Below are 72,089 nucleotides of genomic sequence, written 5' to 3' on the forward strand. Positions count from 1 at the left end.
TTTCATGGTAAAGCCTGCTAACCTAAATGGCTCAGTGAGCTGGGTAATCAATCAAGTTGACTTTTCTTTTCCAAATATACAGTATACGTACATAAAGTGATATGACATTTTAAAAAATGTTCTTAAAAAACTGGCATTGAAAGTGTTTCCCAAGGTACAGCTCAGAGGAGTTTGCATGACTGTTGGCATTGTTAGGCGAAGGGTGTGCCCTTTGAGGAAGTCCATTAATTTGGATGTATTTGTTCTGATGTGTTTTTTTCAAAAGCATCTCACCACCCCCACCCTACCCCCCACAACCAAGAGAAAAAGAGAAGGTTCGGTGAAGTATTAGTCATGGCAATTAACACATCACAAGAAAAGTACATACGGACTCCCACTCATTTTTAGGAAATAGAGAAAATTGCTTGGGATCCTAGGCACTTCCCATCATTCTGTAATTCACCTACAATAGAGCATAGATGTGCTTTTTGTGTATTCTGAGAGTATAGGGCTTCGTACCTATATTTTTATAGGTATGAAGTGGTATACCACTATTTTATAATAATGGTATTATGTAGTTATTTCTCGTTGGAAAACCTGAAACCATTTTGCCCCTGGTGAATGACGATTTTTGAAAATCTGCTCATGATCTAGTCTTTTAACTGCAGCCCAGCATGTCTCTTTCACTGAATGTTTTATGTTTAATACAACTGCTACAGCACCATGACATCATAGAATGTTATTACTTGAAAAGGCCTTAGAGGTTATCCAGGCTGTTGGACTACAGGTAGGTATAGAACTATGTGGCACAAGGGTTAAATGCTTTGAATTGAATTCATATGCCAGTGTGGAAGTTGCTTTAACAACTACAAAACAAGCTAAAAATAATTAATACTGAGAAAGATTACTTAAGATAAGAGGATTCCAACTTCATCATAGGCAAGTTTAGGGGGCCAGTGGAAGAAGAGATACAGATTGCCAGGACCCAAGACAATGGCAAAAGTAACAAGATAATCTGTGCAATGTGGCTTGTGTCCCCACCCAAATCTCATCTCGAATTGTAATCCCCATATATCCAGGGAGGAACTTGGTGAGAGGTGATTGACTCATGGGGGCGGTCTCCCCCATGTTGTTCTCATAATAGTGAGTGAGTTCTCATGAGTTCTGATGGTTTAAAAGTGTTTGGCAGTTCACCACCTGAATGTCTCTCTCTCTCCTGTCACCATGTAAGTTGTGACTTGCTTCCCCTTTGCCTTCCATCATGATTGTAAGTTTCTGGAGGCCTCCTCAGTCATGTGGAACTGTGAGTCAATTAAACCTCTTTTGTTTATATGTTACCCAGTTTTAGTAAGTGCTTTATAGCAGCATGAAAACAGACTAATATGTGGCCCAAGATGATTTCTATGTCTAGGTTGAAGGATAAGAAGATAGATAATTAAACAGTGAAATTCAGATATGATCATGCAGCAGTTCTTGTGAAGAATATGGTCAAACATTAAAGCAGGGAATAATGATTCTTTTCTATGCAGATAGATTTCTGAGTTGCATGTAGAGTTTCTCCTGACCAGGTTAATTTGGAGTTGCCAAAAGAAGTGCTCAGCACTTATTTAAATTAGATTAAGTAGGATTAAGAGTTGTCCTGTGGCACCAACCAACATCACAGCCTCTTGACACTGGACCGTAGGATATATCAGAAAGAAAGAAGTGGTCTAGTTGGCAGGATCATCTAACTCACTAATTTTACAGTTGAGAAAACCAAGAATAAAGAGATGACTAATAAAAATGAATCAAATTGTTGGGGCAAAGCTAAAACCATTAGCTGGGTCTTCTTCTACTCCTATTTCTTCTTTTTTTTTAATTTTTTTTTCTTAAATTTTATTTTATTATTATTATACTTTAAGTTTTAGGGTACATGTGCACAATGTGCAGGTTAGTTACGTATGTGCACATGTGCCATGCTGGTGTGCTGCACCCATTAACTCGTCATTTAGCATTAGGTATATCTCCTAAAGCTATCCCTTCCCCCTCCCCCAACCCCACAACATTCCCCTGAGTGTGATGTTCCCCTTCCTGTATCCATGTGTTCTCATTGTTCAATTCCCACCTATGAGTGAGAATATGCGGTGTTTGGTTTTTTGTCCTTGCGATAGTTTACTGAGAATGATGATTTCCAATATCACCCATGTCCCTACAAAGGACATGAACTCATCATTTTTTATGGCTGCATAGTATTCCATGGTGTATATGTGCCACATTTTCTTAATCCAGTCTATCATTGTTGGACATTTGGGTTGGTTCTAAGTCTTTGCTATTGTGAATAGTGCCGCAATAAACATACGTGTGCATGTGTCTTTATAGCAGCATGATTTATAGTCCTTTGGGTATATACCCAGTAATGGGATGGCTGGGTCAAATCGTATTTCTAGTTCTAGACCCCTGAGGAATCGCCACACTGACTTCCACAATGGTTGAACTAGTTTACAGTCCCACCAACAGTGTAAAAGTGTTCCTATTACTCCACATCCTCTCCAGCACCTGTTGTTTCCTGACTTTTTAATGATTGCCATCCTAACTGGTGTGAGATGGTATCTCATTGTGGTTTTGATTTGCATTTCTCTGATGGCCAGTGATGGTGAGCATTTTTTCATGTGTTTTTTGGCTGCATAAATGTCTTCTTTTGAGAAGTGTCTGTTCATGTCCTTCACCCACTTTTTGATGGGGTTGTTTGTTTTTTCTTGTAAATTTGTTTGAGTTCATTGTAGATTCTGGATATTAGCCCTTTGTCAGATGGGCAGGTTGCGAAAATTTTCTCCCATTTTGTAGGTTGCCTGTTCACTCTGATGGTAGTTTCTTTTGCTGTGCAGAAGCTCTTTAGTTTAATTAGATCCCATTTGTCAATTTTGGCTTTCGTTGCCATAGCTGTTGGTGTTTTAGACATGAAGTCCTTGCCCATGCCTATGTCCTGAATGGTAATGCCTAGGTTTTCTTCTAGGGCTTTTATGGTTTGGGGTCTAACATGTAAGTCTTTAATCCATCTTGAATTAATTTTTGTATAAGGTGTAAGGAAGGGATCCAGTTTCAGCTTTCTACATATGGCTATCCAGTTTTCCCAGCACCATTTATTAAATAGGGAATCCTTTCCCCATTGCTTGTTTTTCTCAGGTTTGTCAAAGATCAGATAGTTGTAGATATGTGGCGTTATTTCTGAGGGCTCTGTTCTGTTCCATTGATCTATATCTGTGTTTTGGTACCAGTACCATGCTGTTTTGGTTACTGTAGCCTTGTAGTATAGTTTGAAGTCAGGTAGCGTGATGCCTCCAGCTTTGTTCTTTTGGCTTAGGATTGACTTGGCGATATGGGCTCTTTTTTGGTTCCATATGAACTTTAAAGTAGTTTTTTCCAATTGTGTGAAGAAAGTCATTGGTAGCTTGATGGGATGGCATGGAATCTGTAAATTACCTTGGGCAGTATGGCCATTTTCATGATGTTGATTCTTCCTACCCATGAGCATGGAATGTTCTTCCATTTGTTCATATCTTCTTTTATTTCCTTGAGCAGTGGTTTGTAGTTCTCCTTGAAGAGGTCCTTCATGTCCCTTGTAAGTTGGATTCCTAGGTATTTTATTCTCTTTGAAGCAATTGTGAATGGGAGATCACTCATGATTTGGCTCTCTGTTTGTCTGTTATTGGTGTATAAGAATGCTTGTGATTTTTGTACATTGATTTTGTATCCTGAGACTTTGCTGAAGTTGCTTATCAGCTTAAGGAGATTTTGGGCTGAGACAATGGGGTTTTCTAGATATACAATCATGTTGTCTGCAAACAGGGACAATGTGACTTCCTCTTTTCCTAATTGAATACCCTTTATTTCCTTCTCCTGCCTAATTGCCCTGGTCAGAACTTCCAACACTATGTTGAATAGGAGTGGTGAGAGAGGGCATCCCTGTCTTGTGCCAGTTTTCAAAGGTAATGCTTCCAGTTTTTGCCTGTTCAGTATGATATTGGCTGTGGGTTTGTCATAGATAGCTCTTATTATTTTGAGATACGTCTCATCAATAACTAATTTATTGAGAGTTTTTAGCATGAAGGGTTGTTGAATTTTGTCAAAGGCCTTTTCTGCATCTATTGAGGTAATCATGTGGTTTTTGTCTTTGGTTCTGTTTATATGCTGGATTACATTTATTGATTTGCATATATTGAACCAGCCTTGTATCCCAGGAATGAAGCCCACTTGATCATGGTGGATAAGCTTTGCAATGTACTGCTGGATTCGGTTTGCCAGTATTTTATTGAGGATTTTTGCATGAATGTTCATCAAGGATATTGGTCTAAAATTCTCTTTTTTGGTTGTGTCTCTTTGTGGCTTTGGTATCAGGATGATGCTGGCCCCATAAAATGAGTTAGGGAGGATTCCCTCTTTTTCTATTGATTGGAGTAGTTTCAGAAGGAATGGTACCAGTTCCTCCTTGTACCTCTGGTAGAATTCGGCTGTGAATCCATCTGGTCCTGTACTCTTTTTGGTTGGTAAGCTATTGATTATTGCCACAATTTCAAATCCTGTTATTGGTCTATTCAGAGATTCAACTTCTTCCTGGTTTAGTCTTGGGAGGGCGTATGTGTCGAGGAATTTATCCATTTCTTCTAGATTTTCTAGTTTATTTGCATAGAGGTGTTTGTAGTATTCTCTGATGGTAGTTTGTATTTCTGTGGGATCGGTGGTGATATCCCCTTTATCATTTTTTATTGCATCTATTTGATTCTTCTCTCTTTTCTTCTTTATTAGTATTGCTAGCAGTCTATCAATTTTGTTGATCCTTTCAAAAAACCAGCTCCTGGATTCATTAATTTTTTGAAGGGTTTTTTGTGTCTCTATTTCCTTCAGTTCTGCTCTGATTTTAGTTATTTCTTGCCTTCTGCTAGCTTTTGAATGTGTTTGCTCTTGCTTTTCTAGTTTTTTTAATTGTGATGTTAGGGTGTCAATTTTGGATCTTTCCTGCTTTCTCTTGTGGGCATTTAGTGCTATAAATTTCCCTCTACACACTGCTTAGAATGTGTCTGAGAGATTCTGGTATGTTGTGTCTTTGTTCTCGTTGGTTTCAAAGAACATCTTTATTTCTGCCCTCATTTTGTTATGTACCCAGTAGTCATTCAGGAGCAAGTTGTTCAGTTTCCATGTAGTTGAGTGGTTTTGAGTGAGTTTCTTAATCCTGAGTTCTAGTTTGATTACACTGTGGTCTGAGAGACAGTTTGTTATAATGTCTGATATTTTACATTTGCTGAGGAGAGCTTTACTTCCAAGTATGTGGTCAATTTTGGAATAGGTGTGGTGTGGTGCTGAAAAAAATGTATATTCTGTTGATTTGGGGTGGAGAGTTCTGTAGATGTCCATTAGGTCTGCTTGTGCAGAGCTGAGTTCAATTCTTGGGTATCCTTGTTAACTATCTGTCTCGTTGATCTGTCTAATGTTGACAGTGGGGTGTTAAAGTCTACCATTATTATTGTGTGGGAGTCTAAGTCTCTTTGTAGGTCACTCAGGACTTGCTTTATGAATCTGGGTGCTCCTGTATTGGGTGCATATGTATTTAGGATAGTTAGCTCTTCTTGTTGAATTGATCCCTTTACCATTATGTAATGGCCTTCTTTGTCTCTTTTGATCTTTGTTGGTTTAAAGTCTGTTTTATCAGAGACTAGGATTGCAACCCCTGCCTTTTTTTGTTTTCCATTTGCTTGGTAGATCTTCCTCCATCCTTTTATTTTGAGCCTATATGTGTCTCTGTACGTGAGGTGGGTTTCCTGAATACAGCACACTGATGGGTCTTGACTCTTTATCCAATTTGCCAGTCTGTGTCTTTTAATTGGAGCATTTAGTCCATTTACATTTAAAGTTAATATTGTTATGTGTGAATTTGATCCTGTCATTATGATGTTAGCTGGTTATTTTGCTCGTTAGTTGATGCAGTTTATTCCTAGCCTCGATGGTCTTTACAATTTGGCATGATTTTGCAGTGGCTGGTACCGGTTGTTCTTTCCATGTTTAGTGCTTCCTTCAGGAGCTCTTTTAGGGCAGGCCTTGTGGTGACAAAATCTCTCAGCATTTGCTTGTCTGTAAAGTATTTTGTTTCTTCTTCACTTATGAAGCTTAGTTTGGCTGGATATGAAATTCTGGGTTGAAAATTCTTTTTTTTAAGAATGTTGAATATTGGCCCCCACTCTCTTCTGGCTTGTAGAGTTTCTGCCGAGAGATCCACTGTTAGTCTGATGGGCTTCCCTTTGTGGGTAGCCCGACCTTTCTCTCTGTCTGCCCTTAACATATTTTCCTTCATTTCAACTTTGGTGAATCTGACAATTATGTGTCTTGGAGTTGCTCTTCTGGAGGAGTATCTTTGTGGTGTTCTCTGTATTTCCTGAATCTGAATGTTGGCCTGCCCTGCTAGATTATGGAAGTTCTCCTGGATAATATCCTGCAAAGTGTTTTCCAACTTGGTTCCATTCTCCCCATCACTTTCAGGTACACGAATCAGACGTAGATTTGGTCTTTTCACATAGTCCCATATTTCTTGGAGGCTTTGTTCGTTTCTTTTTATTCTTGTTTCTCTAAACTTCCCTTCTCGCTTCATTTCATTCATTTCATCTTCCATCACTGATACCCTTTCTTCCAGTTGATTGCATTGGCTCCTGAGGCTTCTGCATTCTTCACGTAGTTCTCGAGCCTTGGCTTTCAGCTCCATCAGCTCCTTTAAGCACCTCTCTGTATTTGTTATTCTAGTTATACATTCCTCTAAATTGTTTTCAAAGTTTTCAACTTCTTTGACTTTGGTTTGAATTTCCTCCTGTAGCTCGGAGTAGTTTGATCGTCTGAAGCCTTCTTCTCTCAACTCATCAAAATCATTCTCCATCCATCTTTGTTCCATTGCTGGTGAGGAGCTTCATTCCTTTGGAGGAGGAGAGGCGCTCTGCTTTTTAGAGTTTCCAGTTTTTCTGCTCTGTTTTTTCCCCATCTTTGTGGTTTTATCTACTTTTGGTCTTTGATGATGGTGATGTACAGATGGGTTTTTGGTGTGGATGTCCTTTCTGTTTGTTAGTTTTCCCTCTAACAGACAGGACCCTCAGCTGCAGGTCTGTTGGAGTTTGCTAGAGATCCACTCCAGACCCTGTTTGCCTGGGTATCAGCAGCGGAGGTTGCAGAACAGCGGATTTTTGTGAACCGCGAGTACTGCTGTCTGATCGTTCTGTTTTGTCTCAGAGGAGTACCTGGCCGTATGAGGTGTCAGTCTGCCCCTACTGGGGGATGCCTCCCAGTTAGGCTGTTCGGGGGTCAAGGGGTCAGGGACCCACTTGAGGAGGCAGTCTGCCTGTTCTCCGATCTCCAGCTGCATGCTGGGAAAACCACTGCTCTCTTCAAAGTTGTCAGACAGGGACATTTAAGTCTGCAGAGGTTACTGCTGTCTTTTTGTTTGTCTGTGCCCTGCCCCCAGAGGTGGAGCCTACAGAGGCAGGCAGGCCTCCTTGAGCTGTGGTGGGCTCCACCCAGTTCGAGCTTCCCAGCTGCTTTGTTTACCTAAGTGAGCCTGGGCAATGGCGGGCGCCCCTCCCCCAGCCTCGCTGCAGCCTTGCAGTTTAATCTCAGACTGCTGTGTACTAGCAATCATTGAGACTCCGTGGGCGTAGGACCCTCCGAGCCATGTGCGGGATATAATCTCCTGGTGCGCCATTTTTTAAGCCCGTCGGAAAAGCGCAGTATTAGGGTGGGAGTGACCCGATTTTCCAGGTGCCATCTGTCACCCCTTTCATTGACTAGGAAAGGGAACTCCCGGACCCCTTGTGCTTCCTGAGTGAGTCAATGCCTCACCCTGCTTCGGCTCTCGCACGGTGTGCTGCACCCACTGTCCTGCACCCACTGTCTGGCACTCCCTAGTGAGATGAACCCGGTACCTCAGGTGGAAATGCAGAAATCACCCGTCTTCTGCGTCACTCATGCTGGGAGCTGTAGACCGGAGCTGTTCCTATTTGGCCATCTTTGCTCCACCCCTATGTAATCCTCCTATTTCTTCTTAAGGATTTCTATTCAGAGCAAGAAAATCCTCTTTGGTAACTATCCTGAGGTTCAAAACTTCCTGGACTTATTAATGTTGTTGAGTTCTCCTAGCCTCTACTTTTTGTGATTTCTTTATAACTCTCTGCAACATTTAAGATCTGCAACTACTTTTGCTAATTCTCTGGAAAAGAATTTTGCCTGCTATGATGCTGCTCCCCTGAGGGGTATATTTCTCAGCAATTATCCTGCCTATCCTTTGCCCTCCTGCTTCATAAACGTCAGTTAAAATAGGCCGTAATTTAATAGAAATGAAAGCTGATTAACCCTTACCTATCCTTTTCAGTGTTTGGTTTTTGAGTTGTCTCTACTTATTAGTAATTTACTTTAAAAAATGTCTCAGTGATGTTTTCTTTATTCCTAGAAGGACATGTGTGTGTAAGCGTGAGGAGTGGCATATAGCTGGGAGGAGATAACTGGAGAAAACGGAAAAGAAGAACCATATTGACTTCTTTTGTCTCTTTCCTGGCTCTTCAGTTTTGGGTCCCAAAAAGCTATGTATAGCATTTATTTGTATATAAGAGCATTTATTTTAATATTAAACAGACATGATTTGAAATCCCAGCTAGATGACCATGGGTAAGTCACTTAACCTCTGTAAGATATTTTTCTTCTTTTATAAGATAGAGGTAACAATAGTGCGTATTTGATAGGACCATTGTGAGTATTGAATAAGATAAATGAAAAATGCATAAATTAGTGCCTGGCACTTAATAGGTACTCAATAAGTGTTAGCTATTATTATAATCTTCTACCTTGAACAAGTAAATTTGCTGCATGTTTAAAAAATGTGCTTGGAATATTGAGTTTGGCAAAAAAAGAATGTATTATATCTTCCACTGGAGCAATTTGAATATAGAATATCATAGTGAATGCAATAGACGACGTGGGCATTTGGCCATGAATGATTCATAAGACTTCATTTGGGTCAGGTGAAGATGCTCATTTGATTTGCTTTCCTGCTATAATCTGCATGGAATTGACACAAATTGGAGTACAGCCCAGTCTCAGTGACTTTCTTAGGGACCACGTCAATGCTGTACTTTTCTCCTCTTAATGAATTTTATTTCCGCTTCCCACAACCCCATTCTAGCATGTGGCCTGAACTGGAGTTGCCATCTTTTTAAATGACTCCCATTTTCTGGGCATGAGAATTGTTTAAGAGTGGGTACTTACACTGAACCAGACTAGTCATAGTTCTCTCTAAAGCAGTGATTCTCAATACAAGAATATTTTGCTACCCCACAGTGAAAGACATTTGGCATTATAAACAATTTGTAATTGTTATGATGGGGATGATTGGGGGGGCTATTAGCAACTACTGGGTAAGGGTAAACAATGCTACTAAACATATACAATGTCCAGGACAGACCTCACAACAAAGAATTATCCAGTCTGAAATGTCAATAATGGTGCTGCTGAGAGACTTTGCCCTAAATATTTTTTTATTAGCAGCTGGTAGATGGGGGTTTTATATCCCAAGACTGTAATATTAGAGAGTGATGTTTCTGGGACCATGTCCTTTACCATGTCCAGAAATCAATGTAGAGAGAAGAAAGAGAGAGGCTTAACTTTGTTTAAGTCCATGATTCTAGTCATTCTTAAAGCCAGTTCCAATTTCTTCTTTGTTTAAGGAGGTTAATAAAATGTCTTATTTTGTTTAAACTAGTTTAAGTTGAGTGTTTGTTACTTGGAACCTAATAGCTCTAATGCACTGGATATGTGTACTGAGTGCAACTCTGCATCTAATTTAATTAAGTGAGGATAATGTAGTAAAATTTGAGCTACTTCTTCTGTAGGGGTTGTTTCAGCCTTGCCATCTATTAGCTCTCACCCTTGGGCTATTCAGTCTCTCAAGCTTTAATTTCCTCATTGAAAGTGAGTATATTAATACCATGTGTACAGATATCAAGATATTTTATCTAAAGTGCTGAGCACGATGTATGGAATATGGTAGGTATCTATCAAATGTAAACTCTCTTCCTTCGCATTGTTTAAATATTTAAAGAATAATTTGTTTTAAGAGAAATACTTTGGAGCCTTCCTTGGTTGCTTGTTTTTGGATCTATTGGAATTTGGGATTTTTGATACAAATCTTGAGATTTATGGGGAAGACCGACTTGAATTATTGGCAACTGATATAAAAGGGATTAAAAATGTTGAAAAGGTAAAACATTTAAAATTATAAAAATATAAAAATCTACAAAGCTCGTATCCAGTTGCAGCCAAATGAATATGCATCTTTTCCTCTGAAGATTATAGTAAGAGAGAATTGACCAACTACCCAGGACAGTGCCTCCTAACGTTGAATATGTTGATAGTAATTTCCACTTTGCATGTCATTCATAGTTTTTCAAACTATGAATTTTCGAACTATGAAGTATTTCAAAAGAAACTTGATTTCTTTTCTGTTTGTTTGTTTTTGAATGTGTTTAGCTAACAGAATTCCTATGCAGTTCATATTTAACTAAATTACTACATCTTTCTTTTTAATGGCACAGCATCTCTGCCCTAGTGCTTTGTGGTCAGTTATGAGTAGTCCTCTGAGAAAGCAAGATCAGATAAGGCCAAATGGCTTCACAGAAGCGACTTTTGAAGCTTTGCAGCTAGAAAGATAAAAGCCTGGCAAGAGAGTAAGCAGGAGTAATATGCTTTGGTGTGGATCTAATGACCTAACTGAGTTTCCTGGAATATCTGAGGTCATAAATATGTGGAATTCCCGTAATTATTCTTTTATGATAAATTTAAATGTTTGATACAACCGGGTTAGCTGAGTATGTTTATCTTAAGCCATGAAGCAATATGCTTCAAAGTTTGGTGTTTCCAGTGGGAAAAAAATTTTTTATTCATTTGGAATGTGAAGTTAAATTCTTTCCAAACAGCTCCTGTTTTGTAGGTATTTTTTTTTCCTGAAAATCTGTTCCCTTTGAAAATTTAAAAATTATAGCTCAGGGGCCGAAAATGTAAATTTGTAACAAGAAGTAGCTTGATATAGTACAGTAATTTTAGGATTATTTTCTTTTTAATGTCACCAAGGACTTGTGTTTTGAAATTTCTTTCTAAACTGCATGCATTAAAGAATAAATAATTAGTTCCATCTGAGTTATTACTGGCTTTCCATTTAAGCATGAATTCAAATTTAAATGAATGATCCAAGTTTACAATCGTATTATGATTATGCATAAATCATTACTTCAGTTATGATGCTACTACATAGTGAAGTTAGATAAGTATACAGGCAATAAGCACCATTCATTCCTATGGGTAACGTTAGTTTAGCTGTCTCTGCATTTTGGTCTAAGTGAGCAGATTCTAGTTAGAAAGGGGGGTGTCTTCTTTACATAATGACTCTTGTGTCAGAGTCAGATCCACCAATCATATTCCAGAAAATTCTACTCTGAGGTTGCTTGAATCTTTTTCAGAAACTTTGTGGAGCTTCTGGGCAGCATGAGAGCATCAGTGTGACCATACTGAATTTACATAACTCCAGGTAAAAGGAAAGAAAATTGATTTTTAAATTTGTCTTCCATACCTGTGTTATTAGATTTCCCTTTAGATCTCTAGAATTACTGAAAATGACTTGTAAGCTCATACTTTTCCTCATTCACTAACCTGGGACTCTAGGCTGAGTATCACTGGTTTATCAGAAAGAACAAAAAAGAAACCTTTGAAGACTGTCCTTCTCATGCCAGCCCAGATATTAACAAGCCGGATGGTCTATGAAACCATTTCCTACCTGTGAGCAACTTTAGTGTCACCAGATGTAAACATAAGGAGTTTGAACTGGATGACACCACTGGGTCACACCCAGTACTAAAAAAGTTTGTTTTCCCATGAGGTTGCTTTCTAGGGCTATAAATCCATCCTGAAAGCTTTTATGTGTTATCATATTCTAAGAAGAACTTTTTTGTAGGTATTTTGCTAGCTCCAGATATCCTCATTTATTTCATTACATTGTGGAACATCACACAGAAAAATGACAAGTCCCAAATTCTTAAGAATTGAGTGTAGGAGGAGAAATTTCCTCTCTTACAAATAGTATATCCTGAGCTAATCCACTTTCATTTATAGTGTTGTTCTTAATCTCTTTGGAAATGGCAATCCATGTAGCCTGGTGAGGATCTGTTGAAGTATTTCTAAACATTCTTCTGCTTTTTATATGTAGGAGACCATGGTTTATGCTATTTTTATTTTTTCTCAAAATATAGACCATCTGCCTCAGAATAAATCAGAGAAGTTAAAAAATGCAGATTCCTCATAGTGTGACTGAATCAGATGTTTGGGAATCTTTATTTTTAATGACTTATACTAAGACACACCAAATAAAGTGTGCAATAATCTTTGTTTGTTGCAACTGTTTTTGGTGCGTTCTAATAAAACCATAATTTTCCATTCAAATGGATGATACATATTGGTGAAGCTCCTTGGAAAACCATGAAAAATGAGAGAGTAAAGGTAGATTACCAATTTTCCAACAGACATCTATCTTCCCCTAATGTTGTTAAAAAAATGAACTTACAATAAAATAGCTTGAAAAATGACTTTAGCTACTATTTATGCACCTTTGCCACTTGCTAAGCATCATGCTAGTTATTTGACATATGTTATCTCCATTTAGTTTTCTCCACAACACAGAGACAGGGATTATTAATTTCTTCATTTTGCAGGTGAGGGAGTCTAAGGCTCATGTAGCTTAATCAAAGTGATTTGCAAAAATTGTCACAGCTAGTGAAGTAGTGAGGCTAGGACTCATTTTTATGGTAGTAGACTTGAATCCAGATTCTATTTTACTGTGTAATTTGTGCTTTATTCTACATGTTTATGGTGGAACAAGTAATAAATGATCATTGTTTTCTTCTACATAGACTCTGGTATAGTTTCCATTGATCATGTGATGACAGGTACCAACTTCACAGGATCCTGCTGTGGTGGCGATCAGCCTCAGGGCAGCCACCTGCAGCTGCTGCTGCTCCGTCTGTTGCTCCTGCAGCTTCCATATTGTGTGATGTGGCTCCAATATTTCATATGGCCTTAACATAAATCCCTGCCTCCCTGATTTCTTTAACCCTTTTCAGTTTCCCCTGCTAGAGTTGTTTGGGATCTGGTCATTCGTTCTTTAAATTGTCTGCATAACAAACCCCTTGCCTTCTGAGAAAAGGAGGAGAGGATGGCATTTTGACAGTGTGGGCAAAACAAGAACAATTTTATTTCTGGCCCAAAGTAAATTCAGTGGTCCTAACAAAAATCTGAAAATTTATTCTCAATATGACTTTCAAGGTTGGAGAAAGATATTTTGCTTATCTGTCCTTGATAAAATCTTCTATTTATATACAACCAGTTTGTGCTCAAATCTACACCTTCAAATTAGAATCCGGATGGAGTTTCATTGGCATCAGTAATATCTAGGCTAATTTGCCTGGGTGAGAGAGCTGTGATTTAATATTTAATGAGAAGTTTATGGTATTAATTCTTATCTCAAGCTAGATAAATGAACTGGATTCAGATGAGACAATCACTTTGCACTCATTATGCAGGGCATTGCAAAACTGCAATGCCTTGATGCTTTTTCCCTTCATAACCTCATTTGTGTTTTGTTGACTTGACTTGAGGAACTATATTTTCTCCTCAATGTTCTTCAGTCTGTTTACATTTGCAGTAAATTAAATTATTGGCAATTTTTTTCCCTTTGCCAGTAACTTTGCTATTTCTTCCACTTGACTTTGGACTTGACCACGTGACTTGGCTTGGCCAATGGGAAGTCAGCATATGTAATACAAGAAATAATGCTTGTGTATGTGTGATCATTTTTGTACCCCTGCCATCTCCATGGGAAGAACTTCATCTGATGAGCCCATGATCTAAGGAAGATTAGAGAGAAGTAGAGCAGCCCAGCAGATCTGCATCCTGAAGTAGAGCCATTGTAGCAAACCCACAGAGTTTAAAGAATATAATAATTTTAAGACACTACATTTTAGGGTGGTTTACTACATAGCAATAGCTGACTGAGGCAACATTTTTCGAATCTATTTTTATGGTGCAGTCAGGAAATCATTAGATAAAGAACCCAGAGTTTTGAATTTTCATCACTATTCTACCACTACCACTATGCAAGTTACTCACCTTGAATTTCAGTGTATCCTTATTGCTAAAACAGTTGCACTGAGCCAGAGGAAGAAAGCATAGCCTCATTCAGTTCAGAATATCTCTGATGTGGAAATATCACAAAGTTGGTATTGGAATAAAACTTCTAAAACAAAGAACTGGCACACCTAACTCAATGATTGTGCAAGCCTTCTGATATGAAATTTGTATTTTCTTTCAGTAGGAAATACACAGGTGTTTGGAACATTTATTGATATAAAAGCAGGGGCTTAGTGTGTATCTGCCATTTTATTTCTCATCATATGTCTCTGGAACTCACCAGAGCCATGGATGATTTTTCCATTCATGCCTTATTCCTTTGATTGTTTATGGCTTATTGGCTATTAGAAAAACCTAAATACAAGTGATTATTGATTACACAGTTATTATAGATAGAAAAGCCCCCATCACTGTCCTTTTTACCTCAATTCAACCAGTTTCACATTTCTGTTATCAAAATATGAATGCTAAATTGCTTTCAGCTCAAACCAATTAGCTAAATAGATTTGTGGTTCGTTAATGGAAAATTTCAGTGGTGGAGCAGTCTTTGGGCATAAACTGAGGTCCTGAATCTGTTTCTCTGCAATTGTCTTTGCTTTACCTTCCCTGTGTATTGTGTCAATCCCCAGGGTAGCTTCCTCATGGCCACATGATGGCCACCAGCAAAAACTCCGGGCATGTGCCTCTATGTCTATAGCATTTTGAAGAACAGAGCTTCTCAAGATTATTTGAATAAAAGTCATTATCCTCCCTCTCTGGATGAACCCTTTTAACTCAATCACTCTAGCAAGAGATATAAATTTTCTTAATTGGCTTAAATCAATTGGGATATATTCTGGAGTTTGGGTCCTGTCAACCCTACTCAAAATCACATTGCTGCTATACAATGGGGAAAGTGTGGGATGAACACTGGGGAGGTAATGACAGTGTCCTCTGCAAAGCAAAGTACGTACATTTAATTTATTTCAATGTGTGAAATAGCTAAGCATATGTGTTGTAAACATTCATGGAAATGGTGAACTGAACTAACCCTTCAGATAAGAACATTTGGAATCCAAGTGCTGCAAGAATTCAATTTTGCTGAATTTCCTAGAACTTCCTAAGGTTAAGCCTTGTCACTGATATGACACACTGGACTTGAAAATCCATTAGGTTATGCAAAATATTGCTAACTTGTTCAACAAAATGCAGGAAAAAGACTGTTCTCATCTTCCTTTTTCAGATTCTCAAAATAAATATACTATAGTATTCTGAGGACTTGAGTAGCAATTTGTTGGAAAAACAGTCATAATTTCCAAAGAGATTCATTTACGTAACAATACTTATTTTTCATTTACTCTTTACCAGACTGACTCCTAAGCACTTTGAAAATAGAAACTCACCAATTTTGTTTTCTGTAGCTGCTTTAGGGTGGGTATAAATTAATAAGCTGCTAAATTTAAGAAGACTTGATCTTAAAGCATCCCTTGCCCACAGAATAAATATGGGGTCCTGAAATTTTAGAAATGAAAAATTTGAATCTTGGAATTTTTATAATTGCTTTTACTATGGGGGCCAAGTGTTTTGTATATTTGAGCCCACTTGACTCTATAGAAGTATATTCCCTATTATAATTACACTGAGAAGGATATCATCCGTGTATGACCAATGAATTGGAACAGAGGTGTGCCTGGGGAATTATTTTAAGTTTTATAAGAATTGTTTAGTCTACTAAATTTTAAATACTGTATATCCCCCATAAATATATACTCTTCCTTGTGTGCTTTATATATAATATATTCTTTAAAATTTATCAGATTATTTTGAATTGATCTTATGCTTTTTAGTTCTAACTTTAATATTTTCAATCTAAAATATTAAATGAATTAAACTCCCTAATTTGTTATCCATTATCTTTACACAGCCCTATTTTATTTCCGTATTTATTTAGTAAGTATCTACAAAACTGACACAGAACCCCAAAACTGATTCATTAACTTAAATCTACTATGTGCTCCTTCTTCACAATATCTCCCTGTTTTACCCCCAGAGGCAATCACTATCTTGTTTTGTGTTGCTCATTTCCATTATTTTATATACATATATATAAAAGCTATATATATATATCTGTGTTAAGATGACTTGTGTTTTTCTTTGATTCTTTCATCTTATCAGGAAAGAACAATACTTTCTTCTTTGAGATGTGGTATCTCTCTCTCTATTTTTTGTATAAGATATACAACATGATGTTATGGTGTACATAGACATAGTGTAATGGTTACAACAGTCAAGCAAATTAACATAACCATCACCCTGGCATAGTTACTTTTTTTTTTTTTTTTTGTAGAAAGAGCACCTAAAAGTCTACTCTTGGCAAGTTTTCAGTATATATAATAATGTAATAATAATGAAATATAGCAATAGAATAATAACCATATAATATTGTTATATACTGCACTCCAGCCTAGGCAATAGAGTGAGACCCTGTCTCAATAAATAAATAAGACTTCGTGTGATATTCTAGGACTAAACATTTGGCCTTGGATTTTAAAATGTTAAAATCTACTAACTTGGGTAAAATTGAACTATGCAAAAGCTTAAGATAAATTTCTTTCTGTAAAAGCTAATTCAAAAGGCAGATGTATATTGCCAAAATAAAAATGTGCCTAACTCACAGACTGTCTTGGGATGCTAGCCTGGCCAGGTTTTATAACAACAATCAGCATCGCCATTTTTATTATCATAGCAGCTAACTTCTATGAGCATTAACTAAACTGCAAGAACTATGTTAAGATGACTTACTTGCATTTTTCTTTGATTCTTCCATCTTATCAGAAAAGGATAATACTTTCTTTTATGAGGTGATTATCTGTGTATGTATTTATGTATTTTTGTACATATTTAAGATAGGCAACATGGTGTTACACACAGACATAATGAAATGGTTATATAAGTCAAGCAAATTAACATGTCCATCATCTGGTGTAGTTACCTTTTTGTTTGTGTAGTAAGAGCACCTAAAATCTGCTCTCTTCACAAATTTTCAGTATATTTACAATATTATTAACTATAGTCCTCATGCTGTGCATCAGGTCTCTAGAGTCATTCCTCCTATATAACTGTGAGTTTGTACCTTCTGACCTACATCTCCCCATTTCCTCCCCCTGCCCACTCCTGCTACCCACTGTTCTACTCCCTGTTTCTACATATTCAACTTTTCAAGATTCCACATATAAATGACACCATGCAGTAGTTATCATTTTTTTCTGTGCCTGGCTTATTTCACACAGTGTAATGCCCTTCAGGTTTATCTGTGTTTTTGCAAATGACAGGACCTCTTTTTATAATTGCTGAATAATATTCTGTTGTGTATATATAATATGTATGTACCACGATTTCTTTATTCATTCATTGCTGATCGACTCTTAGGTTGTTGGACTATCTTGGCTATTGTGAACAATACTGCAATGAACATAGAGTGTAGGTATCTCTGTGAGGTGCTGAATTCATTTCCTTTAGGTATACACCAAGCGGAGGGATTTCTAGATTATGTGCTAGTTCTGCTTTTAATTTATTGAGGAACCTCCATACTATTTTTGTTGTACTACTTTGCATTGCCCCCAACAGTGTACAAGTATTTCCTTTTCTCCACATCCTTGCTGATACTTTTATTTTTTGACTTGAATAATAGCTATCCTAACAGGTGTGAGGTGATGTCTCATAGTTTTGATTTGCATTTCCCAGATTTACATGGTTTACAAATGTTTTCTACCACTCTGTAGGCTGCCTTTTCATTTTGTTGATTGTTTCCTTTATTGTGAAGCAGATTTTCAGTTTAATGTAGTCTCACTCGTTTATTGTTGCTTTTATTGCCTGATCTTTTGGTGTGATAGCCAAAGAATCATTGCCAAAGCCAACATCAAGGGCTTTCTCCCTTTGTTTTCTTCCAGAAGTCTTGTGTTTTCAGATCTTACATCTTTAATCCATTTTGAGTGGGTATTTTTGTGTATGGTATAAGATAAGGTCCAGCTTCCTTCTATTGTATGTGGATATCTAGTTTTCCAGCACTATTTATTGAAGAGCTATCCTTTCTTTCCACATTGTGTCTTTTTTGTAGCCTTGCCAAGAATTAGTTGCATATATAAGCTTGGGTTTATTTCTGGCTCTGTATTCCGTTTCTTTGGTTTATGTGTCTTTTTTATGCCAGTAACATATTGTTTTTATTACTATAGCTTCATAATATCATTTGAAATCTGGAATTGTGATGCCTCCAACTTTTTCTTTCTTGAGACTGCTTTGTCTATTCAAGGTCTTTTGTGAGTCCATATGAATTCTAGTATTGCTGTTTCTATTTCTGTGAAAACATAATTAAAATTTTATAGAGACTGTTTTGCATATGTATGTTGTTTTGGAGGGTATAAACATTTAAAAATATTAATTATTCAATCCATTAATTGTAGATATATTTTCTTCATTTGTGTCTCCTTCAATTCCTTTTATCAATGTTTTATAGTTTTCAGATCTTTCACTTTCTTGGTTGAGTTTATTTCTGAGTATTTAATTTTTTGATGCTACTGTAAATGCTACTGTAAATAATATTTTTTCTTGATTTCTTTTTGTATAGATCATTATTGGTGTAAAGAACTTACTTTTGTATTCTACTACTTTACTGAATTCATTTATTAGTTCTAACAGGCTTCTTTGTTAGAGTCTTTAGGGTTTTCTATATATAGAATTATGTCATCTGCAAATAAGGATAATTTTACTTCTTCCAGGGCAGGATTATATCTATTCCTGCTTTATAGATAGAAAATGTATGACATACAAGTTGAATAACTTTACCAAAGCCGTACAATTAGTAAATGGATGATCCAGGACTGAAATGTAGGCAGGCTGACCCAAGATCTGGTTCTCAGAGGACAGATGAACATGCAACAGACCGCAGAACCCACTTCGAGGCGCCTCTTGGTTTCCAACCACAAGTAAGGACACCTTGCTAGGGAAACTGTCCAAGTAAAGGCTCATCCATCATTTGTCTTGGGAGAGGCAGCTAAGCAGAAAATGCACTAGAATGGGAGTCAGAAGTACTGGATTCTGGCCCCAGGTTGCTAAGCAACCTTAGGACTTTGGGTAAGTAACTTAGCACTTATCCTTTAAATAGGGATGAAAATACTTGTCCTGCCTCTTTTTAGTGGATAGTTATTAGAATCAATTGATATCATGTATGTGAAAGTATATTATGAAATATAAAACTCTCTACAAATAGTAAGTAGAGCTTGGGGCATAAATTATGTATGTTGAAAGAATTGAGTATTTTAGGATAAGAGAAGATGTTTTGTGACCTTTCCCATATACCTTTTTCCATCCATTCTAGCTTTCATTCCCTCACCTTGTGATTTTTTTGTCTTTATTCCTACTGACCCATAAATTAAGAGATTTTTAAATTTTTTGTGTGGGTGAGGAGAGTTCTGAGAATATTAACAAGACAGGGAGAAACTCAGGCCCTTGCTGAGATAAGTCATTCAGATCAGAATTAGGCTGAAAGTGTATGCAAAGTGGTTCTCAAATCAGTATCTTCAGTGATTTTTAGCAAAAAGTAAAGACACCTGAAACTGAGTGCTTTTTAAGACCCTCAAATACTTATTGAGGTTTCCAGCTGTCTTTAGATCATGTTGTGTGGTGGTTAGAATTTCAAGTACTTTTCCGGAGCCTCCTACCTTGAAAGCTACGGACAGCCTCCTCCTGGCATCATATCAGTGTAATTTGTATATTCTGATCCGCTGGTGCCTGGGGAGTGAATGATGAAATATTCATGCTGGTGACCATTCATTTTCCCTCCACTAAAAGCCTCTGCTATCATCCTCTTGAAAGAGAGTTATGGAATTTACCTGCTGCTAAGTGCCTGTGCTCTTATGAAAACACCCAAATCAAGTTCACAAAATTAGGTTTCCAATTTGAATCAGCTTGGAGTGGATCCTAGATAAAACTATTAGAGTCTTTCCTGTGATGTCCCTTCATTGTTTTCAAACCCCCACCTGAAAACTCATTTGGCTTTCTGTTCCCAGAGCTTCACTGTAGTTGGAGAAGTGTCCTTGTCTCATAGATTAATATGTTTGTCAACTCAAGTGTGATGTAGATATTTTTATATCTTACTTTCTAACATCATAAGTCTCATTTTGGACATATAACACTTTAGGACCTCTGGATCTTCCTGGAGGTAGCTCTCATTTAGACTTACAAGACCAAGGTCACAAAAGTCAAGAGTTACTGGGCATGGTGACTCATGCCTATAATATCAGCAATTTGGGAGGCTGAAGCAGGAGGATCACTTGAGCCTTGGGAGTTTGAGAGTATCCTGGGCAACACAGTGAGATTCCCTGTCTCTATAAAAAAATTAGTCAGGCATGGTAATGTGCATCTGTGGTCCCAGCTACTTGGGAGGCCTTGGTGGGAGGATGGCTTGAGCCTGGGTGTTCAAGGCTGCAATGAGCCATGATTGTGCCACAGCACTCCAGCCTGGGTGACAGAATGAGACCCTGTCTCAAAAGAAAAAAAAGTCGAGTCCATTTTAAGTAAATAAATTTGTCACTCAAATTGGAAACAACCTGTAAACACTTTATACTGTAAATCTTTAATGCTATAAACACTTTTGCAGTGTCAAAGGAAACTGGCTAACCCATGTTCTGCTATTTGCAGGTCCACTCCAGCCAAAGGCCATTGCTCTTGAAATTTCACCTATAGCCTCAGACAAGCAAGCAAGGAATGAATAGCTAGGACTGTGTTGTGTGTTTCCTGTGAGGCCACATCTCAGTTTAGGTTCTTGAGATTAGGATCTAGATGCAGGTAATTTATTTGGGAGATGATCCCAGGAAACAGGGTTGAGGCAGGGGTACAATGAGAGGTGAGGAGGATAAGCCAACAACAGCAACAACAATAAATAAAGGATGTGTTACTGACATGGCTACCACTGTGGGAACTGGGTTTAATTCCACAGTAGACCCTCTAAGAAACTCTGCTTTCAAAAGACAAGATGCTGGGTCAAGTATCTACTGTAACCTCTCCCCCATTGTTTAATGGCTGCCCCCCAGAGTATAAAGTGCCCTACCCTTCTGGCTGCTCCTGCATATGGGCTAACACAGTTTTTGAGCTATGGAGGAAGCCCTGAGACAAAAAAGCAGAAAGAAGCTGTGCAACATAGTTGATGTGGCTCTCAATCATGTGCATAGAATCCTCTGTTACAGCTGCTTAGAAATAAGAGGTGGGTTGAATGGATATGATAGTGGCCCCAAAAGCATCTGCCACAGTTTGTTCCAAAGGTTCTTCAGATAAGGGATGTTAAGGTTGCTCAAAGAGGAAAGTACACGGTGGTAGGAGAGAAAATAAGCAGTAAAAGAAGAAGCAGATGCTTTCCAAGAAGGTAGAAAAAGGAGGACCAGTAGCAGAATGGCTTTTGTGGGAGAGGCAAGGCTCAGGAATGGCCCTGTGTAATATCTTACATACCTACCTGGTTATTCACTACTTCCCACCATACACATCTCCTCTCTCATCTCTGTTCCTTTGCCATGCTGTTCTCTTATCTTAGCAATTCCTCATGCCAGCCATTTTGTTACACAAATTCAACTTGACCTTTGAAGCACAATGCAGCTAGCTCCTCCCTTGATGGCTCTTCAAACAGCACACTATGTAATCAGAATAAACCGCTCCCCCACAACCCGCTTCCACATTCTCACACACTATATCCATTCTGTGTTTTCATTCATTTGTTTATTCATCCATTCAACAACTCTTTATTAAGTACTTCCTACTGGCAAACAAATATTCATGTGTTTGGATGAACTATATCTTATACCAAACCTTGTAAACCAAGGACCATGTTTCAGCTGTCTGTGGCAGTGGTCATACGGTTCCTAGACCAGCAACATCATTCCCTGGAAACTTATTAAAAATGTCATTTCTGGGTCCCATCCCAGATCTGCTGAATTAGAAACTCTGGGAATGGAGCCCAGCAGTCTGCATTTTAACACGCTTTCCAGGTGATTCTAAGGCGTACAGTATTTTGAGAATCAGAGTGTCCCTAGTATCTGGCCATATTGAGTAACCAATACATTTTTGTTGAAGTTGTTTGTGTAACACACTGTCAGGGATGCCCTAATCTAAACTCTTTGGCTCTTAAGAGTGATAAACTCTATTAAAGTGCAAAGGCTCAAATAAATAGGACCCTTCTATGTACCAAAAGAATGATACATTCATTCATGAGGCAGTTGGTAGCTTGGGGTCTTCTCAGCTCATAGTCTACAGAAGCATAGAAACAAGGACAGCACTGCTGACCATAACGTGCTTAAGCTGCCCCCACCTCCCTTCCTAAATGTTCCTCAGACCATGCATCTGTCATGCCTGTGAGTGACAAGGTCTACATGGGTCAGTACTTCTGTTGAGTTCTTTGCGACCTGCCAATCAATAGGAGGGAAAGTCCAGTTCTTACAGGAAAATGAGTGTGTCCTCTGGAAGAAGAGAACTCTTAGGGTGATTCTTAAATCTCAAACCTAAGTTATTCCCTAGTTGGGTGTCAAGCCCTTTAGGCAACTGCATCAAAACTGGTGGTTGATGATGCAAAAACTTGCCAAAGTGTTCTAGTGAAGCCCAGTCTGTATATAGGTTCCTTAAAAATAAGGTCTAGGCCTGCCGGGTTGCTTTAGTCTGTATCTCCTTCTGCAGCTTCTGGCTTCACTTCTCAGGGACTGAGAAACCACATATCCTTTCACACCCTCACACTATGTCTAAACCACTTTTAAAAGAATAGCATAGATGCTTTAAAAATAAAAAAGTACTGGAGAACTTCCAAGGAACCTTTGTAGCTTTATGGAACAAAGGTCAGGGAAGAAAACAAGCTTTTTCCAGTGTCACAGCCAGGGGAGGTACTTTACAATAGCAATGTCTGCCTTGGGGCTCAGCATCTGTGGTTACACTGCAGATATAATAATGTATTTTGAAAAATATACATAAGCACTGGCAGGAGGAATCCCCTGTAGATAAGAAGATTGCTTTCAGTCACAATTCTTGGCATCTGCCCTCAGAATGGAATCATAACAATCTGTAATCATTTGCAGAGGCCATTTCCATCCTCTGCCTTCCAAAAGGGTTTTTCATCAAGTGGTAGAAACAGTTTCCCAGTAGATGCAGAAGGTTAAATCTTGCCTTCTCAAAGAAATGGCTGGTAAGGGCAGGGGAGGAAATAGATAATATCATTAAATGGCAAAGCTTGTTTTACCCTGCCATCCCACATATAGAAACACTTAAGCATCCTCTTCAAGTACTAATCTCTGGACTGCCCATTTATTCACTTTGTATCCTATGTCTCGTATTTGTGGTTTTCATAACTAGATATGTTAATCTTTATCAGTACATGTACTCAAATTAAGTACTCTTTTAAGTCAGTTCAATAAGAATAAGCTGAGTCCTGCTAAGTCCATGGTTTTCAAATTATACTGTGCAAAAGAAAGCTTAACTTCTGTGTGCAGAAAAAAACAAGTGAGACTTCATTAAAACTGCAAATGACCTGGCTTCACTTCAACCCACTGAAACTGAATTTTGACTGTGGCTGGTGGTGGGGTTGGGAAAGAGAGAAGCCTGAAGGCCTGATAACCTCAAGTTTAATCCAGGTGATTTCAATGCAATTTTTGTACCACACTGTGAGAAATGTGGGACTAAATAATCATTTTAATAGCGATCTTCTGTGTCCAAGAGGAAGATCCTACTTAGCATGAAATATTTGAACACTGTAGCAGGAAAGTTGGAGCATGTAGTGAAGTTGTCCATTTGTGATTTTATGTAGACAGGACGGCATACTCCTCAGGAGATTGGCTTTTGTACTAGTCTTAGTCTGACATTTACTAATGTGTATCCTTGGACAAGTTGCTTAATCTTTTTGAGACTCAATTTCTATATCTACAAAAATGATGAGATAATGCAGGTAAAGTGGCCGGCATACTCCCTACGTGGGAGCTATTGTTACTGAGTAAGCGTATACAGAGATGAGGGAGGGAGAGATTGTTTAGAGCGATACAGGAGAAAAGTCACCTCTTACGGCCCATGATACGAAGGCTCAGGGTTAAGGAAAAAAAAAAATCAAAGTGAGCTGCAAAGCAATAGGGAATTGTGCTTATTTCTTATAGTCTAACCCTAATGGAGATAAAGTTAAGACCTCATTCATTCATGTATTCAACCCATCAAAACCTGACAGGAGTAACTGGGGGCTTTCTTTAGATTATGCTTTGAATTTTAAATCCAGCCATACATGGAGGTTTAAACAAATAGAACCAGCTTGGTCACCATGGTCAATCATTTAAACAATTTTCTTGCTACCACTTTAAAGTTTCTTTTCCTCTGTTGAGTTTCTTCAAAGCTGAGTTTTAGGTCTTGTCCTCTTCCTATCCTATATACTTCTCCTAGGTAATGCTATTATCAATGCTTATTTTATTAATTACCAAGAGTCTAACTTCTAAATAACTATCTCCAGGATAGACTTCTCCTCTGAAGTCCAGACTCACATATCCTATTGGTCTGCTCATTTAAAAAAAATCTGAGTAACTCTAAGCCCCAAACTAAACTCACGGTCACCACTCTACAAACTTGATCACCTTTCCAGAATTCCTTGGCTAAGTTGGGATTTAACTGGACATGTCAGAAAATTAGTAGTTCTCCTTGATATCTGCCTCTCCCTCCCTAACCTTCTTTACCCAGCACAACCAGTCTTCCCTCATGGATTGCAGATTTTTTTATATTTATTTATTTATTTTTCTCTGAGATGGAGTTTCACTTTTGTTGCCCAAGCTGGAGTGCAATGGTGCAATCTTGGCTCACTGCAACCTCCGCCTCTCAGTTCAAGCGATTCTCCGGCCTCAGCCTCTCGAGTAGCTGGGATTACAGGCGTGTGCCACCACGCCCGGCTAATTTTCTGTATTTTTAGTAGAAATGGGGTTTCACGGTGTCAGCCAGGCTGGTCTCAAACTCCTGACCTCAGGTGATCCACCCGCCTCGGCCTCCCAAAGTGCTGGGATTACCGTGCCTGGCCAGATTGCATACTTTTTACCTCCAGAGAATAGCCATATATTCATTGCTACTTTCCTAGAAAACAGCTACCATCATCTCTTGCCTAGATTTTAGCAATAGTCTATATAGCCTAATTCCCTCCTTCAACTTTGGGCCTTCTCTTCAAAGCTTTCCCACTATTGTGAAAATAAGGACCCAAATCTTTAACATGGCCTACAAAACTGCTTGCTTTCTAGCACGTAACTTGTATGGTCAATCACTTCTCTCTACTTTTTAACCGCTTGCTTGATTAACTACTATGCATCCTATGGATGTCAGCACAAGTTGCTTTTTCAGGACAGTGCTTTCTAATTCCCTTCTGGTATTTTCAGGTTCCTTTATTATATACGCTAATGGAATAGTATTCCATTTTTTTTGTTTTGTCTAATTTATGTGTTCATTAATGTGATTACTTGATTAACATCAGTAGAACCCATTAAACAGTAATCTTTGTGAGAGTGAAAACCATGTTTTTTGTTATTGTTCACCATTATTTCTTTAGTGCCAAGCACATAATAGGTCCACAATAAACATTTATTGAATGAACGTGTGAAAGTTTGCCTGTAAGCCCATCTGTGTGTTAGGGCAGAGACCCTATTTAAGTTTCCTTCTGGTCTCCTTGTTGCTGATAATTCTATGGTTATTCTGTGGCTAAGAATACAGTGAGCAGACATGATCTCCTGGGTTCACTGTCCTTTCTTTGTTGCATGGGCATTTAGGGCCTTTTATTAAGAAAATTGCTTGACAAAGTGAATAGCCACTATTTGGAGAGGGAGAAAGAAAGAAGGATAAAAATAGTCACTCTTTGAGAAAAATATCCAGTGTCCAGTCCTTAACACTTTGGAAGAGCTTTCAGAGAAGAGCATGCTTTAATACAATCATCAGTGACCCAAATTGAATGTGAGTTTTCTTATTCTATAAGATGAAATAGACAAGTGCTTGCACTTTTCATATCTCTTTGCTTTTGTTTTAAAAGAAACCAGCATTCTAGCTAAGGTAGATTTTTACATCTTTTTAATCCATGGCAGGGGAAATAAAAATTGATTCATATTTACTGAATACCTACTATTTTTTAAGACAGTGTGCTATGTTCTTTTGATTAAAAATGGACACTGGTTATACATTAGAGTGATTTTTTTGCAAGTCCAAAGATATTTTTGCATCTTCTGGTCCTCAACGCGGTAAATGGACTAGAGGGAAATAACCACTGGAGGAAAGCATGACATGACATTTAAAAAATTTAGCAATTTGGCCTGGAAGTGAATTAATTATACTGCCTAGTTGGTACTCTGCTTCAATAGTGACTTAGCTTCCAGGGTTCAAGAGTTTGTTTTAATTTGGATATATCTACTGCCAGATCAGCTTTGATTTTGACATCGCAGTTTGGTGAATTTGAAGGTGGTTTCTAACAGAAAAGGTATGAGCAACCAAGAGCTGGTCAGAGGCCAGATCCAGTGATATAGTTTGGGTTTCCACCATTGCAAGTACAGTTGGTGTTTAGTGACCTTTATTAGTTGCTGCCCAAATTCATCTCTGTCAGCTATCCTCTATCACCTGCTGTTATGACGTGTGGGGTCTCAGAAACAGCACTAAGAAAGAAGTTTCTATCAGAGCTTCCCAAAGCATAGGTTCCTGTTAATCAGTTCCATTTTCAGGGGAGCTTTCAATGAAACCATTACTGTGGCATGAAAATTCAAAGGTGTCTGGGAGAATCTCGTATTGTTTGGGAGGTAGTAGATGGATGAAATAAAATACATAAGCTGCACTGTAACCCTTAGGTCTAATTTGTTTTTAATCTGACCTTGAAGTTTCTTTATATCAAGTCATAAATAACTCCCAGCGCATTTTGCACCAATGTTCACAGCTTATGCTTTTAGCCAATGTTATTAGTATGAATTGTACTTTCTTCCACAGACTCAGAAAATACCCCCAAGGCTCCAAGATACCCCAAATTTCATTAAATTCATTTTTCTGCTTTTTGAAGGAAAATACTGCCATCTTAAAAGAATAGGGATTCCGGTATTTAAAAATGTATGTGCTGAGCAATGTGCTAGGTCTTTTACATATGTTATCTGATTTACAGGTATTTATATAGAATGTGGTTGTGCAAATAAAACACATTCTGTAAAATTGTACTCTACAAATAGCAGTATAATAGAACAATAGACTCTGGGAAGACCGCTCAAAACCTATTCAACTTTGTAATGCAAACACTTATCTTAATTAAAAAAATACTAGCTTAGTTAAAATAGCATAGAATTCATCTATAAAAAAAGGTAAAGGTGGCTTGATGGACTGAGGCATAAAGAGGGGCGCAACTGCTGAGTTAAGGGAAAATTGCTCGATAACAATTTCAGAGCAGAGCACACGGCAAAACTGAGCCAAGAAGCAGAATGTGGGGGGAAATTAGCATAACATACACTAACTCTGTTCCTCTGAGGCTTACTGTACTTAGCTATGTTGGTGTACTTTGCATTCAGTTGTAGTTTCTTAGTGGTGCAAAACATCATAGGCTGGAAAAAAAGTCTATAAACCAACATGACCTCTGCATTATACTGGCATAATTCCCTGTATAACAATCACACATAAACGAATTCACACTATAAAAATAAGCATTGTAGAAGAGCAGAGGATAATTTTTATAATCTTTTTGGAGGTTGGTATACACACACACACACACACACACACACACACACACACACACATACATACATTTTGTATAACTGAGGGAACCAAGGCCCAGAGGGCTTGAAGAACATCCCCAAGATCATCCAGTTATATAGTAAAGCTAGGTCTGGGTTTAGAGCCAGGTTTATGCTTTTCTTCCTCTAAGGGATTTCAGGCATTTTAAATGTTAAAATTCTATGATGCCTTTGGGGAAGAGGATAGAAAATCAACATATAATAAAGGTCCACTATGTACATTCACACACCAATCTCTTCAGGTTTTTTGAGGTGGATTATTATTCTCTATAAACAAAAAGCCTGTGTTTCTACCCAAATCACACTCATACTGAATAGTTGATTTGAAGTATTTCGGTTTGTAGAGCCTATCCTCTGCCCACTGTACCATTTGGTCCTTCATGGCAGTACAAGGAAAGAGAGAGAAGGGGTGCTTGTTCAATTGTAATTCAGGACCATGTCACTAAACGTTAAGATCTTTCCTCCTGTGTCACCATCATGCTATCAGAAGGGACAGAATTAGTTATTAAGATGTAAAAAAAGGAAAGCTCACTATAATGTCAAAGGTTAACATTAACAGCCAATTCTACACCCTATTCCTTCAAAATGACTACAAAGATAGCAAATCATCATGAACAACATCCTGTGTCTAGAATCAAAAGATTTGTTCTAGACCTATGATTTGCAAGCTGTATAGTCTTGTGAAACTAAAAAATGACACTGAAATGATAAGAATGAAAGCTTTTTGTAAACTGTATGGCCTGACTCAAATCTAAAATACGTATTTTCATGATTCCTCACAGTCTTGTCTTGGTCTCATTAGATATAATACTGATCGGTCTCTTACAGCATCAGTATTAAAGTGTAAATTATTTGAGCTGCGGGGATTTTTAAATATTATCATAGAAATTTAAAATTAGAAGGGACAATAGCAATTACAGAATTCGGAGGCTTAATTTTGTAGATGCTAAAACTGAAACCCAGCAAAGTGAAGGGTCTTTCCAAAGGTCACCCAGATGCTTAACAATTCCTTGATGAAAGTTTATTTGCTGATATAAATTATCTTTAATTTCTTGCTGAGAGAGGATTCCATTCTTAGGCTTGTCAAAGTTATTCTCTATCAAACAAACTAATGAAAATCAAACTGAACATAACAGACATGTCTCTATTCTTGGACCTCACCTTGTGAAATTGGAAATCTATCCATAAAATAGGTCTAGATCCAGCTTAATTGCCTCTGTTTTTAGCTTCACATTGTCTCTAGAGACTTGAGTCTTGTTACAGCATCTCATGAAGCTGAAATCAGACAGGTTGAATAATTTGCTTTCTACAAAATGATTGGTTTCTAGTTTCCAGTAGAAATAGGTTCATTGTTTTGTTTGAGAACATTTGGAAGTCAAATATTTGAAACCCTGTGTTATGCAATATTATACCTTTGTATAAAAATAAGTTATGGAAAATTACCTAAATACCAAAAAGGATGAAAAGTAGGTCCTTGATTTCAAGGAAGTTTATTTCAGAAACCATGTATCTGTACTTCTTGTTGAAGCTAAGATAAAGATGGGGAACCTTGTTTTGAACCCCAGTTACTAACTTAACCTCAGCTCATTTTTCCTATCACTTATAAAAATCAAGGTGACATCAGCTTTTCCTTAAACACTGAACTGTGTCACTGGAAGTGCCTCTTTCTCTAGATTAATTAGGAAAACTCTTTAGGGAAACAAAAAATAATCCTGCACAAATTAGTTCAAAATACTAAAACTGAAAATGAAATGACTAGTATAATACTCTAGGACCCTTGAGTACCAATGAACATTTTCCTCAGGTTTTGGTTATACTAAGTGATTTTTTTTAAATCAATCACACACAAAATGAAACAATTCAGATTAAGGAATAAAAAAGAAGCTTCTTGGAGGTTTATAACTTAAATGTGACTATCCCTAGAAAACTTATCAGAGACAAACTCTGAGAGGCAAAATAATAGCCCTTTGAAAAGGATTGCAACTAATTTTTTTTTAAGAAAAAATGCTGAAAAAAAATCACTAGATATATTTTGCCCTCCTCAATGGGCAAGCGTTTTAAAATTTTTCAAAAACTACTCTTTCTTATGCTCCTAGAAGGATAGATTGTTTCCTCCAAAATCTAACAGAAGAGTGATGCGATTATCTGGAAATTTCAGGAAAAACACCAATTCCCTTACCCCCGCCAAAAGTCTACCAAGATAAACAGAAACAAACAAAAATTAAAATTTGGCAAAAATGGAATCCATGGATTTGTAGATTTTTATTGGTATTTTGTCTATTGTTATAGAAGACAAATACTTTTCTTACTTAAAGAATCTTGGGAAATTTAAGTGACTTCCTAATGCTTGAACAGTACCACATGAATGAGTGGTACAATGCCTCAAGCTCCTAAAAAGCGGACTTTTGCTAAAGTTTAATAGCTCCCATATCATGATATAGTCCCCTGTCTCTTCCTGATTCCACAGCTCCATACCCCATAGCCCATACACCACAATCCTTGATAATGAAAGCTGTAGGAGAGGATTTGATTTCATTTTGTTTTATTTTGGGATATTTTTCTGATTGTAGTTTTTAATTTAATTTATTTTTTGGAGTGCCATGGTATGATCTTGGCTCACTGCAACCTCTGCCTCCTGGGTACAAGCGATTCTCCTGCCTCAGCCTCCCGAGTGGCTAGGAGTACAGGCACGCACCACAATGCCCTCGGCTAATTTTTGTATTTTTAGTAGAGACAGGGTTTTACCATGTTGGCCAGGCTGGTCTCAAACTCCTGACCTCAAGTGACCTGCCCACCTTGGCCTCCCAAAATGTTGGGATTACAGGCGTGAGCCACCGCACCCAGTCTTATAGTTTTTAACTTTAATATTCTGAGGTCATAATTTCTTAGCAATCCAGACTCCCAAGTGTTCCTAAATGTAATGCTTTAAAGATGCCAAATTAACTCAATTTTATATAACATAATGAAACTGCACATTCCAGGGAGAGGACTATAAGAAAGTATGGAGATGAAAAATGGGACTGATATATTCTAAAACAGTTAGTCAAGGCAATGAAAATTCATTAAATAAATCCCAGGTCATTTAGCTAGGCAGGTTTCTGATTGGGATCTAGAGAATGAATTAGAAGAGTAGAATAAAAACCTTTGCTTCTTAAACAGCTATCAACTGCATTACTATATAGATATTTCTTCTAGACTAACATGTTCTAGATCTCTCTCCCTTTCTCTCTGTCTCTCTCTCTGTCTCTCATAAGGGATCAGAGGGATGGGGTTGACATGATATTTTCTCAAAGAACACTTTTTGTCTAGCACCCACGTTACCTGATTTCTACTGCTTTGTCTCAGAAGCCTGTCCACAGGAGGCTGCGACTGTTGGGTAGAGTATGCAATCAAAAAGAAAGTCAAGGGTTCAGTTATACTATTTCCATAATGATTCTCAGCCTAATCCATACTCAGCACTGACCCTAAATATAAAAGAATGCAGATTGAAGTGATTAAGAAACACTTAGAAGCTGATTTGCTGGTCACTAACATGCACTAAAATGGATCAAGTAACATTTAGCCAAGAACACTAATTCCAAAGCACAGGAAAGATGAGAAAAGTCAGAGAAGCCACATCTATTCAATGAATGGAGTAATTATTCCAGCATCTTCCATGATCGTTTTTTCTTAAAATCATCAAATAAGGTCTCAACTAGAGAATGGAAAATTAAACTTGTAGCACATGTTAGCATGGCTTTTAGCAAATATAAACACATATACAGCCAGATTCTCATTCTGATCTGAAGGTCATGCAATCTGTGATTTACCTACTTGAGTTTTTAATGCACAGACTAATCTGGAGCCCTGCATTCCTTTCTCCATGTAGTCAATATTTACTGGAGCCTATTGTTAACCCAACATGAGGCTAAGCATGTAGGGAAAAAAATCGAATGAGTTAAGACTTTGCCTTCAAAGAGTTTATTGGTAATAATAGCACTAGAAAAATAGCTACAACTTCAATATATCACTTGCCTCTTTTGTTCCCAGCACTGTGCCTGAAGCTTTGCACACAAAGCCTTATTTAATTTTACTGCAACTCTGTGATGTACCTATTATTATCCCTATTTATATATAAAAAACTGAGTCTCAGCAGAATTAAGTGACTTGTTCAAGACCAGGTTTTGTGCCCCAGATTTCCAGGGCCCCAAATCCTGTGCTTTTTTTCTACTATTCCAAACTTCTTAACTTTTACTCTAACAGGAAAGATGAGGTGAGACATATGATTGCATGTAAGCAGGTTTTGCAAGCCAGTGATTACAGATGTCGTTCCATTGACAATATTATCTAAATCTCCATAGTTCTGAGTTTCGTGTGTCACCAGCGACACTACTTTTATTTGCTGACAAGTCAGCCCTTCTTGTTGCTGACTAGTTGAGGTGAGTGTGTGTTGCCCCATGCCCCTATGGTTCCACAGCTGGGAAGATGAAATCCTTTCCAAGTCATATCAGCCATTGATCTTCTGTAGGTGCTGGAGATATCAGAATCTGTCTTGCCTGACATTGATGAAATTGTAATACTGGACCTCTGGTTAATGAAATGCATGCTCAGGTACGTAGGGAGGAGTTTACTGATGTCTACAACTTCCTCTGAAATACATAAAAAAATCAGATATATTAATGGATGGATAGATGAATAAATATGTGATAAAGCAAATAAAGTACAATGTTATTTGCAGACTCTAGGCCATGGGTATATAGATGTTCAATATAAAATTCCTTCAACTTTTCTTGATATTTATACCTTTTAAAAATAAAATATGGAGGAAAATTACAGTAGTTTCACTGCGCTTCAAAACTAGAGAAACTCAATAGTCAGGTTTGCATAATTTAAAAAAAATTTCAATTTGTGGCATATTTGGTTTGGGATAGAAGGGAATCTCACAGTAAGATGTTTTTCCCCCAAAGTATTATAGGAGTGAAAGAATTTTTTCCATCTCTCTTCCAAAGTTTTCATAATTTGAGTCTATAAAACAAACTGAAAATGAACAGATTAACAGGAAAAAAAGGTATACAAATATATTTACGTGCACATGAAGATGAAAGTCATACAGAAAGGGTGAGATCAAAGAAGAGCCAGATGACTGAAGTTTTATACTATCAAGTTCCAGAAAGAATAAGGGTTTGGGACTTCTAGGGGTGGAGGGAGGAGGTGGCATAACAGGTTATGAGAGAGTAAAGGGAGAAAATCATGGCAGGCAAAATCTATCTCGTGAATGCTGATAGAAATCTCGCAGGTAATCTCAGAGCTTCCCTCAAAAAGAAAAGGTGGTGGCCTGTGGTAAAGTGTTTCCGTCAGACATTTAAAGTGTTGGGCTTTTAGTTTCTTTCCCTGTGAGTTAATCATTCCTAGACACGAATAAGAAGGACTGAGAAAAACTTTGTTTGCATCTCCTGTCTCTTCTCTAATGTAGGTTTACATCTTCTACAGATGCAAATCTCCCCACATAAAACAGATTTCCATGGTTGTTCTTGTATTTGCAGCCCCTCTGAATAGACATTTCAAAATAAGCAAAGTAAGTATATTTTGGGGTGAAATATTCTGATTTCCTTCAGTATATTAATAGTGTTCCACAGTAAGCAGGTCTATGCAAATCTACCCCAAAAAGCAAAGGAGCTGAGAGACTGAAGGAAGAGATGGACAAATCCAGTTTCTTAGAAAGAGAAGCGATGTCTCAGATACACACGAGAAACTGAATTCCTGTACCTGCACTCCAGAAAGTGTCCTTTATATAGCAAGCTTTTAGATTGAAGACATGTGAAGCTGGTCAGGTCTTTCTTGAAAAACTCATGACCACTGAGGAGGTTAGATAAGCATCTTTATGATGGGGTATCTATGCTGAGGGAATTATTTGAAGACCTTGCTGTGAACACTAAATTATGCAGGGGTTAAACATTGGTCCTCCTGGCAGTTTTGCTTCCAGATGGCATCACTCTTACCATGCAACACGCTGTTTTCCCAGATATGGTGAATCAGCTTCTTTAATTTCCAGATGCAGCCTTTCTCACCTAGGGCACATACTGCCTCAGTGGTTGAGTTGAGGTCAGGTATCTACACGTGCCACTCTACCATAGTCCACAGTGTTCTTGAACTCTGTTCCTGGTCCTTTCTTACTCTGTCAGCTATTTTAGGGAAAATGTTATAAAGCCTCACTGTTTTTTGGTTTCTATAATATACCTTCTATTATGGCCACCCTAGTCTATAAGATATTTGAATATATCTGAATTCCATGAATTGGGAGGGGTTGAGGTCCAAGTGTTCTTGGTAGCAGGGTCCTCAGACACCTTGTAAATCAGTGGTGGTGAATGATTAATCAGAAAGGAGATATTACTATTGGGCATTTGTTAGGAGAATCTGAGTGGCAGTCTTCCCCAGATAAAATAACCTGTTAAGACCAACAGAAAAATGCACAAATAACTTAAAGGGCAATTCACAATAAATAATATTCAAATGGCGAATACATATAGAATAGGTGCCCAATTTCATCAGTCATTGGAGACATAAAAATTAAAACCACAATGTGAAGCTACAATGTACCCACAATAATATTTAAAATTGAAAAACTAATATGAAATGTTGGCAAGAATGTGGAACAAGTGAAACTCTCAGAAACTGCTGGTAGGAGTGTAAATTGGTACAAATAATTTGGAAAACTATTTGGCAATGTCCACTAAAGCAGAACAAATTTGGGGGCTTAGAAAACAATACCCCCCAAATGAAGACCTCAGAAGTGGCCTCAGAAGCAAGTTTCTCTCTGCCCTTCTGCCTTTCTGTCTCTGGTCCCTCAGTCTCCCCCATGGCTAGTCATAGAAACTAGAATCCCTCTCCCCCAAGGTGAGTCATAGTAACCAAAACCCCTTTTGCCCAAAGGCAGCCATAAAACCTAAAAATATTACTCTTAACTTTTTTCTCCACCTTCCAGTGTAAAAACTGACCAAAATTTATCTGACTTACCCTGTTTAATTTTAGGTCATAAGATTCCCATTCCAGAGAGGGTCCTGCCCTATAACTAGAAGGAAGTAATGCTGCAAAGAGAGGCCAAGAAGAATCCAGACAGACAAGCCTTGCTAAGATTCTGCACTCCATCTATTAGCCTAAGCTCTTACCCTTTTGGTCCAATCGTATTGCTACACAGCTGTCTATGCTTTGTTGAACCTAAGCATAAAAATGGACTGCTTTCCTGTATCTTTGTGTGTTCATCCTGAAGGCTCCCATGTCATATAAAACTATGATCTAATATGTTTGTGTGCCTTTTCTCCTATTAATCTGCCTTTGTCAGTTGATTTTCAGCAAACCTTCAGAGGGCAGAGGGGAAGTTTTCCAGCACCCCTACAAAATACAAACTCTATTAATAATAATTACATTTTTAGCTGTATATCAATAGAAATGCCCCCATATATTCACCAATCAGAATAAATCATTACACTTTTAGGTACATTTCAACAGAAATGTACCCATATGTTCACAAAAGACATAATAGGAATGTTCATGGCAGCATTATTCATAATAGCCCCAAACAGAATGAATCTCAAATGTCCATCAATAGTAGGATGGATAAATTAATAGTGCTATATTCATATAATTGAATGACATACAATAATGAAAATGAGAGAACTATTGCTACATGCAAAAAGATGGGTGGATCTCACAAAATGTAACATTGAGCAAAAGAAGTGAGACACAAAAGAGCACGCATGGTTTGCTTCCTTTAAGTGCAAAACAACGAAAACTCATCTATGGTGTTACAAGTAAGGGAAGTAGTATCATTCCAATGAAGAGGTGGAAGTAGGAGGTGAATAGTAACTATGAGAGAGTTTACAGTGTTTGTTTCTTGAACTAGTATTAATTGCATGGATGTGCTCACTTGGTAAAAAATTAACCTGTCCACTTCAGTTCTATACATTTCTAAATATGTGTTATATTTCAATAAGCTTTTGAACATTTTATAAGACTTAGGCCAGTAGTTTTAGGAAAAAAAAAAGTGATAAGAATCCAAATGAGGGTACATGCAATCATCAGAAGAGGTTGCAGGATTTAGCTGGCAGGGAAGAGGACATGGAAGAACTCTAAAAGGGCTTTCCCTGCCCCTGGATTTCCTTCAGGGTTGCAATGTGATGCAAACATTTACTTCTTAACCCTTTCCAGCCAGGACTGGCAATGTTCCCAATGTTAACAATGTAAACTTTTGAACACTAACATTTTCATTCATTCATCAAGTATTTATTGGGTGCCAACCATGTACCAGACTCTGTTTTGGGTACTGAAGATATAGCATTGAATAAAGTCCTCTGTTCTGTTATAGCATGTATTCTAATAGAGGAATCAGGCAATAAAAAATATAAATAAGTTTTTATATATAAGGATTTGCAGTGATAAGTGCTGTCAACTGAAAGGTTAAATAACAGATGCTATAACTTAAACAAACTTAAAGTGGGTTTTATTCTTAGCCAAGCTTTAGGACTAATAGTCTGAAAACACAGACTTGGCACAAACCAAGAATGTGTCCCTGAGTGGGCTACACAAGACACACTATTTGTGTATTTCTCCTACTTAGAAATGGGATAAGGGGGTAGTGAAGCAGAGGTGATAGTCTTGAAATTCTGATTGGTGCTCATAACACTACAGAAAATAAAGTGCTATCTCCCTTTTGGTTGAAATCTTCCAAAGGAAGACTTGGAGACCAAATAATATAATTTGAGGGATTCAAAGAGGACAGGTCACTTTTGTTTAGCATTATATGGTATAAGGGATTAAATTAGAATTCTGAAATGCTCTTGTTTGATTCTTCAGCCCTATACAAAGTGCCATCATCTGATTTGTCAGTGAGAATGCAAAAGCTCCTGTATTTCCTCTGGGGAAGTGAAAGGCTCTTGTCTTATGCTAATATCTCTTAATTTCACAGAGAAACAAGATGGTCATTGCAATTAAGATTTTTTCCTTAGGAGCTGTTGAGATGTGATGGCATGTTGTTGTATAGTCAGCAGTATTCATGAGTGGACTTGAGGAGTTGGGCAGAAGAATATTAAATTTGATGTCTGATACAGTTTGAATGTGTGTCCCTGCCTAAATCTCATATTGAAATATAATCCTCAATGTTGGAAGTGTGGCCTGGTGGAGATGATTGGATTATGGGGGTGGACTTGCCATTAATGGTTTAGCACCATCCTCCGTGGTACTGTCCTAATGACATTGAGTGAGTCCTTGTGAGATCTGGTTGTATAGAAGTGTGTAGCACCTCCCCCCTTGTTCTCTTGCTCTTGTTTTCACCATGTGATTTGCAAGCCTCTGCTTTGTCTTCCCCCATGATTGTAAGCTTCCAGAGCACTCTCCAGAAGCAGATGCCAGTATCATGTTTCCTGTACAGCCTGCAGAACCATGAAGCAATTAAACCTCTTTTCTTTATAAGTTACCCAGTTTCAGGTATTTCTTTATAGCAATGCAAGAAAAGCCTAACAGAAAATTGGTACTGACGAGTGGGGCATTGCTATAAAGATACCTGAAAATATGGACGCGGCTTTGGAACTAAGTAACAGGCAGAGGTTGGAAGAGTTTGGAGGGCACAGAAGACAGGAAGACAAAGGAAAATTTGGAATATCTTAGAGACTTAAATGATTGTGACCAAAATGCTAATAGAAATATAGACAGTGAAGGCCAGCTGATGAGATCTCAGATGGAAATGAAGAGCTTATCAGGAATTGGAGCAAAGGTCACACATGTTAGGCCTTAGCAAAGAGCTTGGCTGCACTGTGTTCATGCCCTACGGATCTGTGGAAATTTGAACTTGAGAGTGATGATTCTTGTATCTGGTGAAGAAATTTCCAAGCAGCATAGTGTTGTACAGTTTAGCTGCACAATAACTGGTCAGCAGCACCTGGTAAGATCCTTGCTATGAGGTTCAAGAGAGTCCATTAGATGATGTCTTTTCCAATAGACGTCATCCCTTGGCTGGAGATCGTGATACTTAAGATCCTCATCTGCTGGAAGAGCCCTGTAAAAAGTCTTTTATCAATTTAGGTTTTTGGAAGAGAAGTTCAGTTAATCCTTGACAGTAACAAGGTTTGGTTCATATAATCCTCCATAATCAACAAGTTTGGTTCATATAATCTTCCATCCAATCTCATAGGTCAACTGGTAATTATCTTATGTGGGGACAATTGATGTTTTCCAAAAGAAGTTGCTCTTAGTTTAAGCAAAATTAATGGAAAAGCCTAGGGCCAAGCAATATGAAAATCTTCTCTTAATTTTTTCAACTGAGATTTTATTATTCTGTTTGTTCATTCCACTAATCCAGAGGACTGGGGATGGTATGCCCAATGAAAATGTTGGAAAATGGACCAGATTTTACAAATTGAATGGACTATCACTCTTGTGAGTTTGTGTATTTCTACATAATTCAGAAGGAATTCTCCAGGAGAGAATTATCCGTTCCAATATTTTTCTATTGCTTGTGCTGTGGCTTTTCTGCAAGCAAATGCTTCAACCCAATTAGAAGGCAAGCAAATCGTAACCTGTACATATTTATAGCCTTGGGTTGGAGATAATTGGATAAAATCCATTTGCCAAATAATAAAAGGTCCAGTGGGCAAAGAAAATTACCCTTGAGATCATAAAGAGGCTTCCCTGGGTTATATTTAGGACAAACTGGATATTTTTCATAAAACTTATGAGCTACTGTGGGTTAAGGGTTTCCAGTATTATTGTTTTTCCCAAGCAATCATTTTATCAAGTCCCCAGTGAGTGAGCTCATGTTTGTACTATAACATAGATAATTGAAATCCCATAGGTTAAAATAGATCTGTCATTGAGTCCATACCGTAAGTTACAAGCAGGTGAGGGGCACCTCCCACACGCTTGGTTAGCCATATCTGTTTTTCCTCTTTGAGGCCTTTTATTTGTTTGTTGTTGCTGTTGTTGTTGAGACAGAGTCTCACTCTGTCACCCAGGCTGGAGTATAAGGCCTTTTCTTAAGCCTCTTGGTGCTCCTTCTTGATAGAGCTTATTTTAAACATAGCTACCTCTGTAGTTTATCCAATAATTGGTGTGAAAGCGGCCCTTTTTGGCTGCTGCATCAGCAAAGTATTTTCCTTTATTCTCTGGAGAGTCAAATTAGGAATGTTCAGGAATCTTAACAATAGCCCTTTTTACTTTTTTGGTAATTGGATGGCTTCCAGCACGTCAGAAACCAGAGAGCCATGTTTGATGGGTTGTCTAGAGGAGGTTAAATATCCTTGTTGTTTCCATAACTTCCAAAGTCATAAACTACACCAAAAGAATAATGGCTGTGAGTATAAATATTAGCTGTTTGATTTTTACCAATTGACATACTCTGGTGAGAGCTATTAACTAAGTTAACTGTGATGATTTTACTTAGGGTAAGGGATTGCCCTCTATGATATTCACCAGGGACACAATGGCATCACCTGCCTGGTATTCCCCAGATTCACCCCTTAGATATGGTCCAGTGAATCAGATAACGTCAGTATTTTCCAGTGGTGTCTCGTATCCTGCCTTGGCATCAAAAGCTCATCTGTTAGTTAAATATAGTCATGAGGTATTTAATCAGATGCTTCAGGAAGTTATGTTGCAGGATTATGAGTATTATAGCAAGAGATGGTAATATATGAAGCAGAGAACAAAAGCACTTCATAAGAAGCCAATCTGTTAGCAGAAAAGTGTTGTGTATGATGTGAATTCAAAAAATGTCTACAGAATGAGGTACATATATACTCAGGGGAGCCTTCATTAGAATTTCCTGCGTGGCTATAACAAACAAGACAATGGCTGATACAGCTTTCATGGAAGTGGTCAGCCCTCATGCTACAGAGTAATTGATGACTATAATAACAGTTAGGTCTGTATTGTTCTCTGTGTTTTGGGGTTAGAACACCCAGAATGCTGCCAGGGCTCTCAGGAACAAAAAGAGAAAATGGCAGTTAATAATTTGGATGGCCTACAGCAGGGTGTCTCATAAGATTTTCTTTTATTTTGTAAATAATTTGTCCTTTCATTGTCCAGTATAATAGATCAAGTCAATCTTCCTTTAACAATGCATATAAAGGCTGTGTCATGAGAGAAAAATTGGAGATTCAGCTACAGCAGTAGTCAGCAAAACCTAAAAACTGCCTTAGCTGTCTTAGTTTTTGGAGTGAGGTATGCAGGAGTTCCAGTTTTAGTCACTTAGTCTGGATTTATATGTAGTCCATCCTTAGAAATTAAAAGTCTCAAATACTTTACTTCTGTTAAGCAAAATTTGAGTTTCTCTTTGGATACCTTATGACCTCCTTTTTTGCTAATTGTCCCAGCAATTATAGGAAATCATTTTAACAATCTTGCAGGTTGGTAGAGCACAACAAGGAATCATCTACATACTGAAACAAAGTGAAATTTCTTTCAAAATTTAGTTTAGTCAGTTCAGCCCTTAATATTTGCAAAAAATGAGTTGGATTTTTGGTGTAACCTTGAGGCATAATGATTTAGGTATATTGATGCCGTCCCAGGTAAAGGCAAACAAATATTGACTGTCAGAGTCTACTGGTATACTGAAAAAGGCACTACATAAATTAATTACCATGACATATTCACTGCTTACAGGTATATTGGATAAAAGATTTTAATGGATTGGAATTACTTGGTAATTGAGGATTCATGATATTGTTAATGGCTCTCAAATCTGTACACATCTCTGTCTTTTTCCATTAGGTTTTCATACCAGGAAGGTGGAAGTATTGTAAGAACTAGTGCAAGAGATAGTCCTTTATCAATGAAATCTTTGATCATTCATTTTATTCCTAATGATACAAGGGATAGTCCACCCTTTATTTATTTTTTATTTTTTTGAGATGGAGTTTTGCTCTTGTTGCCCAGGCTGGAGTGCAATGGCGTGATCTCGGCTCACAGCAACCTCCGCCTCCCGGGTTCAAGCCATTCTCCTGCCTCAGCCTCCGGAGTAGCTGGGATTACGGGCATGCACCACCATGCCTGGCTAATATTGTATTTTTAGTAGAGACAGGGTTTCTCCATGTTGGTCAGGCTGGTCTCGAACTCCAAACCTCAGGTGATCCACCTGCCTCGGCCTCCCAAAGTGCTGGGATTACAGGCGTGAGCCACTGCGCCCGGCCAGTCCACTCTTTATTAATGAAATTGTTGATCATTAATTTTATTCCTATTGTAGCTTCCTGTTTTAATTAATATTGTTTTATATTAAGAAGTGGTTTATTTGTATCCACCTGTATCCATGTTGGGGTGGTTGTTAAATTTTTCCTTATATCAGTAGAAAATTAGGACCATAAATAGTCAGGGATTTGGCTTAAAGAGGCATCAAGTACTTGTTCTGCCTTAATACTTGATGGTTAAATTTTAATGATCATATGATACACATTTTCTGGTCTATCATTTTTTAGTCAATCCTGTTTCAGTCCTTTCCAAAAAATTTCACCTCTTTTAGAGAAGGAACTATAAACACTATAAAAACTTCTGGAAAGTCTCTTTCTATAAAATGTATTGACGTGGAAGGCACCAAAATGAAAGAATAATGTCCATATAAATTTCCTTACTGGAAAGGCAAAAGTTCTGATTTGTATATAGTCATTGGTTAATTAGATTAGATACTCCTACCATTTGAATTGTTTGATTACTCCAAGGAAGAGCATTCTTTAAAAAGCAAGCTTCACAATATTCAGTATGTACCACATCCCAATTTGTTTGGTGTAATTTAACTATTTCAGCCAATTGTTCATCCAATCCATTGAGGAAATTTGAATTTAGTAAGGAATTGTTCTGATGATCCCTAGACTTTCCTCATTCATTCCTGAATATTGTTTAAATACCTTTCCAAATCTTTTGAAATAGTCCGACACCATTTCATTTGGCTTTTTCTTACACTGTTGGACCTTATGCCAGTCAGTGGTCTTAGGAAATATCTGAGGAATTACTTGTGCTAAACGATTTCCTAATTCTCAAGTGTTCTCTATGTCTTTGGCTGTTTGCCTATGAAAGTCTGTTAGTGGATCTTTCCAGTCAACCTTTGATATCCATTCCTTTGCTTTTCTTTCAGGTACCAACATGTGAACCAACTGACACATATCTGAATAGCCAGGTTCATAAATTCTTACAGTTAGACTAAACCTGAGTAGGATCTGGAATTGTTTTAGTCAGAGGTCTAAGTTCTCTGATAGTCTAGGGAGTATACACTACTGCAGCTTATTTCATTGGATTAGACTTTTCTCCAAAGGGTTCTGTTAAAACTTCTGTAGCTGATGGGGAAGGGAATAAAGGAGCACCAGAGCAAGGCAGTTCTGGGAGCAAAGGATAAGAGGGTTTTGGAGGAGCAGTAGCAGAAGGAGTGGTAGGAGGAGGAGATGAGACAGTGGAGACTTCTGACAATTTCTCCAGTTGAGAAATGATTGTGGATATTGTGGTTTACCTCCTGTATGAAAGCAATTTTATCATTCTCCTTTTTAAAGCATTCTAAATGCCATTTGAAATAACTATCGTATTCTTTCTGCTTAATTCTTCAGTTGGCGCCTTTCAATTGTGCATGTAAATAAACCAATTTTGGGATCTTGAATCATCCCCATTTTGGCAAAATTAAATGAATTTAATTCTCAGTATTGTTGGTATAATTAATGAAAAATTTACAAGACAAGGTACCATGATTTTTAGTAATAAATTCACCTGCTGTCTTGGGAGGTGAGGTCCTCCTTCAATTTTAAATGTCTTATTTCCTGTGGTTCTCATTCTTCCTTCCTTCCTTTGCACCAAACTAAGTATGTGTTTATGGTTGAAGCTGTGCTGCCTGTGATCATCAGTCCTAAGGCTCTCACCCCCAAGTTGATCAGCCCTCTTGCATGTCTTGGGAAGGCTCACCTGCCAATGAAGACAGTGAAGGTGCTCCAAATGCTAGGCGACCAACCCTTTATGAGCATCACTTGGAGACATGTCAGCATGTTAATGTCCTTCTGCTTATGATGGAGCCCTATAGGACTGCCGCAGGTCAGCAGGGGTCCCCTCCAGCACCTCCACAAGAGTCTTAGCCATCTACAAACACCAGAGATTCAGGCTATCAGGATCAATGTCCTTTATCTTTGGATCAATTTTATCTCAATTGCTCTCATATAGAGGTAAAGTGTTGATGCAGACAAAAGGGGTTTGGAAAGTGAAACATTTAGTGATCAAAGAAACCACCACTCTAACCATAGCCATGCTTGGTCAACCTTCCTTTTTCTTTCCTTTCTTCCTAGCAATTTAGAACAAAGCAGTAACAACCCTAAGAAGAATTTAGCAAACCCAGGATATAACTGCTCCTTTTAGTGGCCCTAAAAACAGCTCAGAATAAAGTAAATCTTGACCTCTACTGAAAAAAGCAAGGTCTGAATCCCAGGCAACTCACCATATACACCTAGTGGCTTCCTGGAGAGAGTTGGTTAGAACACACTGGGTTTGTTCTGGTACCACGCTCCAAGCCCAAGAGAACAAGTCCTCGGTGTCCATGGATCTTGCTGGAATCCCACTGACTACTCCATCTGTTGACCAAAAGGCTGTATAACAGGCACTAACTTAAATTTAAAGTGAGTTTTATTCAGAGCCAAGCTTAAGGACTAGTAGCCTGGAACACAGACTCCGTGCAAACTGAGAATATATCCCTGAGTAGGCCACACAAGACACAGCAGTTACATGTACTGTTACATAGAAATGGGAGAAGCAGATAGTGAAGCAAAGGTGACATTTTTACAACCTTGATTGTTGCTCAGTGACATTGTACGTAAGAGAAAGGAGAAATATGCTAACATATATAGGGTAAAAGGTTAACGAGCATTTTGATGTCTTTCTGTCTGGTGAAGGATGATTGATTCTGCTCTGCTTTTGTGCTTCATTTGATAGTCAAGATTGTAACCAGTACATGTCGGTGAACTATTTGACGGACTCCAGCCTTGCAGGCAGGAATTCCTTTTTAGCTGATAGGCCTACTTTCATTACCCGTATGTCCAACCTGCAGCCATGTTGGGCCTCTTCTAAAATTTTTCCATCAGATTTTCCTTTTTCTGACAGTGTCAAGGAGAAAAAAATAATGATCATAGGAGTGGAGTAAGAATCATCAGCAGAAGTGGTAGTTCGTAAAGTCAGATTACTCAGGGAAGTTCTCCAGAGAAGGTGACACTTTAACTCTTGAAGGGAGTGAGGGCCAGCCATGAAAGCATTGTGGGGAGAGTGTTTTAAGCAGAGGGAGTGGCGAGTGCACAGGCAGGTGTGGGGCTTTGTGTGTGGGCAAAACCCCAGAGGACCATGTGACTGGCACAGGGCAAGCAAGTGCATGCAGCTGGAGATGATGTCAGCAAGTTTACAAGGTTAAAGCCAGGAAAGCCTTTGACTTTGTCTCTGAGTTGAGTTTGGAGCAGAGGAATGATATGGCCTGGTGTGTGTTATAAGAGCTTCCCTTTGTTACTTCAGCTCAGATCCATGTTCTTGGCTCTCTTGTAAACATAACACCAGGCCAAACATAATTTTTTCCCAGGCAAGGTATAATAGGCTTGCTGCTCAAGTAATTGCAAACGAGCTGTGTAAGGGAAAGAGATCCCAGTGCTAGTTCCCAGATGGGCTCGGCCCTTGTCATTTTAAGGAAGTTGAGGTGGAATAAGACATGAAGTAACAAGTCTAACATGCATTGCATGAAGGAAATGGCAGATGAGCTTGCTTTGGGTGGAGATTTTAATATTATAATGCGATTATAATGAAGAAAAAGTTACTGAAATGTCAGCTCTGAAGTTCTTCTTGTCCTCAGGCATCTGGATCTGATCAGTTTCTTATCAGGAATGGCAGTCTTGCTTCAGTGACTTTGGAAGGCATCACTCAAAGAGGTAAATGGTTAGGTTCCTTCTTTTACAGTTAGGAATTCAGCCTGGTCAGCTAAGTTAGGAGAGGACTGTCTTCCTGCTACATAACTTATGTCACCATGTGAAGGGAGGAAAAAAGGTAGGGGAGGAAATATACCCAGACATGTAATGTCCATCAAGACTTTGGTTACTGTGTCACTTGTCTGCCAGGATGGAGTCTCTTCCCTATGCTGCATCAACTCTAATCTCTATTGAGGGGCTACTAAAGAGGAATGGGACAGAATCCAGGAGACCTGCTTGATGTAGGCAAGACAATGGTGGTTGGTACCAGGTAGTTGCAGTTAAGGTGGTGAAAAGCATTCAGGTACTGAATATGTTTGAAAGGTTGACTGGAAAGGGTTTTTGAACTGATGAATTAGATATGTTGATGAAAAGAGTCCAAACTCCATAAAATATTTGAAGATATTTATACTGAGCCAAATATGAGTTACCATGGCGCATGACAAAGCCCTTAGGAGGTCCTGAGAACATGTGCTCAAAGTGGTTGGAGTGCAGCCTGGTTTTATACATTTTAGGGAGATATGCAACTTCAGATACATTTAAGAAATACATTGGTTTGGTTCAGAAAGGAGGGACAACTTTAAGTGGGGATGGGAGTGGGGTTCCAGCTTATAGGTAGTTTAAAAAACTTTCTGGGTCAGGCATGATGGCTCAAGCCTGTAATCCCAGGACTTTGGGAGGCTAAGGCAGGTGGATCACCTGAGGTCAGGAGTTTGAGCCTAGCTTGAGCAACATGGCTGTATTAGTCCATTTTCATCCTGCTGATAAAGACATACCTGAGACTGGGAAGGAAAAAGTTTTAGTGGACTTACAGTTCCACATGGCTTGGGATGCCTCACAATCATGGTGGAAGATGAAAGGCACATCTCACATGGCGGCAGATGAGAAGAGAGAGCTTGTGCAGGGAAACTCCCCCTTACATAGTCATCAGATCTCATGAGACTTATTCACTATCACAAGAACAGCACAAGAAAGACCTGCCCCCATGATTCAATTACCTTCCACCAGGTCCCTCCCACAACATGTGGGAATTCAAGATAATCTTTGGGTGGGGACACAGCCAAAGAATATCATTCCACCTTTGGTCCTTCCCAAATCTCATGTTCTCACATTTCAAAACCAATCATGCCTTCTCAACAGTCCCCCAGTCTTAACTCATTTCAGCACTAACTCAAAAGTCCATAGTCCAAAGTCTCATCCAAGACTAGGTAAGTCTCTTCTGTTTATGAGCCTATAAAATCAAAAGCAAGTTAGTTACTTCCTAGATACAATGGGGGTACAGGCATTGGGTAAATACACTCATTCCAAATGGGAGAAATTGGCCAAAACAAAAAGGCTGCAGGACCCATGCAAGTTCAAAATCCAGCGGGGCAGTCAAATCTTATAGCTCCAAAATAATTTCCTTTGACTCCATGTCTCATGTCCAGGTCATGCTGATGCAAGAGGTGGGCTTCCACAGCTTTGAGCAGCTATGCCCCTGTGGCTTTGCAGAGTATGGCTCCCTCCTGACTGCTTTCATGGGCTGGCATTGAGTGTCTGTGGCTTTTCCAGGCACACAGTGCAAGCTGTTAATGGATCTATCATTCTGGGGTCTGGAGGACAGTGGCCCTTTTCTTACAGTCTCACTAGGTGATGCCCCAGTAGGGACTTTGCGTGGGGGCTCTGACCCCACATTTCACTTCTGCACTGCCCTAGCAGAGGTTCTCCATGAGAGTCCTGCCCATGCAGCAAACTCCTGCCTGGACATCCATGCATTTCCATACATCTGAAATCTAGGAAGAGGTTCCCAAAACTCAATTATTGACTTCTGTACACTCATAGGCTCAACACCACATGGAAGCTGCCAAGGCTTGGGACTTGCACCCTCTGAAGCCACAGCTTGAGCTGCACCTTGACTCCTTTTAGTGATGGCTGGAGCAGCTGGGATGCAGGAAACCAAGTCCCTAGACTGTACACAGCACAGGGACCCTGGGCCTGACCCATGAAACCATTTTTTCCTCCTAGGCCTCCAGGCCTTTGATGAGAGGGGCTGCCATGAAGACCTTTGACATGCCCTGGAGACATTTTCCCCATCGTCTTGTGTATTAACATTCAGCTCCTCTTTACTTATGCAAATTTCTGCAGCCAGTTCAAATTTCTCCTCAGAAAATGGAATTTTCTTTTCTTTCACATTGTCAGGCTGCAAATGTTCTGAATTTTTATGTTCTGCTTCCCTTGTAAAACTGAATGCCTTTAATACACCCAAGTCACCTCTTAAATGCTTTGCTGCTTAGAAATTTCTTATGCCAGATACCCTAAGTCATCTCTCTCAAGTTCGGAGTTCCACAATTCTCTAGGGCAGGGGCAAAATGCTGCCAGTCTCTTTGCTAAAACATAACAAGAGTCACCTTTGCTCTAGTTCCCAAGAAGTTCCTCATCTCCATCTGAGACCACCTCAGCCTGGACCTTGATCATATCACGATCAGCATTTTTGTCAAAGTCATTCAACAAGTCTCTAGGAAGTTCCAAACTTTCCCATATTTTCCTGTATTCTTCTGAGCCCTCCGAAATGTTCCATCCTCTGCCTGTTACCCAGTTCCAAAGTCGCTTCCACATTTCCAGGTATCTTTTCAGCAACACCCCACTCCTGGTACCAATTTACTGTATTAGTTCATTTTCATGCTGCTGATAAAGACATACCTGAGACTGGGAAGAAAAAAGGTTTAATGGACTTACCGTTCCATGTGGCTGGAGATGTTACAATCATGAGAGAAGGCGAAAGGCATGTCTCACATGGTGGCAGACTAGAGGATAGAGCTTATCCACGGGAACTCCCCCTTATATAATCATCAGATCTTATGAAACTTATTCACTACCACAATAACAGCACAGGAAAGACCTGCCCCCATGATTCAATTACCTCCCACAAGGTCCCTCCCACAACACTTGAGAATTCAAGATGAGATTTGGGTGGGGACACAGCCAAACCATATCATTGGAAATACCCTGTCTCTCCTAAAAATACAAAAATTATCTGGACATAATGGCACACACCTGTAGTCCCAGCTACTTAGGGGGCTGAAGCAGGAGATTCTCTTGAACCTGGGAGGCAGAGGTTGCAGTAAGCTGAGACCACACCACTGCACTCCAGCCGGGGTGACAGAGTGAGACTCTGTCTTAAAAGAAAATAGTAATAATAATAATTTGCTGGTTGACAATTGGTTGAGTTTACCTAAAGTACTGGGATCAATAGAAAGGAAATGTCTGGGTCAAGATAAAGGATTGTGGAGACCAAAGTTCTTATTTGCAGAGGAAGCCTTTACATAATAGGCTTCTGAGAGAATATATTGTAAAATGTTTCTTATCAGACTTCCAGTCTGTGTTATGTTAATGCCACAGAGGTAAAATGAGGCATGTGCAACCCCCATTTCCCATCATGTCATGGCTGGAAACAGTTTCTCAGGTTAAATTTTAATAGATCCCTGGCTGACAAGGAAGTCCATTCAGATGGTTGGGGGTCCTTAGAATTTTGATTTTGGTTTATAGATAAGCAGTAAGATAGAAAGAGAATAGTTTAGGATTAATCTGCTGGGGTTCAGAAGATGATTCCCCAAAGTATGCCACTTGGGCTGAGTACTTTTGAAAACTGTAAGGCCTCAGAAATAAGCTTCAGAATCAAGGTCCCTCTAACCTTGTCTTGTTGTTCCTCCTCACCCCCATGCACAAGGAGGGACTCTTTCTAAAATTTTCTTATATGACCAAGAAAGCTTATTACCAAAAGAAACACAATTTCCTTCCATTCACTCCCTGTTACTTCATTATCTATTGCAGAAAAGAGGATTGAATTCTTCAATCACACCTGGATGGACTTTTCCACAAGATAATGCCTGCATGTCAGGCTCATTCAAATTCCAAAGAGAGTCATTTGTAAGTTAATTTTTGTCTCCCTGGTCCATTCATTCTCCCTAATAATCAGTTACTGCCCCTCAAAAGAATTGTCTATATTCCCCTCTCCTCCCTCCGCTATGAAAAAGGTATATAAGCTTCTGTACTCCACTGGGGCTTAGGGAAATCACTCTGTCATTCTCCCTCACACACACTAAAAAAATTGTATGCCATTTCTTTTGTTAATCTCCTTTTGTCAGTTGATTTTTCAGCAAACTTTCAGAGGATATGGGAGAAGTTTTTCTTTGGCCCCTACAGATTCAAGTGTTTTAGCCTGAACCAACAGCTAGAAGGATAGAATTGGTATTAACTGAGATGTAGAAGACTGTAAGAGGAATACATTTTTGGTTTTTTTTGGAGCTTACAAAAGCGTAAACAAAAAATAACATTCTAAGCCCCCAACAGATCAAATGGACCCTTCTCTGGGGCAAGAACATTTTAAAGTAAACTGAAAAACTAGTTCAGGCCATGGTGGGAGGTGGGGGGTTGGACATCACTCATATATCCTCCTCCCTTTGGAATTCGGGCACAACTGACCAACGTTAATATTAAAACAGAGATCTTAACACTGACCAAATAGACTCTTTGTAGCAATGTGATACACAAAATGGCAGGTAGCATTCCCTGAATGAAATTGAAGTATTTTATCCTGAAATATATTTCTTTGATGTATTTTAAAATGGCCCTGCAAAGTTGTCATTTTTCGGGAAAATCTACTTTCTGAAGAGAATATGCCTCCCTTTCCAGGTATTTTCCTGATCAAGGAGAGACTAAGAATCCGGCACCAATTTAATGTCTGATAACTAACATCTACCATCTATTCTTTCTGAAGCCTGCTACCTGGAGGCTTCATATGCAAAAATAAGAACCTTGGTCTTCATAACCCTTTATCTTAACCCAGACATCCCTTTCTATTGATTCCAGATCTTTAGACAATAAGCTAACTCCTTCAACCAATTGCCAATCAGAAAATCTCTGAATTCACCCAGGACTTGGAAGCCCTGGCTGCAAGTTGTCCTGCCTTTCTGGATTCAGCCAGTCTATACCTTTCATGTATTGCATGATGTCTGCTTGTAACTTACATCCCCTTAAAATGTATGTAATCAAGTTGTAATCCAACCCTCTTGGACACATATCCTCAGGATTTTCTGAGGCTGTGTTATGGGCATGTTCTTAACCTTGACAACATAAATTTCTAAATTGATTGAGGCTGTCTCAGATAATTGTGGTTTACAGGAGGGAAGAGTAAAGGGAAATAAAGAGCCCAATTTTATACATTTTGGATTTGAGATGTTTGTTAGACATCCAAATGTACGTGTATGTCAAGTGGGTAATTGGATATATACTTCTGAAGCTAAGAGAATGCACCTGAGCTGGAGAAAACAGGGAAGGAGATCAAACAGGAGTAGAAATAGAAATAGGAGGGGATTTAGGAGGTAGTGGTGTCCTGCAAGTCATGTTACAAAAGAGTTTCACGTATAGTGGTGAAGGGAAAGCTTCCCTTTTGCCTTGGGAAGGTTTGCTGAAAAATCAACTGACAAAAGGCAGATTAATAGGAGAAATGTCATACAAATGTATTAATGTGCACAGAAGAGAATTACAAAATAATTGCTCCACCCCTTCCATAGGGTTCAGAAGGTTATATACCATTTTGAGTGACAGAAAGAAGCAGGGCTTGAATCCTCACAAAACAGGTTATGGGAGAGGGAGAAGAGGGGACCTGGCTAGCAAAGGTGGTCTCGCTAAGTAGATGAAATCTCAAAGGAAGTAGCTCTCAGAGAGAATAGATGGTGAATGTTTCTTTCAAACCTTTGAATGTGTCAGAGTCTCAGTTAATCTTTCCTAGATAGGACAAGGGAAGGCCCTCAGAGAAAGCCTGACTGAGGCTAGTTGTGGTGGCTCACATCTATAATCCCAGCACTTTGGGAGGCTGAAGCTGAGAGGATCACTTGAGGCCAGGACTTTGAAACCACCCTGGGAAACATAGTGAGACCCTGTCTCCACAAAAAAAAAAAAAAAAAAAATTAACTGGGCATGGTGGCACATGCCTGTAGTCTCAGCTACTTGGGAGGCTGAGGTGGGAGGATTGTTTAAGCCCGGGAGGTGGGGGCTGCACTGAGCCATGATTGTGCCATTGCACTCCAACCTGAGTAACAAGAGAAAGACTCTGAAAAAGAAGAAGAAAAAGAAAAGAAAGGCTGGCTGCATCAATGCATTTATTATCTGCAGATGCAAATCTCCCCCACAAAAAGGCAGTTTGCAGGATGAATTCTCTTCGCAGGCCATCTGAACAGCGATCTCAAAATATATCAAAGAAGTATATTTTGAGGTGAAATATTTTTATTTCCTTCACATGGAGGAGAAAGTGATCACCTATCCCTAAGACTGAAACTGATCATTGGATTTAGCAATGTGGAAGGCCTCTGGCAACATCGACAGGCTGAGTTTTGGTGGAATATAGAGGGTTAAAGGAAACCAAAAATATTTCACCCCAAAATATACGTTTGACATATTTCAAGAGGGATATTCAAAGGGCGTGCAGACAGGAATAGCCCTAAAAAGCTGTCTTTCGTGGAGAAGATTTGCATCTGTAAAGAAAATCTGCATTGGTGAAATTATCAGCCAAGCTTTCTTTGAGCCTCCTTTCCCTTGTCCTGATGTAAGAAAAATTTACTCAACCAGGAGCTACCGTCTACTTTTTTCTGAACACTGCTACCTGTGAGGTTTCATCTACGTAACAAGACCACTTTTGCCGCATGGCTTTCATTTTCCCTGGATAACTTGTCTTGTCTTGCCACACTCCAAGGCCCTGTTATTTCTGTAACCCCAAGATGATATAAAAGTGTCAAGCATCTGGCCCTTCCTTTGGGTTTTCATATTTTGCATGACTTCTGCACACACGTGTGTGTGTTAATAAATTTTGTATGCATTTTCTCCTACGAATCTATCTTTTGTCAGTTGATTTTCAATAGCCTTCAGAGGATGAAGGAAAGTTTTCTCTTGGTCTCTATAGGGTGAAGGTGTTTTTGGAGAGGGTTCAAGAAAGAACAGGAGGAGAAAAAATAGAGGCAACTCTTTTAAGGAGTTTCACTCTAAAGGAAAGGAGAGAAATGGGGGATTGCTGGGGGAGTAAGAGGAAAGACAGATTACTATATATTTTTTTATGATGTGACTAGAATAATGATCAAGTAGAGAAGGAAAAACTGATGATGAAGGGAAGAAGGTAGAATTGCTTGGAGCAGTTATCTTGAGTAGATGAGTGGGACTGGAATGTAAGGTTCAGGGAGCCTTAGCTAGGAGCATAGAAGGTACAATCCAATTACAGGAGAAAAGGTAGATCATGTGGATCCAGATATAGGTAGAAGTGTCTATACATAGTAATGGGAGCTATGAGTAGAAACATACTTAACAAGGTGTTTTGGTGTGGTAACTTATGCCAATGTTATGTTTTCTGGGAAATGTTAAAATTTCTGAGAAAAGTTAGTCTTGCGCATTATTCAAAGTGTTTTAATAGTCTTTTTGGAAAGGAAATAACCAATAACTGAATATAAGACACTCAGCAAATGTCAAGGGTTTTATAGTGAAACATTTTTCAAAATTTTTTATTTCTATGTGTAAAGATTTTAAAGCATCTTTCCATTTAGAAAACCCAGACAATATCTCATAATATGATAATTCTGTAGTCAGTATTCTTTGCTTTGAGCATAAAGGTCAGTTGCATGGAAAAATGTTTCCCATAGACGCTTTAGTGAAAAATACAAACTAACACATTAGGCTTATATAAATATTTTCCCCACACATTTATTTATTTATTTTTGCTAACAAAACTCAGACAACACACACACAACCAAAGTTCCCCTTTACCATCATCTGCTGGACCAGTTTCTTTTCCAGAGATAACAACGGCAAAGCTCTTTTGTTTTGAAGAAGACATATTCTTCTGGTCATTTGCCCATGTCTTTGCACAATACATGTTTATGGTGTACATAATTGTACCTATGAAAATATAGAGTTTTTGTATTTTTTTTTAAGTTGGCACCATATATTATATATTGTTCTTCAACTTTGATCACTTGACTGGAAAATCCTGTCTTGGAAGTCTTCCTATGTGAATTTATAGAGAACTATGCCAGTCTTTTCAACAGACTCTTAGAATTCCAGAGTAAGGAAATGTCATATTTTGTTTTAATTATACATCTTTTGGATGTCACATAAGTTGCACCCATAGTTTCCTGTTGAAAACAATCCTTGTCATAATCCCATTAAATAAACCTTACATAACCCTTATTGGGCACTTGTTCAAGGGTTTCTGTGAATATATACATAGATATTTTTACAGATGGGGTCTTGATATATTGCCCAGGCTGGTTTTGAACTCCTAGCCTCAAGCAATCCTTCTACCACATCCTCTTAAAGTGGGAGATAATTGAATCATGGGAGTGTGTTTTTCCCATACTGTTCTCATGGTAGTGAATAAGTCTCACAAGATCTGATGGTTTTATAAATGGGAGTTCCCCTGAACAAGCTTTCTTGCCTACAGCCATGTAAGATGTGACTTTGTTCCTCCTTCACTTCTGCCATGATTGTGAGGCCTCCCTAGCCATGTGGAACTGTGAGTCAATTAAACGTCTTTCTTGTATAAATTACCCAATCTTGGGTATGTCTTCATTAGCAGCCTGAGAACAGACTAATACAACATGCTTTCATTTCTCTTGAGTAAATACCTGGGAATGGAACTACTAGGCCATATGGTAAGCATACTCTACCAAAACTGATTAATCACATTAATAGGTTGCCATACATATTTTAGTCTGAGTTCTGCAGTGTTGCATGGGACTGTATATTGTCTTATGTTTTCTAATTGCTTACTTAAGTCCTGCCACCTAAGTCATAAATTTTAGGATGATAAGAGCCACAAATTATTATTTATTTCTTTTTACCATTTTGTTGCTGGAAATATAAAACACAGGGCTCCAGGCATCTAATAAATACTTGTTAGGCTATTATTATGTTTTTATTAATAATACTCCATTTAACACAACGACCCTAAGTTTCAGTCCTCTTTGAGATTAATTTGTAAAGTTGAGATTCACATTGAGTGCACTTCAGGTGGACATAAATTGCAACAGACTCCTTCTTTTCCTTCTGGGTGAATATGTGACTTAGTAGAGCCACCTGGATCATCCTGAGACTCTTTTTGGAACATTAGGAAACAAGTTTCATGTTCCACTGGAGTTGTAAAGTGAAAGGAAAGCAAGCTAGGGTTGCTATTGGTATCTTTGCTACTTGAAGAGACTCTACCCAAAAATAAACTCATCACAGAGGAAAGAGACAAATTTGTAATGACATATTGAGGCACTGATCAAAACATGCCATCAAAAGCCAGCAGTACCTCTCTCCAAACTTTCCATAGCTCATGTGTTTGAAATAAGTTTTATAAGTTGTTTTTGCAATAGTCCTATCTCATAAATTATAATACCTTAGTAACACCAGTTCCAAATTAGCCATCTACCATTTTAACAGTGAGACATAGCCAATAGATATTTTAGTATCTATCTATCTATCATCTCTCTGAAAGATACTACAGTTATACTGTTGTATACCTAAAACTACTTCTAAAACTGAATTTGACTTGGCTAGTCAATATTTAAAAGTATCAGAAAGTAGGTTTTTAATAAATTAAAACCTGATATTAAAATTTACAGAAAAAGAGTGTTCAAGCATTATTGCTGTAGTGACACATAATTAGAGTGATCTTACATGACAGCACCATTACTGCTGAACAATGTTATGATTCTAGCATGATTGTTGGCTTGTATTTGCCAAATAATTGCTTCAATTATCTGCTTCATATTGGCCATAAAGTCTTAACCAGGACATTTATTTTTGCTTCCTGCCTGAATCACTACTTGGTGATTCCATAGTCACAACCTTACCTTCATGTTGAAGTGTAAGACTTAGATAATAAATTTTCACCATTATTGTGGCTGAATCATCACTCCATCTATGCTAAGTAATTCTATTGAAACAGTGTAACTGTATTGTTGGGCAGAGAGAGGCTTTCTCATGTAAGGCAGTTATAATTACCTGTTGCCATAGTGACAATGGACGGACAGAGGAGATCTTTCTCAGGTGCTTATTGCTTTCCGGGAAAATTTCCATCAGATTTGATCATTGTCAATGCTGGGGACTTTCCCCAGGTTAAAGGAAAAAAACCTGTCATATTATCAGTTAAAATGGTGTGACTGGGGGAGAGCTTAGTCCACTATAGTAATCTTAGTAGCACATTTGAAATCTGAGTAAAGGCAGCAAAATTAGAGTTAGATCATCCAACAGGAGATGACATTTAAACTCCTAACTCTACAGTATTTTGGAAAAGGAGAGATGGCAATTTCAGGGCCTCCAAATGCCCTTATTTGATTTATTCATATTTGAAAAGTATTTGTGTAACATCTACTTATACATTTACCTCATTTGTCTTAACCCTGTGAGAATTTTTCACATGTGCAACAACATGCATGAATCTCTGAACTATTATATTGAGAAAATAGAGCCAAAGCCAAAGGGCATGAGTAGAATGATTTCATTTATATGAATTTTAACTATAGGCAAAAATAATTTATGGTGATGAAAGTCACACGTTTATACTTTTCTACATTGTTTCTCAACTTATAGGAAAAAGAATTATAAGAGGCTTAAAACCCTACAGTCAACTTTCAGCTCTGCTATTCACTAGCTGGGAGACCTTAGGTAAATTTCAGTTCTTTCATTTCTAAAATGAAGGCCCTTTCCATCTTTAAGTTTTGTAAGTATTATCTGAAAAACTCCTCTCCCTATCCTTTCCAGGAGGTAGGATTGACGGGAAGCAGGCCAAGGAACTTTGTGGGTGATGGACATATTCCATATGTTAATTGGTTTGCTACTTAACACAGATGTACATACTTGCTAAAACACATTATGCTGTACATTTAAAATCTGTAAAGTTTACTGACAGTAAATGTGCAAGAAATGTAAAAAGAATAACTTTGAGATACTCTTATGACCCACATTTTATTCATGAGACAACTGGGACTCAGAAAATTGGAGTGATGATTTGCCCATGTTCTTCATGAGAGCTGCGAAACCTATCATATCTCATGAAAGTTGCAATTTTATCTTTTCAAAAGTATCAAGATTTTCACCATAACATTGATTAAGAGCCTAATGCCTCTGTACTTAGTACATTAGTATATTAAAAGAGCTAACAAAATTGAAAAAAAAAAGTTTCCCATATTCTGCTCTGTTTATTGCACATTTACATTTTACAGAGGTAACTAGAAATGAGTAACTGTTTTTTTTTTTCCCTGAAAAGCAAAGACAGAGGGTATCCAGCAGAGGAGGTCATGATTAGGCCATTTAATCAACAGTGTTTTGAGACATCTGCTGTGTAGAGAATTCCAATAGATGTTTTTCTTTAGTGAGGTGAAAAATCTGACATAACAGCTTTCACAGTCTGTGAAATAGAAACTAGAGAAGCACTCCCTAAATAAATCACCTGGTATGTTGTTAGAAACATAGATTCTGATTCAGTGGGTCTGAAGTGAGGCTTGTTGATTTGCAATTTTAACAAATTCCCAGGCAATGTTGCTATTGCTGGTCCTTAGACCACACTCTGAGTAGCAAAGATGGGGTCATTACAGCTGAAGTGAAATCTGAAATTTACCTAAGTTCTCAAATGCAAATGGCAAGCTAAAACCAGAAATCATGATTATAAGACACTATAGCTTTTTCCCTTCGTATAAATTAAAAAACAAAATGAGAGGGCATATAAATATAAATATGTGGGATCAGGGAGAAAATTTGTTGTGGCCATATATTTAAATTGGTTGTTTAGAATGATCTAAATACAAAAAAAATTTGTTCCATTTTTTTTTTCCTCCTTTGCTTGCTTATTTATTGTGTAGGGCTAATTCAACATTTGTGATCGTTGCAGTACCTCCTGGCTAAATTATATTGGAAACTGATTTCATAGGGTTATGTTGTTACAATTCAAACAATATTTATTTTCAATTATTCTTCCTGGAATTCCCTTAGCAGTTGTATTTCAGGGTATTTCAGCTTCCCACACAATATATATTACCATACATGTTTTACGAATGTTAAATGTGAGGCACACCATGCTTTTCAGTTTGCTGCTGCTTTAATAGCATTCTTTTTTAAAATTATTATTATACTTTGAGTTTTAGGGTACATGTGCACAATGTGCAGGTTAGTTACATATGTATACATGTGCCATACTGGTGTGCTGCACCCATTAACTTGTCATTTAGCATTAGATATATCTCCTAATGCTATCCCTCCCCCCTCCCCCCACCCCACAACAGTCCCAAGAGTGTGATGTTCCCCTTCCCATGTCCATGTGTTCTCATTGTTCAATTCCCATCTATGAGTGAGAACATGCGGTGTTTGGTTTTTTGTCCTTGCGATAGTTTACTGAGAATGATGATTTCTAATTTTATCCAAGTCCCTACAAAGGACATGAACTCATAATTTTTTATGGCTGCATAGTATTCCATGTATATGTGCCACATTTTCTTAATCCAGTCTATCATTGTTGGACATTTGGGTTGGTTCCAAGTCTTTGCTATTGTGAATAGTGCCGCAGTAAACATACGTGTGCATGTGTCTTTATAGCAGCATGATTTATAGTCCTTTGGGTATATACCCAGTAATGGGATGGCTGGGTCAGATGGTATTTCTAGTTCTAGACCCCTGAGGAATCACGACACTGACTTCCACAATGGTTGAACTAGTTTACTGTGCCACCAACAGTGTAAAAGTGTTCCTATTTCTCCACATCCTCTCCAGCACCTGTTGTTTCCTGACTTTTTAATGATTGCCATTCTAACTGGTATGAGATAGTATCTCATTGTGGTTTTGATTTGCATTTCTCTGATGGCCAGTGATGATGAGCATTTTTTCATGTGTCTTTTGGCTGCATAAATGTCTTCTTTTGAGAAGTGTCTGTTCATGTCCTTTGCCCACTTTTTGATGGGGTTGTTTGTTTTTTTTCTTGTAAATTTGTTTGAGTTCATTGTAGATTCTGGATATTAGCCCTTTGTCAGATGAGTAGGCTGCGAAAATTTTCTCCCATTTTGTAGGTTGCCTGTTCACTCTGATGGTAGTTTCTTTTGCTGTGCAGAAGCTCTTTAGTTTAATAAGATCCCATTTGTCAATTTTGTCTTTTGTTGCCATTGCTTTTGGTGTTTTAGACATGAAGTCCTTGCCCATGCCTATGTCCTGAATGGTAATGCCTAGGTTTTCTTCTAGGGTTTTTATGGTTTTACATCTAATGTTTAAGTCTTTAATCCATCTTGAATTAATTTTTGTATAATGTGTAAGGAAGGGATCCAGTTTCAGCTTTCTACATATGGCTAGCCAGTTTTCCCAGCACCATTTATTAAATAGGGAATCCTTTCCCCATTGCTTGTTTTTCTCAGGTTTGTCAAAGACCAGATAGTTGTAGATATGTGGCATTATTTCTGAGGGCTCTGTTCTGTTCCATTGATCTATATCTGTGTTTTGGTACCAGTACCATGCTGTTTTGGTTACTGTAGCCTTGTAGTATAGTTTGAAGTCAGGTAGCATGATGCCTCCAGCTTTGTTCTTTTGGCTTAGGATTGACTTGGCAATGCGGGCTCTTTTTTGGTTCCATATGAACTTTAAAGTAGTTTTTTCCAATTGTGTGAAGAAAGTCATTGGTAGCTTGATGGGGATGGCATTGAATCTATAAATTACCTTGGGCAGTATGGCCATTTTCACGATATTGATTCTTCCTACCCATGAGCATGTAATGTTCTTCCATTTGTTTGTATCCTCTTTTATTTCCTTGAGCAGTGGTTTGTAGTTCTCCTTGAAGAGTTCCTTCACATCCCTTGTAAGTTGGATTCCTAAGTATTTTGTTCTCTTTGAAGCAATTGTGAATGGGAGTTCACTCATGATTTGGCTCTCTGTTTGTCTGTTATTGGTGTATAAGAATGCTTGTGATTTTTGTACATTGATTTTGTATCCTGAGACTTTGCTGAAGTTGCTTATCAGCTTAAGGAGATTTTGGGCTGAGACGATGGGGTTTTCTAGATATACAATCATGTCGTCTGCAAACAGGGACAATGTGACTTCCTCTTTTCCTAATTGAATACCCTTTATTTCCTTCTCCTGCCTAATTGCCCTGGCCAGAATTTCCAACACTATGTTGAATAGGAGTGGTGAGAGAGGGCATCCCTGTCTTGTGCCAGTTTTCAAAGGGAATGCTTCCAGTTTTTGCCCATTCAGTATGATATTGGCTGTGGGTTTGTCATGGATAGCTCTTATTATTTTGAGATATGTCCCATCAATAACTAATTTATTGAGAGTTTTTAGCATGAAGAGTTGTTGAATTTTGTCAAAGGCCTTTTCTGCATCTATTGAGATAATCATGTGGTTTTTGTCGTTGGTTCTGTTTATATGCTGGATTACATTTATTGATTTGCGTATGTTGAACCAGCCTTGCATCCCAGGGATGAAGCCCAGTTGATCATGGTGGATAAGCTTTTTGATGTGCTGCTGGATTTGGTTTGCCAGTATTTTATTGAAGATTTTTGCATCAATGTTCATCAAGGATATTGGTCTAAAATTCTCTTTTTTGGTTGTGTCTCTTTGTGGCTTTGGTATCAGGATGATGCTGGCCCCATAAAATGAGTTAGGGAGGATTCCCTCTTTTTCTGTTGATTGGAATAGTTTCAGAAGGAATGGTACCAGTTCCTCCTTGTACCTCTGGTAGAATTCAGCTGTGAATCCATCTGGTCCTGGACTCTTTTTGGTTGGTAAGCTATTGATTATTGCCTCAATTTCAGAGCCTGTTATTGGTCTATTCAGAGATTCAACTTCTTCCTGGTTTAGTCTTGGGAGTGTGTATGTGTCAAGGAATTTATCCATTTCTTCTAGATTTTCTAGTTTATTTGCATAGAGGTGTTTGTAGTATTCTCTGATGGTAGTTTGTATTTCTGTGGGATTGGTGGTGTTATCCCCTTTATCATTTTTTATTGCATCTATTTGTTTCTTCTCTTTTTTTCTTTATCAGTATTGCTAGCGGTCTATCAATTTTGTTGATCCTTTCAAAAAACCAGCTCCTGGATTCATTAATTTTTTGAAGGATTTTTTGTGTCTCTATTTCCTTCAGTTCTGCTCTGATTTTAGTTATTTCTTGCCTTCTGCTAGCTTTTGAATGTGTTTGCTCTTGCTTTTCTAGTTCTTTTAATTGTGATGTTAGGGTGTCGATTTTGGATCTTTCCTGCTTTCTCCTGTGGGCATTTAGTGCTATAAATTTGTCTCTACACACCACTTTGAATGTGTCTCAGAGATTCTGGTATGTTGTGTCTTTGTTCTCATTGGTTTCAAAGAACATCTTTATTTCTGCCTTCATTTCGTTATGTACCCATTTTTATTTCTGTGTTTCTATGTACAAAGCTTTAGGTTAATGTCTTCCTAACTTCCAATAGAAATTGTTAATCTAATCAAGGGTGCATTTGTAATCTTGGAAATGTTACCATAAAGTGACCCACAAAAGTGTTGAATGACCACAACACACACACACACACACATGCACAGACAAGAAAGTTAGTTTTTGGTGTTGTGGAACCCATCCTTAAAGATGGCCCCCAATAATCCTTGCCTTCTGGTAGTCATGCTGTTATGTAATCTTCCACATTAAATTAGTCTGACCTATGAAATCAATGGAATGATGAAGAAATGATGGTGTGTAATTTCCAAAGACAGGTCATATAAGACAGTCTGGCTTTTGCCTTGTTTCCTCTTAGATTGATTGCTGTGCGGGAAGCCAGCCACCATGTTGTTAGGATGCTCTATCAGCCCAAGTAGAGGCTTGGCAGATCTTGGAAAGAACTGAGGCATCCTGCCAAGAGTCCTGTAAATATTATATCAATCTATGAAACTGTCCTACCTGGATTGTATTTCTCTTTGAAAGTGCTGAAGCTTAAAATTTAAATACATAACAGTATTGGGGAATTAAAAAATTCCCTGGAAGTAGATCCTTCAGCTCCAGGCTTTTGAAACAATCAGTAGTTAATATAGTGTTTGAAAAAAGAAAGAAACTATATTTGGCAGATGTCAGACTTTTGACTTAGAAAGATAGACTCTGTTGAAAGTCCAAAAAGTTATCTGACTGTGATCACATTCTCTTTGATCTAACCCTAAGAGTTCTTCTGATTTCATGATTACCAGGACCCTATCCCAAAGAAATAAATGTTCTAACGGAGAAATCAAGAAAAAAATGCAACTTAATAAATTGGAGCACTTGCAATTTACCTAATGAATAAAACCAATAACCTGTAAGATTTATTATTGGGTTACTTTTGTCTGCTCAGTCACATCTTAGCAAGGTCTTAGATTGAAATACTTGGGAGGAAACAGGCAGGGAGGAATATAAATGAATTTTATTGAATAATTGATAGGACTTCATAATAAATTGATCTGGTATATAAAGGGGAAGGAAGAATGGGAAACACCTTCAAGAATTTTTGCCTAAAAGATTTAAGAATAATGACACACACTATTGAACAAAATAGATTACTTGGGAAGATAAGCCAGAAGTTTAGAAATGGGAAAGAGGACAGAGGGCTCTATTTTGCGATGTATTGAGTTTTGCTTAACAAAAAATCCTGCAAGAAAAAAAACGCCTTCTTTTTCTTGATTTTTACTGTTCCCTTTTACTACGTAGTGTTGATTTTTTTTTTAATTCTCAAACCCCATCTCTGCAAAATAGACAGAGATGGCAAATTTATTTTTTTAAGTATTTATTTTACTGATAAAAAAACTTAGCAAATAAGAGGTTTAGCAATATGTTGACACCATAGAGTCAGGGGTTGTCTGAAATCCAGGTTTCCCCAACACCAAGTTATGGTTCTTTTCAGCTGGGGTATGCTGTGGGTGTTGCATAGCTTTCTTCTTCATGTTAGCTGTTGGTCCCATCCCCTGACGTCTGGAATTTATCATTGTTTTGAAATGGGAAAATGTTTGACTAGATATTTTGGATAAGGTTCTAACAGAGTATCTGTCCCTTTGTGGGACCTGGTAGGGTTTAGCTTTTACCTTCGAACTTCAATGCTGTACGTTCACAAGGACTTGTCAGGCTCTGGGGAACACTATCAATATAGCCAAACTAATAGGAGATTGATTTGTGAAACTAGTGCCAAAGTGTTAATTGACAAGTGTGTATATATAATTTAGATAACTAGAACATTCATGTGTCTTTTACTATGTACCACCTTTGGAAGTGAGCTTAGCAACTAAAAAGTTACTTGGTGAGCATAAAATTGGGAGAGACTCTAACTCTATAGAACAAATCATATCTGTTGTGATGCAGTTTGCAGAATATTTCCGCTCTGCTGCAGAAAATCCTTTCTCAGCACTTAAAACGTTTATGCTTTTAATATTCATTGTTTTCCTTGCACAGGGATATTCCAAACAGTTATATAGCAAATATTTAAGAACTCTACTATGTGCCAGTGACTGTACAAGGTGTTGAGGATACAGTAGTAAATAACAGCCAAGTTTTAATCCTCAAGTAACTTATATTTTAGTGAACAATTGAAATCTTGTTAGTTTCCAGGTCTCCTTTTTTTAGTCATCAGAATCTTTTGTCCTCACATCCCTTTCCTTAATGATTTCCAGAATTATAGTTTGCCTTTAATTACCTGCATTTTAAAAATACCTTCTTGATGAAATTTTAGAAAGAGATTAATGTAAGAGATGACATATTTACAAACAATGCTTTTGATCTAGATTACTTTGGTCACGACTAGATTGGCTTTTATTTCCCTATTTTATAATAATAGCTTTTTATTTTTATTTTTCCATGTGTAGACTGTTATTCAGTTTTAACAAAAAGAAGGCCTAAATGGAAAAAAAAATACAGCTAAACAAATAGTTGAATTACACTTACTCTATAGCATTAGATGTAAACAAACCTATAATAGATACATAACAAATTGGATGAATTTTAATTTGACAATAAGCTTCAAGCAATTTACTTGAAAGACATTTGAGGCCAATAGGCTAATTATATGTTGCCTGAGGTGGGGAATATTTCCTTCAGCTGACTTATTGATTCGTTGCCTTTTAACAAGAAATTATGCTGATCTAATTACAAAGAAGGGTTAAAAAAGCTAATAACTTCAAATCTGAGGTTCTCCATAATGGAACAGAATGATTAATGGTCTAACAGAAACAACTGCCCATGAACCTTTTGCCAGACACTTGAAATACCATGTCACTAATGGAGGAGCTTGAAATACTCTGAGTTATTTTTCTTTCTATATGAAAACAATGTTAAAATCTGCTAAATGGTAGAGTAATTGGACCCATGGTGTAAGCAATTACTTATGACCGGGTCTCTAAATGTTGTTTGCTTATAGTCTTTAGTATTACTCAGTTTTTAAAACAAAAATTCTGCTATGCTAAATATATTCATCAATGAATACTATAAAACCTTCTCCAAATACTGGATTTTTAAGTTAGTATGAGAATAATGAAGGAGAACATAATCAATGAATGACATCAGGAAACCTGGGAAGTCAAGGAAGGTCACCAGGTATTCACATAAATTTCCCTCCCCACTCTCTCCAACAGGAATTATAAAAGAAATGTGCGGCCTATAGTTAGGACCATATACATAGGTATTAAGATTTTCATACAAAGCAGTTGAAATGAGGAAAATCAAATAGCATGGGTACTATTTTGACACATAAAATTAGAGCAAGTGGGTGAAGGATGTTAGTGTGAACATTCTTTAGAATATTTTCCAGCCTAATTCCAGCCCCAAATGTGGACTCACACTTCTTTGTCCTAGAGCAGAAAGAGCTGTGATTTTTGGTTGAGCTGGGGAGTTCTTGGACAGTGTTGAAGCACAGGGTTAAGATGGCTTTCCAGCTGCACCAGAGATTCCATTAATAGTACTGAGGTTGGGGTGGTACTATCAGTTCTTGGTGACTGTGGGAGTGGCTGGTAGCAGTGAACCAGGAACTTAGGAAGGCTGTATGTAGAGAGCAGCCTGACTATCCACTAAGAATTGAGAGTAAAACTGAGTAAAACTTGAGGCCTAAATATTGTGTTTTGAGGAAGAGAGTTCTATTTTACTGTATCAAATGAGAAGAAAATAAAAATAGCTTATGATTTCACCAACCCTTCCCTAGAAATAATGACAATTAACTCCAAGGTGTACAGAATTTTAAAAATGTTTCTTTTTTGCTAACTGGCTTATTTGCCCTCTAACTGGTTTATTTGCCCTTTTCCTTTAATCCACCCTGTTCCATTTTTAAAACTAAAGCTATATCATGAAATTCTTTCTAAATCATTACTTATTCTTTCACAATATAATTTTAAGTGGCTGCTTTTTTTTTTTTTTTTTTTTGACAGAGTCTTGCTCTGTCACCCAGACTGGAGTGCAATGGTGGGATCTCGGCTTACTGTAACCTCCACCTCCCGGGTTCAAGCAATTCTCCTGCCTCTGCCGCCCAAGTAGCTTGGATTACAGGCGCCCGCCACAACGCCCAGCTAATTTTTGTATTTTTGTAGAGACGGGGTTTCACCATGTTGGCCAGGCTGGTCTTGAATTCCTGACCTCAAATAATCTGCCCGCCTCAGCCTCCCAAAGTGCTGGGATTACAGGCGTGAGCCACTGTGCCCGGCCAACTTTTTTTAATTTTAATTTTAGGTTCAGGGGTACATGTGAAATTTTGTTATATAGGTAAGCTCATGTCACGGGGGTTTGTTGTACAGATTATTTTATCACTTAGGTATTAAGCCTAGTTCCCCATAGTTATTTTTCCTGCTCCTTTCCCTCCTCCCACCCTCCGCCCTCTGGTAGATCCCAGTTTCTGTTGTTCCCTCCTTTCTGTTCATGAATTCTTATCATTTAACTCCCACTTATAAGTGAGAATATGCAGTATTTGGTTTTCTGTTCCTGTCTTAGTTTGCTAAGGATAATGGCCTCCAGCTCCATATAAGTTCCCACAAGAGACATAATCTTATTCTTTTTATGGCTGCATAGTATTCCATGGTGTACATGTACCACATTTTCTTTATCCAGTCTCATTGATGGACATTTTGGTTGATTCCATGTCTCCGCTATAGTAAATAATGCTGCAGTGAGCATTCACACGCGTGGATCTTTATGGTAGAATGATTTATATTCCTCTGGGTATATACTCAGTAATGGAATTACTGGGTCAAATGGTGGTACTGCTTTTAACTCTTTGAGGTATCATCATACTGCCTTCCACAATGGTTGAACTAATTTATACTCCCACCAACAGCATGTAAGCATTCCTTTTTCATTGCAACTTTGCCAGTATCTGTTTTTTTTTGTTTTGTTTTGTTTTTTACTTTTTAGTAATAGTCATTCTGACTGGTGTGAGATGATATCTCATTGTGGTTTTGGTTTGTGTTTCTCTGATGATCATTCATATTGAACTTTTCTTTCATATGCTTGTTGGCCACATGTATGTCTTCTTTTGAAAATGTCTGTTCATATCATTTGCCCACTTTTTAATGGGGTTATTTTTCTCTTGTAAATATGTTTAAGTTCTTTATAGATGCTGAAATTTGACCTTTGTCAGATAGTTTGCAAATATTTTCTCTCATTCAGTAGGTTGTCTGTTTACTCTGTTGATAGCTTCTTTTGCTGTACTGAAGCTCTTAAGTTTAATTAGATTCCATTTGTCAAGTTGTGCTTTTGTTTTGATTGCTTTTGGTGTCTTTTTGAAATCTTTGCCTATTCCTATGCCCAGGATGGTATTGCCTAGGTTGTCTTCCAGGATTTGTATAGTGTTGGGTTTTACACTTAAGTTTTTAATCCATCTTGAGTTGATTTTTGCATATGGTATAAGGAAGGAGTCCAGTTTCAATCTCCTGCCTATGGCTAGCCAGTTATTCTAGCACCATTTATTGAATAGTAAGTCTCTTCCCCATTGCTTATTTTTGTCAGCTTTGTCAAAGATCAGATGGTCATAGGTGTGGGACCTTATTTCTGGGCTATCAATGCTGTTCCATTGGTCCATGTGCCTGTTTTTGTACCAGTACCATGCTTTTTTTTTCTTTTAATTATTACTTTAGCTCTGTAGTATAGTTTGAAGTTGGGTAACATGATACTTTCAACTTTGTTCATTTTACTTAGGATTGCCTTGGCTGTTCAGGCTCCTTTTTAGCTCCATGCGAATTTTGAAATATTTTTTTCTAGTTCTATGAAGAATGTCTTTGGTAGTTTTATGGGAATAGCACTGTCTATAAATTGCTTGGGCAGTATGTCCATTTAAATGATACTGAGTCTTTCTATCCATGAGCATGGGATATTTTTTCCATTTGTGTCTTCTCTGATTTCTTTGAGCAGTGTTTTATAATTCTCATTATACAGATTGTTCACCCCCTTGGTGAGCTGTATTTCTAGGCATTATATTCTTTTTGTGGCAATTGTGAATGAGATTGTGTTTCTGAATTGGCTTTTGGCTCAACTGTTGTTGGTATGTAGGAATGCTAGTGAATTTCGTATGTGGATTTTATATCCTGAAACTTTGCTATAGTTGTTTATCAGCTGGAGGAGCTTTTGGGATGAGACTATGGGGTTTTATAAGTGTAGAACTTCTCTAAAGTTCCCAGGTCTCCATGTGTGCTTGAGCAGCTGCTCTGCTGAGACTCCACATAGCTCTCTGTGTCAGACTGAAGGCTCTGGTGGAGTGGGTTCATGAGGTGATCTCCTGACCTGAGGGTTACAAAGATCCATGGGAGAAAAGTGGGTTCCCAGGGTAGCACATTCACTCACTATTTCCTTGCTTGGGGGAGCTTCCCCTGGCTCCGTGTTGCTCCCTGGTGGGCTTTCGTCCTGCCTTGCTATTCTCCATTCTCCAGGGGTCAAGTTGTTTCTTTGATTAGTCCCAGTGTGTGTTCCTTGATGTTTCAATTGAAGATGCCATACTTACTAGCCCCTTCTTTTTCTCTCTGTGAGAGCGGCACACACTAACTGCTTCTAGTGAGCCATCTTGGCCAACTTCCAGTTAACATTTAATTACTAGATTTTTCTATCATTAAGGTCATTATCAAAAATGTTTCTATTACAAACCAGATCCTTTTTTGCTTTATTTTCCTATAGATATGCTCCACGTACCCCCAACTCCTGGATTTAGCCACTTTTATGTTATTTTTCCCACTGTCTGTTGTGCAGGCCAGGAGTGACTGTGAGGTTTTCTTTGCTTTTCTCTTAGTCCCCTCTTCCAGGTCTACCTTCTTGGATACTGGCCTTAGTGCCCAACCAGAGGGCTAAAACTAGGGGAAGTTTCTTTCTTTATAGAGACTAGAGGGGTTGGGGGTAAGTGGATAGGAATGCCTTATTTCTTATTTGTTTCTTGCTCTTCCAAGAGTGGTCCATGGACCAGCACTGATAGCATTTCCTGGGAGCTGGTTAGAAATACAGAGTTTCAGGACCTATCCCTGAGTGTTGAATCAGAATTTGCATTAGGGTATGCTAGTGATTCACATTCACATGAAAGCTTGAGAAGTACTGCTTTAGTTCATTACCATTAATTGTCCTTTGATTACTCCTATAGGAGGTACTCCTCAACTTGTCTTCTCAATGGGATTACCAGGGGAGCATCCAAAAACACTGATGTTGTGCCACATCTCTAAGAAATTATGATTTAATTGAGCTGGGATGTGACTTGGGCACCAGAATCATTAAGTGATTTCCTAAGTGATGTGAATGTGCAACCAATTTTAGGAGCCACTGCCATGTACCTTCCATACTAGTTCTGTCCTGTTTGAAAAGTTTTCCTAGGTCTGTATCCTATACTATTTTGAGTTAGTTTTCTTGCCTACCAATTTCATTCTGTATGCCTCCTATTTTGAGGAAATTTCCATAAAATGCTATTTCATTAATGATATATTTTTAATTCCCCAATATTGTTATGTATTTAAATTTTAAGCTTCAGCACTTTCAAAGAGAAATACAATCCAGGTAGGATAGTTTTATAGATTGATATAATATTTACTTTCCTTCATTTTTCTTTTTAATGTTCTTTATTCTTCTTGGCATGGCCAAATTGCTTAAAATCTAACCTGGCTGCATCATTTATCAACCCTTGTTCTCACCATTGGTTTGTCTGTTTTTTTGTGACAGAGTTTCACTCTGTTGCCCAGGCTGGAGTGCAGTGAAGCGATGTTGGCTCACAGCAAGCTCCGCCTCCCAGGTTCACACCATTCTCCTGCCTCAGCCTCCCGAGTAGTTGGGACTACAGGTGCCCGCCACCATGCCCGGCTAATTTTTTGTATTTTTAGTAGAGGTGGGGTGGTCTGTCTTTTTGACAGTGTTGTGTCTATTGGTGTTCCTGAGGACTACAGCTATGGTTTCTTAGTAGTGACATTATTGACATTTTGAGCTGAATAATTCTTTTACATTGGTGGCTATCTTGTGTGTAATCAGATGTTTAGCATTATCGCTGGCCTTTACCCACTAAATGTCAGTAGCATTCCCCACCTTGCCTTTTACTGTACAGGTTGTGACAAAAATGGTTCCATGTATTGCCAAAAATACCGTAGGGGACATAATTCTGTCTAGGTTGAGAACCACTGAGCTATAGGGTTGTCAAGCATTGTCAATGGCTAATAAATACTGCAGCAAGTATATTTTAAAAATATTATTTCACAATTGAGACATTGTTTACTATCTTTATGATAGGTGTGTATTTTTTAATTGATTTTATTCTATACGCTGGTTTATAGATTGTCCTGAGTTTGTGGAATTTTGTTCTTTATTACTAAGGCTTTTAATATGAAGGAGTTTACAAATCTAGCTAGCTAGCTAGATCATAGACCAGGGGTCCCAATATTAGAATAAGAAAAAAATTATCAAATGAGTAATCTACTAATGGTCATTGTTTGGAGTGAATTGTGGCTAAAATTACCTTAACTGGAAAACAAGAACACATTTACTCAACATGCTGATCCTTCAGTTCTATTCCCAAGGTTAAGTATATAAGGATTCTATCTTTATTAATGTCCTTTTAAGATGGAGTATATATTAAAATGGTTTTTTGAATATATACTTGGAAGTGGAATTACTGGGTCAGATGGTAGTTCTGCTTTTAGTATTTTGAGGAATCTCAATACCTTTTTTTATAATGGCTGTACTACTAATTTACACTGACAATGTATGAGTTCCCTTTTTTCCAGCATACTCTCCAACACTGATCTTTCATCTTTTTGATACAAGCCATTCTTACAGGTATGAGGTGGTATCTCACTGTGGTTTAAATTGGTATTTTCCTAATCATTAATAATGTTGAGAACTTTCTAATGTTTCTATTGGCCATTTGTACATCTTAAATTGAAGTGGGGGAATCCTATAATTTCTGACACCATGAATGAATTTGGAGGATATTATGTTAAGTGAAATAAGCCAGGCACAGAAAGGCAAATACTGCATGTTCTTTTAGATATTAAAGCTAATAAAGTTGAACTTGTAGAAGCAGAGATTAATGATAGTTACCAGGGACTGAGAGGCAGCAGGGTGGGGAGCAAAGAAATTGGAAGTTATTGATCAATGGGTACAAAGTTTCACATGGGAGTAATAGGTTTCACAATCTATTGCACAGCAGGGTGACTAGTCAATAATAATGTATTATATATTTCAAAATAATTGAGAGAATATATTTCAAGTGTCTCACCATTAAAAAATGATAGGTAAATGAGGTGATGGATAGGTTAATCAGGTTGATTTAATCATATCTCATTGTGTACATATATCAAGACATCACCCTATACCTCATAAATGTATACAGTTATGATGTGTCAATAAAAATAATATAATACATTTAAAGATAAAAAAATATATTTTTGTAAAATAAAACAGACCAAGGGCCTGTCACAGATTGCGGGAAACAACAACGAAATACAATGTGTGATCCTGGGTTGGATCCTGGACTAGAAAAGGACAGTTGTGAAAAAACTAGTGAAATTCAAATAAAGTCAGCAGATTAGTTAATAGTATTGCATCAATGATAATTTCATGGTTTTGATCATTGTATTATAGTTATTTAGGATATAAACATTAGGGAAGGTGAGTGAAGAGTATGTGGGAACTCACTATATTTATTTTTCAACTTTTCTTTAAGTCTAAAATTATTTCAAAATTAAAAGGAAAACAAAGCAAAACCAAAAGTACATCTACATTTTTAACATACATTTGTATTTGTATTTCTTTTATTTTATACCAGGAAACCTAGTTAACAGTTTGTTAAATCCTCATAATTCTGGTGAACAAAGACCCTACTGTCACGTGTGTCCATATAGAAGACCACCTAAACAGGCTTTGTGTAAGCAACAAGGCTGTCTATTCACTTGGGTGCAAGTGGGCTGAGTCCGAAAAGAGAGTCAGCGAAGGGAGATAGGAGAGGGGGCAGCTTTATAGGACTTGGATAGGCAGTGGAAAGTTACAGTTGAAGGTGGTTATCTGTTGTCAGCAGGGGAGAGGGTCACAAGGTGCATGGTGGGGAGATCATGAGATCCATTGTCCAGGATGTCATAAGGTCGATTGATCAGTTAGGGTAGGGCAGGAACAAGTCATAATGGCGGAATGTCGTAAGATTGGTTAATCAGTTAAGGCAGAAACTGGCTGTTTTCACTTCTTTTGTGGTTTTTCGGCTGCTCCAGACTCCTTGGCCCCTGCAGGCCATCTGGATGTATATGTGCAGGTCACAGGGGTTACAATGGCTTAGTTCTGGTTCAGAGGCCTGATACCTGCATGAACACATTACGAAAGAAGATGGTAGAAGTATAAAGTCAGAAGCACACGTGCTAAGCTTCCTATTTCTTTCTTTACTGATGGAATTAGCTGGAGATAAGATAGATCTTCAGTCTGCCAGTCAAAGGGCATATACAGTAGTAGTCACAGAAGTGAAAATTCAGTTTCCAAAGGGAGATTTCATCTTCCATACACAATTGTATTTCCTTTAAGCTACATTTGGCATGATTCATTTACATTTTTGAGCTGAGATTTTAGTTAAAACATGGCTAAATCCAGCCATAATGCTAATAGTCTTCCATTCACTGAAATAAGGTTGCAAATAGGTGGGAAGAGGTTGAAGTGAAGGTTTTCACAATTGGAAATTAAATCTTGTCCTCCAGATGAAGGGGGCTTTTGTGCAGTGTAGACTGGAAGAAGTTTTTTCTATTATGCTTCACATTTCTAAAGCCAACATTTGAGCAACAGCTTTTCTTTCCCTCTTGAACATTTTGGAAATAAGGAGACTTTATTTCCATGACGGTTGCCAGGCTCATTTCCCCAGTACTGCCTGATCATGTGCCTTTCATCGAGTTTCTCTGGGCTGTGTTGGCCTTTAGCAGAATGCTGCTGAATTATCAGGATGTAGCTCAGTGATTTGTCCTCAACTCCATGGAGAGACAAGAAACTTTCCTTGGCTAAATACAAACAGAAAATTAAAAAGGGAAAGTTATTTTATTTCAGGGAACATTTTTTGTTGCTATGGATTTGACAAGACATGGATCCTTCATTTAATTTCATTTTTGTTTGTCCCATTCAGCATTTCTCTTCCATTTATGAACAGTTTTGGAAACTCTAGCAGCAAATGGGCTTGTCCCCAACACTTGGCTTGACATTCTGCATATGACAAATGTGTCTTTTCCTATGGAATGCATTCTCTCAACAACCTGACAACTTCAGTTAGTCCACCTTTGCTTTGACCTGAAATAGCTAAACAATTGAGTCAATATAGTTGGATTCTGAATTCTCCAGAAAATGCCTCATTCAGCCCATTCACTTCCTTTTTTCTTTTGCAGGTTACGTAACTGAGTACCTCCACTTTTCTAACAGGTGGTTTAGTTATTTTTCCCCTCCCTTCTTTTCTCATTTCCCTGGTTCCACACTTCCTACTTAGCCCTTTAGAAATGCAAATATAACCTTTACCTCCTCCTCACCAGACATCCCCTACTGGGCAAGTTCATCTACGTGCTTCAAGAGAGATCTCTTAACAGTAGATTTGCAGACCAAAGCATGCCCTGATGGAAACTTTCACCTCCAGGGGTTCGCCTCAGGAGTGCATATTGAAAGCATGCCCACTTGGCCACTTTTACAACATACTTCTGCCCAGGATGGCACCAACTCAACTGCCTGTTTGATAAGGCAAGAGCTAGCAGCTGCCCTTGTTCATTTCCTCCT

This window comes from Pan paniscus, chromosome 2 (assembly GCF_029289425.2).
Source record: "Pan paniscus chromosome 2, NHGRI_mPanPan1-v2.0_pri, whole genome shotgun sequence".
NCBI lineage: Eukaryota > Metazoa > Chordata > Mammalia > Primates > Hominidae > Pan > Pan paniscus.